Source organism: Salmo salar, chromosome 22 (assembly GCF_965601325.2).
Source record: "Salmo salar chromosome 22, fSalSal1, whole genome shotgun sequence".
Lineage (NCBI taxonomy): Eukaryota > Metazoa > Chordata > Actinopteri > Salmoniformes > Salmonidae > Salmo > Salmo salar.
In genome coordinates, this window is record NC_138312.1 from 30,475,732 (window position 1) to 30,547,238 (window position 71,507).

Genomic DNA, 71,507 nt, shown 5'->3' on the forward strand with positions numbered 1-71,507 from the left:
GAAATGGACTGAGTGTCTTCAATGGAAATGTACATCTTTGTGTGTTATTGAATGTACCATACATCACTAATTGTGTAAATGCAATTCAAATATGCAGGTTCAGGTTGATGCTGTCTGTCAAATATGTTATGCAAACCCTTGACACGGTGGCAATGAGACTATATTGTGTCACTTGTGTTATCGATCAAGAATGGATTTCATGGACATTTTAGAGTGGGGGCATTATTACCTTGTCAGGCCATTAATATATATATATATATATATATATATATATATATATATATATATATATATATCTTTACATCAATGTGAATGCCCTGCCTAGACAATACCATGAAGAGCAGGTCCTTCTCCTGTAGTTCATAGCGTCATACATGTACCTAATGTAAGTAGTTGTACATGTTACAGGACTTCAGAGGAGGCCTCTATTGTAACATGTTGTTGTATTAGGAAAACCACTGAATAAATGCAGCTGCAGCAGGGATGACACTGCTACTCCATGTGTGTGCATTACTGTTGCAACACAGTATGGCCGGTGTGTGTGTCACATCTCAGGTCCAACTACAGGACAGAGCTTTGGGCTTGATCTAGAGACAGAACACCAGTTATTATCAAAATGCATCAGTCAGATGAAAACATTATTCCTGTAATATATCTTAACTGACAGTATTACAATAACCACCTACCATCTTATTTAAACCAACATAATGTACTGATTTGTTTGTCTGTACATGACTTCTCTCTGTGTCATGCTGCATTCTACTGTGTTCCCTGGCACTAAATAATGTTAAATAACTTACTGTTGAAAAGGAAACCTGGTCTTTGTTTATGAACAGTATGAATTGATTGTTGTCATTGTACCTTGTGTGTATATCTTATGTATAATATTATAAACAACAATTTAATCTACCCTAAGGTAATATATAAGACCTACAATAAAACAATGTGAAGACGCCTCTGAGTCACTGTCTGACTTACACTAAAGCTGTCATTATTTACAATCCCAAGAAACTTGATCAATTTATTACTGCAGTAATGTATTCTCTTTTGTTGATATGCGGTGGGTTGAGAAAACAAATTAAATGTTACAGACTTAAGGACTAATACTGCATTCATGTATGTACATCAGGAGCTAACAGGAACTGAATACTGGCTTCTACATTTTTCAGTACCGGCACCCAAAATGAGCACTGGCAGCTATGTCAGGCCAAGTCAAGCACTGATGTTCATTACATTCAGTCTACCATTGTTTTGGTAGAGGTGCTGACTAACAAAGAGTAAACTGTCTAAAAATAAGTAAAGAAAGTCGCTCACTCTATATATGCTCCCAACTATTTAATGGATAAACCTTAGGTGCCTTCAGAAAGTATTTACACCTCTTGACCTTTTCCATATTTTGTTGTGTTACAGCCCAAATTTAAAATGGATTAAATAAAAAAAAATTGTCACTGGCCTACACACAATAGCCCATAATGTCAAAGTGGAATTATGTAAAAAAAAAATATATATATATATATAAAATCTAATTAATTCAAAATGAAAAGCTGAAATGTTTACAGTCAATACGAATTCAACCCATTTGTTAAAGCAAGCCTAAATAAGTTCAGGAGTAAAAATGTGCATAACAAGTCACATAAGTTGCATGGACTCACTCTGTGTGCAATCATAGTGATTAACATGATTGTTGAATGACTACCTCATCGCTGTACCCCACACATACAATTTCTGTAAGGTCCCTCAGTCGAGCAGTAAATTTCAAACGCAGATTCAACCACAAAGACCAGGGATGTTTTCCAATGCCTCGCAAAGAAGGGGACCTAGATGGCAGTGGTGTAAAGTACTTAATTAAAAATACATTAAAGTACAACTTAAGTAGTTTTTTGGGGTATCTGTACATTACTATTTCTATTTTTTCCAACTTTTACTTTTACTTCACTACATTCCTTAAGAAAATAATGTACTTTTTACTCCATGCATTTTCCCTGACACCCAACAGTACTCGTTACATTTTGACAGGAAAATTGTCCACTTCACACACTAATCAAGAGAACATCCCTGGTCATCCCTACTGCCTCTGATCTGGCGGACTCACTAAACAGAAATGCTTTGTTTGTAAATTATGTCTGAGTGTTGGAGCGTGCCCCTGGCTATCCAAAAGAGAAAAGAACATTGTGCCGTCTGGTTTGCTTAATATAAGGAATTTGAAACGGTTTATACTTTTACTTATGATACTTAAGTACATTTTAGCAATTCCATTTACACTTTGATACTTAAGTATATTTAAAACCAAATAGTTTTAGACTTTTACTCAAGTAGTATTTTACTAGGTGACTTTCACTTTTACTTGAGTTATTTTCTATTAAGGTATCTTTACTTTTACTCAAGTATGAAAATTGAGTACTTTTTCCACCACTGGTAGATGGGTAAAACAATTTAAAATAGTTTTATTCTGTACAGGCTTCCTTCTTTTCACTCTGTCAATTAGGTTAGTATTGTGGAGTAACTACAATGTTGTTGATCTATCCTCAGTTTTCTCCTATCACAGCCATCAAACTGTGTAACGGCTTTGCTTCATGGTGAAATCCCTGAGCAATTTCCTTTCTCTCCGGCAACTGACTTAGGAAGGACGCCTGTGTCTTTGTAGTGACTGGGTGTATTGATACACCATCCAAAGTGTAATTAATAACTTCACCATGCTCAAAGGGATATTCAATGTCTGCTTTTCTTATTTTTTTACCCATCTACCAATAGGTGCCCTTCTTTGTGAGGCATTGGAAAACATGCATCCTGTTTGCAACAAGGCAATAAAGTAATACTACAAAAAATGTGGCAAAGTAATTAACTTTTTGTCCTGAGTACATAGTGTTATGTTTATGGAAACTCTTAAACACATTACTGAGTCCCACTCTCCATATTTTCAAGCATAGTGGTGGCTGCATCATATTATGGGTATGCTTGTAATCATTAAGACTGGGGAGTTTTTCAGGATAAAAAAAATGGAATGGAGCTAAGCACAGGCAAAATCCTACAGGAGAACCTGGTTCGGTCTGCTTTCCACAAGACACAGGAGGATTAATTCACATTTCAGCAGGACAATAATCTAAAACACAAGGCCAAATCTACGCTGGAGTTGCTTACCAAGACGACAGTAAATGTTCCTGAGTGGCTGAGGGGCTGAGTTACAGTTATGACGTAAATCTACTTGAAAATCTATGGCAAGACCTGAAAATGGTTGTCTAGCAATGATCAACAACAAACTGACAGAGCATGAAGAATTTTTTAAAGAATCATGGGCAAATGTTGCACCATCCAGGTGTGGAAAGCTCTTAGAGACTTACCCAGAAAGACTCATAGCTGTAATCGCTGCCAAAGGTGATTCTACAAAGTATTGACTCAGGGGTGTGAATACTTATGTCAATTAGATATACATGTTTCTAAAAACATGTTTTCACTTTGTCATTATGGGGTACTGTGCATAGATGGGTGGGGAAAAAAATGTATTGAATACATTTTGAATTCAGGCTGTAACGAAACAAAATGTGGAATAAGTCAAGAGGTATGAATACTTTCTGAGTTTGCAACTTCTTACATTTTTTTATCTCACTATTACCACAGTTAGCTAGGTGATAGAGAAATCCCTTCCTCATATAAAATGGCAGTATCCCATCTCTTAATCCCTGAAACCACAAGCAATACTCTAGAATCAAAGAATAGACCCATGTCCTGCTCCCACCCTCAGTGAACCAGTCTGTGGTCTCATCTTGTCAGAGTGAAAACAAGCAGACAGATATTTAATTAAAGGTGAGAGGTAATAGTATTCTGGATGCTGAATTTGTTTCCTATGGGAGACTGGAGGGATAGTGGTGGTGGAAGGGAGGGGGGATACCTCGGCAGTCTCCCCTCCTCCTCACACTCTATCCTGGCAGATTCCAGTGTAAAGTTAATTGGACAGGGAGCGAGGGCATAGGAGGGAAGCGTTCGTGCCCATTAGCAATCCCCCTGTGGAAGGCTGAGCCGAGAGGATCACAGACTCACAAATAGGAGGATTAAAATAATCAATAGGCTTCACTCTCCTCTCCAGCACCCACACACACACACACACACACACACACACACACACACACACACACACACACACACACACACACACACACACACACACACACACACACACACACACACACACACACACACACACACACACACACACACACACAGAGACAGAAATACATACATTCTGCCTGGTCACATGCACACCCCCGTACACTCAAGACATACAGGCACATGTAGACTTTCAATTACTCACACATTTCCATGCATAAACACTGATTTGTATGAACCCATACACACAAAAGTAATGATTCCGCACACACACACACACTCACACCACACAAACATATACATCTATCTTAGTGCTAATGAGGGGTATGCGGAGACTGGCGGAGATGGAGAATAGGAGCAAAAGGTCAAAGAGAAGAATTCACCAGACAGCCGCATTTCTGTCTTTGGAACAATGTGAAATGGATGTTTCTGGGATATATTATTAAAGGAATAGCTTAGATTTTGGCAATGAGACCTTTATTTATTTCCCGAGAGTCAGAGGAACTTGTGGATACCATTTCTGCGTGCAGTTTGAAGGAAGTTAATAACTAGCGCAATTGCTAACTAGCAGTAGCGCAATGACTGGAAGTCTATGGGTATCTGCTAACATGCGCAATGACTGGAATTCTATGCTAGCAGATACCCTAGACTTCCAGTCATTGCACTAATGCTAGTTAGCATTGGCTCGCAAAACTAACTCTAAGGCTGCGTTTCAAACACATAAAAGTCACACCCTCCTCCACTTAGCCTCACCTAATGCACTTGGCTGAATCCCCGCGGCCATCTTTGTAGACGGTCCAAATGATTAGCCAAGCATGGGAAGTTGGCAACACAAGCCCCTCAGCCCTCGTTTTTGATCGAGTTTGCGAGTGTACAATTATGTTCACTCCGGTGCCTGAAACGCTGCATAATTTAATTTGCGATGATTGTACATCTGCTAAGAAAAGTCAGCCAAAACTTAAAACCAATATTAATATAGAGAAATCAACATACAAGTGTAAGTAAAAAATAATGTAAATAAGTTAGAAATTGTGCTACTAACGCACATGACAGCTCAAACACTATCACTTTCCCTGACATCACACTTATAGATTGTAATTTTCGATTTACCTGATATAGTCGGATGGCTAACATTCGACGTCTGCGGAGGCTTTGTCTTCTAGCCAACATATGAAATGCAATTACAATTGACTGTAGCGCATATAATGCACACACAACAGCTACCAGTGGTTTCATGATGACTGAAAACACATCCGTGGATTAACGAGTGACAAATTTCCAGGCAAGAAAATGTAAAATTCATGTATTCTTCTTTCGCCCCTTGCTCTGCAATTGTCAACTCGTCAGAGGTCATGATATGTCATCAGAAGTGTCCACTTAATTTGAGGGCTGAAGGGAGATGGTGTGTCTTTTAAGTGTTTGGAATGCAGCCTAACTTCCTTCACACTGACAGAGACATAACAATGGTATCCACAAGTTAATCTAACTCTGGGGAAGTGAATAAAGGGCCTCATTGCCAAAATCCCAAGTATCCCTTCATTCTTTTAATCCTTTGCTTATTTGTGCAGAATTTTGTTTTTTTACCAGGGGGCTGCAGGTAGCCTAATGGTTAGAACGTTAGGCCAGTAACCGAAGCTGACAGGGTAAAAATCTGTCGTTCTGCCCCTGAAGAAGGCAGTTAACCCACTGTTCCCTGGTAGGCCGTCATTGTAAATAAGAATTTGTTGTTAACTGACTTGCCTAGTTAAATAAAGGTTAAATACATTTTTTTAAAACATGGAGACCACAAGATGGACATCTCTTTTTCAAGTGAGCCCTGGCGAAATACAACTCGGAGACAGGACTGCTATAATAGTGAGCAAGGACATTTGGGTAATGAGAGCAGAATGTCTGAAACCTAACGAACCTAATCAAATAGCAATAAATACCAGGCATAGATAATGCTTGTTTTTATGTAGAAAATACATATTTATAATCTGGTAATGATTTCTCTCATCCCATGTCAAAACATAATTTAGAAAGGCAGGCCTACATTACATTCAATGTGCGCTCTCTGGTGTTCGTGTTTAAAACGATGCAGACATTATTACGCATTGCATTATCTTTATGCAATGACGCCACCTATTGTATATTTACTGCAACTACATTGGCAGTAATGGGCCCACCGACTGCAGTATCTTCTTTCCACCACCAGGTCGCTGTCATTCTGCAGACAAAGATGGCGGTGCGGAAGAAAGACGGCGGCCCGAACGTAAAATATTTCGAAACGTCTGATACCGTCTCGCAATTCGACAATGTCCGCGTTTGGTTGGGCAAGAATTATAAAAAGGTACTGCCTGTTTTTTTTGCTAAAGTAATAAATACACGCATTCATATTATCATAAATGAAGGAGGGCAATCTTAACAGCAAAACGAGTGAGCAAAGAGAAAGGAGAAGGAGGGTGTGAGGTGAGATGAGATGGGTTGCAGGATAGTTCAGCGGTTTAATCCACACATTCACGAGACGGAAACAAAAGGATGCTGAGATAACGTTTTGGGGAAATGACGCGTGGCAAATTATGAACATAAGTCCATGTTTCTACCCCCTTTTAGTTAGAGGGGAATGAATGGCCTGTGTTGCAGAATTTTGTTGAAGGGGAGGAAACCTAACTAGCTATCTAACGGTAATTTCATTGATTGCAGATGTCTATACTCCGGCCACCGCACCGGCAGCGCAAGTGCACAAATCCAGATGTTGAGCTGTCTTTTTACCGGCGCTTTCGGTTTTATCTTTCACCCCATTGCACGCCATGTTCTTTTAGGGCAATATATGCGCCTTGAGTTTTAATGATCCGCCCCCTTTTACCCCCTCCCAGATGGTGTGCAGAATTTTCTCATTATAGTGTTGCCAAAAAGCCCTGTCTATTGTCTCAGAGCATGCGCTCAGCCCTACCATTCTCAACCTGGCCCAGACAGAAAGAATGCAAAGATTCACGTAAAGAAACCTGTAGTTTCTTTTACCATCAAATTAATTCTGTGTTTGTTAATTGTAGTGTTCAGACTGTCAAAGTTCTATGATGGATATATATAAAAAAAATCCTATTCTTTCTCTTTCTCACTATCGCACATGCACACACAAACTAAACTTAAGTTACAATGCCTATCTACTCTGACATTTCCATGTAAATCCTCTCTCTCTCTCTCTCTCTCTCTCTCTCTCTCTCTCTCTCTCTCTCTCTCTCTCTCTCTCATCCCTCAGTACATCCAGGCGGAGCCCCCCACCAACAAGTCTCTGTCCAGCCTGGTGGTCCAGCTACTGCAGTTTCAGGAGGAGGTGTTCGGACGACATGTCAGCAACCCACCTCTCACCAGGCTGCCGGTACAAACATACACACACACAATTTGGTATTGTGCTTCCCCTATTACACTATTCTAGGGCTCGCGAGTGGTTCAGCGGTCTAAGGCACTGCATCTCAGTGCTAGAAGCATCAGTACAGACCCTGGTTTGATTCCAGGCTGTATCACAACCGCCTGTGATTGGGAGTCCCATAGGGCAGCGCACAATTGGCCCAGCGTCGTCCGGGTTTGGCCGGGGTAGGCCGTCATTGTAAATAAGAATTAGTTAGTTAAATAAAGGTTAAATATATATATATATTTAAGAATAGTGTATCTAACCCTCTGTCTTTCTGTTCAGATGAAGAGTTTCCTGGACTTTAAGTCTGGCGGGGCTCTCTGTCACATTCTGGCAGCAGCCTACAAGTTCAAGAGTGATCAGGGCTGGTAAGAGTTTCATTAAAGCCATCAGATTTTGTTTGGCTCACTACACTTACATTCCCCTCAAATTAATTGAACCCAGTTGTATAGTTGAAAAGTTCTGTTTAAGATTCAACAAAATAGATTGATCCTTGAGATGTTTTCATTTTGACAATGATGTATTTTTATTGAAATATTTGACGAGGTTCTGTGAGATTTTTTACTCCTGTCTGTCTTCATGGCAGGCGCAGGTTTGACTTTCAGAATCCTTCTCGGATGGACCGCAATGTGGAGATGTTCATGACTATTGAGAAATCCCTGGTACAGGTCAGTCTTCCATGTTCTTCTTTGGAAAACTATTTTATTTATTTATTGATCTGTGTCCCTCTTTCTTATTCACCCTCTCTCTCTCTTTCTTGCCATCTGTCGATTAGAACAACTGTCTGAGTCGACCAGTGATCTACCTGAGCTCTGACATTGAGGCCAAGCTGCTGGGAAAACTGAAGGACATAATCAAGAGGCACCAGGTAGGCTTGTCTTCACTGACCTAATGATGAAGCTGTATATGGAGTACACATACAGTGCAATACAATACAACACAACATACAAACACAGTTAAGCAGAGTTTGTTTGCTGCCAGCAGGGCTCAGTGACTGAAGACAAGACATGCAGCTCCCATGTGGTGGTCCCCATCCCTGCCAGTCTGGAGGAGGGTGAGTCAGTCTAACATTATGGATCAAACGTGCCCTTTTGCAAGGCACTTAACCTTAATTGCTCTGTATAAAATCATCTGCTAAATGACAAAAATGTAGTGGCTTGAATTTATGCCTGGAAAGGGAATTGGTCTAGTAGCTGACAATGGACTGATAGATACATTATATTCCAGATCCATTGTGTTCTATTTAATTCTGTGGATCTGACCCCCTCTCTCTCTCTCTCTCACCAATCCCCTGGTTGGTTCAGAGGAGTGGGTGCGTCCGGTGATGAAGAGAGACAAGCAGGTGCTGCTCCACTGGGGATACTCTCCTGACAGGTAGGTACTGTCCATACTGGGGCCTCAGCCTGACACAGTCAACTCAACCTTAGCTTTTAGCAGCACAGCATGCTTTAACACCGGCGACACTGACACTATCGAGTAAAGTCACACAGTGAATGTACACTAACATGCTCTCTAACCCATACCCACATCTCCGTTACCTATTCATACACCATCACAAAAGCAAACAGTTTCACACTGTTTTTTCAGCCTGTGTTATAGCACCATGTTGTGACATGTAGTGCACTAGACTGACACTAGTCTCTGACCGCAATCTGACCTCTGTCCCCTGCTGCTCAGCTATGACACCTGGATCTCAGCCAGTGAGGTGGAGGCAGCTGTGGAAGATCCGCCCAGCCCAGAGAAACCCAGGAAGGTCAGCACACATAGCTTTCTTCCTCTCTTTCTGTCTGTGTAAGGGCTGTGTACTAACCATACTATGTACTAACCATACTATGTAGCCTACTATTTAGAACATACTGATAGTACCCGCCATTCATTCCTTTTGGACAGCTCACCTCGTCCCCTTGTCAAACACACTTGGGTCTGAAATAGACGACTCTCTTCCTCAATAGCATGCAGCTAATTCGTATTAGATGAAGAGCAGAAATGAATATGACATCCTTACATTTAAAGCATACAACATTTTTGAAATCTCATATACCATAAAACGTACTATTTTCGCATATATACTGTAATCAGCGTACTATTTATTATGCAAGTACCAGTATCCGTACACGGCTCTCTCATCAAATCAAATGTATTTATATAGCCCTTCTTACCTCAGCTAATATCTCAAAGTGCTGTACAGAAACCCAGCCTAAAACCCCAAACAGCAAGCAATGCAGGTGTAGAAGCACGGTGGCTAGGAAAAACTCCCTAGAAAGGCCAAAATCTAGGAAGAAACCTAGAGAGGAACCAGGCTATGAGGGGTGGCCAGTCCTCTTCTGGCTGTGCCGGGTGGAGATTATAACAGAACATGGCCAAGATGTTCAAATGTTCATAAATGACCAGCATGGTCAAATAATAATAATCACAGTAGTTGTCGAGGGTGCAACAAGTCAGCACCTCAAGAGTAAATGTCAGTTGGCTTTTCATAGCCGATCATTGAGAGTATCTCTACCGCTCCTGCTGTCTCTAGAGAGTTGAAAACAGCAGGTCTGGGACAGGTAGCACGTCCGGTGAACAGGTCAGGGTTCCATAGCCGCAGGCAGAACAGTTGAAACTGGAGCAGCAGCATGGCCAGGTGAACTGAGGCATGGCCTCCGAGAGAGAGAAAGAAAGAAAGAGAAAAAAGAGAGAATTAGAGAGAGCATACTTAAATTCACACAGGACACCGGATAAGACAGGATAAATACTCCAGATATAACAGACTGACCCTAGTCCCCGACACATAAACTACTGCAGCATAAATACTGGAGGCTGAGACAGGAGGGATCAGAAGACACTGTGGCCCCATCCGAAGATACCCCCGGACAGGGCCAAACAGGTAGGATATAACCCCACCCACTTTGCCAAAGCACAGCCTCCACACCACTGGAGGGATATCTCCAACCACCAACATACCATCCCGGGACAAGGCCGAGTATAGCCCACAAAGATCTCCGCCACGGCACAGCCCAAGGGGGGGCGCCAACCCAGACAGGAAGACCACGTCAGTGACTCAACCCACTCAAGTGACGCACCCCTCCCAGGGACGGCATGGAAGAACACCAGTAAGCCAGTGACTCAGGCCCCGTAATAGGGGTAGAGGCAGAGAATCCCAGTGGAAAGAGGGGAAACCGGCCAGGCAGAGACAGCAAGGGCGGTTCGTTGCTCCAGAGCCTTTCCGTTCACCTTCACACCCCTGGGCCAGACTACACTCAATCATAGGACCTACTGAAGAGATGAGTCTTCAGTAAAGACTTAAAGGTTGAGACCGAGTCTGCGTCTCTCACATGGGTAGGCAGACCATTCCATAAAAATAGAGCTCTATAGGAGAAAGCCCTGCCTCCAGCTGTTTGCTTAGAAATTCTAGGGACAATTAGGAGGCCTGCGTCTTGTGACCGTAGCGTACGTGTAGGTATGTACAGCAGGACCAGATCGGAAAGATAGGTAGGAGCAAGCCCATGTAATGCTTTGTAGGTTAGCAGTAAAACCTTGAAATCAGCCCTTCCCTTAACAGGGAGCCAGTGTAGGGAGGCTAGCACTGGAGTAATATGATCAAATTGTTTGGTTCTAGTCAGGATTCTAGCAGCCGTATTTAGCACTAACTGAAGTTTATTTAGTGCTTTATCCGGGTAGCCGGAAAGTAGAGCATTGCAGTAGTCCAACCTAGAAGCAACTAAAGCATGGATACATTTTTCTGCATAATTTTTGGACAGAAAGTTTCAGATTTTTGCAATGTTACGTAGATGGAAAAAAGCTGTCCTTGAAACAGTCTTGATATGTTCTTCAAAAGAGAGATCAGGGTCCAGAGTAACGCCGAGGTCCTTCACAGTTTTATTTGAGACGACTGTACAACCGTCAAGATTAATTGTCAGATTCAACAGAAGATCTCTTTGTTTCTTGGGACCTAGAACAAGCATCTCTGTTTTGTCCGAGTTTAAAAGTAGAAAGTTTGCAGCCATCCACTTCCTTATGTCTGAAACACAGGCTTCTAGCGAGGGCAATTTTGGGGCTTCACCATGTTTCATTGAAATGTACAGCTGTGTGTCATCCGCATAGCAGTGAAATTTAACATTATGTTTTCGAATGACATCCCCAAGAGGTAAAATATATAGTGAAAACCGAAATTTACAGTTGATTTTTCACAGAGACAAACTGATATCTTTCCGACAGATAAGATCTAAACCAGGCCAGAACTTGTCCGTGTAGACCAATTTGGGTTTCCAATCTCTCCAAAAGAATGTGGTGATCGATGGTATCAAAAGCAGCACTAAGATCTAGGAGCACGAGGACAGATGCAGAGCCTCGGTCTGACGCCATTAAAAGGTAATTTACCACCTTCACAATTGCAGTCTCAGTGCTATGATGGGGTCTAAAACCAGACTGAAGCGTTTCGTATACATTGTTTGTCTTCAGGAAGGCAGTGAGTTGCTGCGCAACAGCTTTTTCAATTTTTTTTGAGAAGAATGAAAGATTCGATATAGGCCGATAGTTTTTTATATTTTCTGGGTCAAGATTTGGCTTTTTCAAGAGAGGCTTTATTACTGCCACTTTTAGTGAGTTTGGTACACATCCGGTGAATAGAGAGACGTTTATTATGTTCAACATAGGAGGGCCAAGCACAGGAAGCAGCTCTTTCAGTAGTTTAGTTGGAATAGGGTCCAGTATGCAGCTTGAAGGTTTAGAGGCCATGATTATTTTCATCAATGTGTAAAGAGATATAGTACTAAAACACTTGAGTGTTTCCCTTGATCCTAGGTCCTGGCAGAGTTGTGTAGACTCAGGACAACGGAGCTTTGGAGGAATACGCAGATTTAAAGAGGAGTCCGTAATTTGCTTTCTAATGATCATGATCTTTTCCTCAAAGAAGTTAATGAATTTATCACTGCTGAAGTGAGAGCCATCCTCTCTTGGGGAATGCTGCTTTTTAGTTAACTTTGCGACAGTATCAAAAATACATTTCGGATTGTTCTTATTTTCCTCAATTAAGTTGGAAAAATAGGATGATCGAGCAGCAGTGAGGGCTCTTCGATACTGCACGGTACTGTCTTTCCAAGCTAGTCGGAAGACTTCCAGTTTGGTGTGGCGCCATATCCGTTCCAATTTTCTAGAAGCTTGCTTCAGAGCTCGGGTATTTTCTGTATACCAGGGAGCTAGTTTCTTATGACAAATGTTTTTTGTTTTTAGGGTTGCGACTGCATCTAGGGTATTGCGCAAGGTTAAATTGAGTTCCTCAGTTAGGTGGTTAACTGATTTGTGTACTCTGACGTCCTTGGGTAGGCGGAGGGAGTCTGGAAGGGCAACTAGGAATCTTTGGGTTGGCCGAGAACTTATAAAAATAGGATGATCGAGCAGCAGTGACACCATGATATTTGGGGGGGGGGGGGGGGGTCTCTATATGAATTTGTTTTATGGGCCTAATAATAAAGATATAATTTAATGGTAAAAATGAAATACCTTTCAATGTGGCATGAGCACAACCAGTCACGGTGTTTTCATCTGTTTGTCAAACAAATCACTTAAAAAAAGTCGGCTACCTATGCATGTTCAACCACTCCAAAACAATCGAAACAGTGCATTGCATGTACACTTACGCCATTACAAAACACCAAACAGTGTGCCTAATGACATTCAGCCATTGATAAGACCTACAATTGATGTATCTTGCTGATAAATGTAACTTTTTTGTAGGCTGAAAAGTTAGGACACATGAAATGGGGCTGAAACGGTTCCGGGGAAAACGGGAAGGGTCACCCTAATACACACGCTCAATTTACTACTCTACCATGAACTTCTAATAGGCCTACCCGGGAGCCAGTGATGTAGTGGTATTTGGATGCTTTTATTGTCATATTTACCACTGTAAAACACATTTACTACAGCATATTAAACAAATAGTATAATATTAAATTAGCATTATTTAGAAACCCCCCAAAGTTGGACTTTTGTTGCATTTAGGAGAGCTAATGTCTCATTCAGAGGAGCTGAGCCCCTCTTGGCTCCCCTGTAATTCACACCCTGTTTATGACATCATATTAAAAACTGTGTTTCTTCAGGTCCATGCCAAGTGGATCCTGGACCTGGACCAGTTTAATGAGTGGATGAATGAGGAGGACTATGAGGTGGGAGAGGGGGGCCCCAAGAGGAAGAGGATCTCAGCCAAGACCCTGACGGACGAGGTGACCACCCCGGGGGACGAGCGCCGGGACAAGAAGCCCGGCAGCGCCAAGAAGAGGAAGCGCTCCCCCTCCCCCTCGCCCACTCCACCATCCCAGGAGAGCAAGAAGAAGAACACCAAGAAAGGGTATGTGTGTGTGTGCTACCCTACTACCCTTTGTTTACTACTGTATAGGCCAGCCCAGGATGATGCCCTTTGTAGAGGTGTCATTGGGAGATCTGTAGATTGCTGACACACACTATGACTAAGAAATACTAGCCTTTAGATGCTATACAGTATGACTGACTTTGTGTGTGTGTGTGTGTGTGTGTGTGTGTGTGTGTGTGTGTGTGTGTGTGTGTGTGTGTGTGTGTGTGTGTGTGTGTGTGTGTGTGTGTGTGTAGGCCCACCACCCCGAACACTAAGTCTAAGCGAGGCCAGAGAGAGGAGGAGCCGGAGGATCTGACTAAAGATCTGGATGAACCATCACCTGTACCTGCAGTGGAGGAGGTCACCCTACCTAAGACAGGTACACAACACACACACATGTACAGTACATATGACATTTTGTTAGTGAACATTCTAACTCACACATACACTTTATTATGTAAGATTTGGACTCAGCCCATTGGCTTATCCTCTTGATATTTACGCTGGTTGAAACATCAGTATCATCATTGTGACTGAAGGTCAGGGGTTGAACTAAAGTCTTGTGTCTCTCTGTAGCCAACACTAAGAAAGACTCTGAGTTGACACCAGTGAAAGGAGGTACCATGACAGACCTGGGTGAGTTCCCTGAACTACTTCATCAATACAATACTTTCTGTATTGGTCCATATGCACAGATTATTTCAATGTTTTGCTGTCACAGTATCCAACCTGATGCACAACACACACATCACATCCTAACTTTACATCTCAGTGTATACACTGTCTGCAGGGTGAGGTCACTATATTCTAGCTTAATCTATCCATTATGTTCCCTGATCTGTATGTTCATTATCTCCCCTTTTATCTCTTGAACAGATGAGCAAGAGGATGAATCCATGGAAACTGCAGAAAAGGAGGAGGAGGAGGGCTCTCCGAGTGTGAAAGGAGAGCCGGTGAAAGGGTCGGACCTTCACGAGGACAACGTGACTGAGCAGACTCACCACATCATCATTCCCAGCTACGCTGCCTGGTTCGACTACAACAGGTAGGCTACACCCCCCACCCCCCACCCACCACATCATCATTCCCAGCTACGCTGCATGGTTCGACTACAACAGGTAGGCTACACCCCCCCCCCCCCACTCACCACATCATCATTCCCAGCTACGCTGCATGGTTCGACTACAACAGGTAGGCTACACCCCCCCACCCCCAGATCATCATTCCCAGCTACGCTGCCTGGTTCGACTACAACAGGTAGGCTACACCACCCCCCCCCCCCCACCCGCACCCCCGGATCATCATTTCCAGCTACGCTGCATGGTTCGACTACAACAGGTAGGCTACACCCCCCCCCACCCCCCCCCCCCCCCCACCCCCGGATCATCATTCCCAGCTACGCTGCATGGTTCGACTACAACAGGTAGGCTACACCCCCCCCCACCCACCCCCGGATCATCATTCCCAGCTACGCTGCATGGTTTGACTACAACAGGTAGGCTACACCCCCCCCCCCCCACCCACCCCCGGATCATCATTCCCAGCTACGCTGCATGGTTCGACTACAACAGGTAGGCTACACCCCCTGACATAACAAGAAGAAAGCTGAGGATGAAATTGAACCTTGTGTATTCTACTATTCCCTGACTGGGGATATTGATCCGAGGGTGCGAGCTGCCAGTTGCCCATCCCTGTTCTAAAGAGATGTTCTTAAATGGTATAGCTAGTCTACTGTATGTTAACCTCGTTCTCTCTTTCCCAGTGTCCATGCTATTGAGCGCAGAGCCCTCCCAGAGTTTTTCAATGGCAAGAACAAATCCAAAACCCCTGAGATGTGAGTAAACCCATGCTAACATATTATTATTACACATGCCTAGCTTATGCACTCCTCTGTGTTATGCATAAAACAACAGCTTTCACACAGCTTTCAGGTTTGGAGTGACTTAACTGTATATTCACTGACAAAAATCTCTATCTCTCCTCACAGTTACCTAGCCTACAGGAACTTCATGATTGACACTTACAGGCTGAACCCGCAGGAGTACCTCACCTCCACTGCCTGTCGTAGGAACCTGGCCGGAGACGTGTGTGCCATCATGAGGTTAGGAGGACTCGGTGCACACAGGACATTTACAACAGTCGCATTACAGTTTACTCCGTTTTGTAATTCTTATAAGAAGAGTATAATACTAGCTTCGTGAAACCAGACCGCTGCGCTCAGATCAGGCTGGTTTAACACTGTAGAACAAGGGTGCCAAACTAATTTTGCCCCGGGGGCCGCATTCGGTCTTCAACGAGGTCCGGAGGGCCACACTGAAAATGGATTAAATTTCCTCGCCGTCAAAATTTGCAAAATGTAGTCCTCTGGCCATCGTTTTTGGAATTTTCAAAGCTGCCTGGCTGTCTAGCTTTCATTTGGGTGATTAGAGAGATGGACACGGTCAAGATACTGTATGAATGTAGGTCCATTATCATTTCTACACAGTTTCCATTTGGTTTTAGACATTTGAAAGTATACTGAGTTTAATTTTTTTTTTACTCAAACCACATTTAGGCCAGATTTGACACCCCTACTATGTAGTACATTGTGTACACACTGTCATTGTTGTGTATTCTTGTCTTCTACTTCCTGCAGTAATATTTACCTCCTCCTCTCCTCAGGGTGCATGCATTCCTGGAGCAGTGGGGTCTGATCAACTACCAGGTGGACTCAGAGAGCCGGCCCACCCCCATGGGCCCCCCGCCCACCTCCCACTTCCACGTCCTGGCTGACACCCCTTCCAGCCTGGTGCCCCTGCAGCCCAAGGCATCCCAGGTATATATATATACACACACACACACACACACACACACACACACACACACACACACACACACACACACACACACACACACACACACACACACACACACACACACACACACACACACAAATTGTATCTATATTTAGGTTCTAGATGTCTCTATTTGACTGTAGCTTCACTCCACTTCTCTCTGTCCCCTCCAGACTCCGGCAGCCCAGCAGATTCTGTCATTCCCAGACAAGGTGAAGGAGAAGCAGCCAGCCGACCTGCAGAACTTTGGCCTGAGGACAGACATGTACAGCAAGAAGACTGGGCCTCCTAAGGTATAGCTCACAACACTGCAGGACTGTTGAGGATCATAGTGCACTGTATAGCTAATTATTAAAGAGTAGTGATGTGTTTCAGTGATATTACTTCTTCCTGTCTGCAGAGTAAGACTGCTGCCAGCGCCATGCGAGACTGGACCGAGCAGGAGACACTACTGCTGCTAGAGGTAACTAACAACTGTCTCCTCCACTTTATTACCATTCAACAGAATGGTTCAACAAAATGCCCTTTAAATCCAAATAAACTTCAAATTGAAAAAGTGTTGAGAGGAACAACAACAAAAACACACAAAGCACTTATCTGAAAACAAAATCTAAGGCTTAATATAACATTATGATTATTAATATCAATCATATCATCCCTCCCCTTTCAGGGTCTGGAGATGTACAAGGATGACTGGAACAAGGTGTCAGAGCACGTGGGCTCACGTACCCAGGACGAGTGTATCCTGCACTTCCTGCGTCTGCCCATTGAGGACCCATACCTGGAGGACACGTCCTCGTCCCTGGGCCCCCTGGCCTACCAGCCCGTCCCCTTCAGCCAGGCAGGCAACCCCGTCATGAGCACCGTGGCCTTCCTGGCCTCCGTGGTGGACCCCCGCGTGGCCTCCGCAGCCGCCAAGTCTGCCCTGGGTGAGAGGTCAACTCACTAACTAACCATCGGTCGGATCACACAGAGTAAAGACTGGCCGGATTTGTGTCAGATAATTGTTTAGTTACCCGTTATTTACCAGGAGGTGTCTTGAGGTTTTGGATTTTTTTCTCTCAAGAGAGACATTTTAGAGGTGGATTGTGTATTGGGCGTAGCATTCAGCGGTTTCTCTCTCTTTCTCTCTCTCTCTCTCTCTTCCTCAGAGGAGTTTTCCCGTATGAAGGAGGAGGTCCCAGCAGCACTGGTGGAGGCCCATGTGAGGAGGGTGGAGGAGGCAGCGCGGGCCAGTGGCAGACAGGACCCCCTCTACGGCCTGGAGGGCAGCGGCATCGCAGGCACCAGCCTGGAGGAAGGAGACAAACCTGGTACAGCTTCCATCTACTATTATCTCAAACTATAGTTGTCTTTGGTCATATTTACACATAAGTATGTATGTCAATAGTTTATCGATCTGAATTGAAAAACGAGTTGCAGGTGGGGTAGACGTAAGGCTTGCTGACAACTCATCTGTCTTTTCTCTGCCTCCAGAAGAGAGCAGTGAGGAGAGTAAGAGTGACAGCCAATCCAGTGAGGAGAAGAGGGAGACCAAGGTATGGTGTCTGTTTGGACTTCTACTGTACCTGTGTTTGCGTGGTCCAGTCTTCTGGCAAACCAGTTCTGAATTGTCTATGTTGTGATGATTGATGCTCAAGTATCAGTAAGGACGGCCTCCCGAGTGGCACGGTCGTCCGGGTTAGGGGAGGGTTTGGCCGGCAGGGATGTTCTTGTCCCATTGCGCACTAGCGACTCCTGTAGTGGGCCGGACGCAATGCACGCTGACTTGGTGGCCAGGTGCACAGTGTTTCCTCCGACACATTGGTGTGGCTGGCTTCCGGGTTAAGCGAGCATTGTGACAAGAAGCAGTGCGGCTTGGCTGGGTTGTGTTTCGGAGGACGCACGACTCTCAACCTTCGTCTCTCCCGAGTCTGTACGGGAGTTGCAGCGATGAGACAAGACTGTAACTACCAATTGGATACCAGGAAAAAGGGGTAAAAAAAAATCAAGTATCAGTAAAGAGCTGACCGTGTTGGCCTTATCCCCATGGTGATAACAGGAGAATAAAGATAGAGCCATGGAAGAGGATGAGAAGCAAGGAGAAAATGGGAAGAAGGAGGAGGAGAGAGGGAGAGAGGGAGAAGGAGAGAGAGACCGAGAGGCTGAGAAGACAGAGACAGAGATGGGTAATGTTTATGTCTGTGACTGAATTTGAATGTCTCTGTAAAATAGTGGATTCTGTCTCTCTTGCTCAGACACTAAATTAAGTGTGCCTTCTATGTTTCCCACTCTGCATTAGGTGAGAGAGAGAAGGAGAAGGAAGGGAAGGAGGCCTTGGAGGAGGGCCAGAGAGAAGGAGAGAGCGAGGGCGAAAGGAAGGCGAAGGTGGAGCGGGATGTGGGAGAGGGGAACCTGGCTACCGCTGCTGCCTCCGCCCTGGCTGCTGCTGCCGTCAAAGCCAAGGTCTGACTTCTGACCCTTGTTTAGCATGATGCCCCTAACCACAGATCTAGGATCAGATGCTGTATGTATCAAGCTTCTCAGAGTAGGAGTGCTGATCTATGATCAGTTTTGCTATAGTTCATAGGATTACATTAGGAGGCACCTGATTCAAAATCAGCTCTCCTAGACAACCCACAGGAATTCAGAAATAGGCAGAGACTGCGGATCCAGAGGTAACCACCCCGTCCCGCCCACCAGGATCCCTTTTCCCCAGAGCTGAAGATCTGAATCACATTCTGATTCTGAAACGTCCATGCAGCGTCTGCATACCAATCATTTGATCTCAATCAGTTTCATGGGATGTGCATTTAGATCTTATTGAGTTATACAGTGTTGTTTCCATGTAGCCTACAAGTAGCCTGTTCTGAATTATATACAGTGGAGCAATTGTTTTTGCAGATAGTGTTAAACTGCATAGCTTACCTGTGTTTAGTTTCAATCAAAGCACATATTTAGCCTAACACGCTGTTGAGGCTACATGAGAGAAAAATGTGACCATTCGTACAATCATCCTAAAATCTCATTAGAAATTAGGTGGTATTTTTTGTCTTCCAGTAACGTTATACAGTGCATTCGGAAAGTATTCAGACCCCTTGACTTTTTCCACATTTTTGTTATGTTACAGCCTTATTCAAAAATGTATTAAATTGTTGTATTTTTCATCAATATACACACAGTACCCCATAATGACAAAGCAAAAACAGGTTTTTAAGGAAATATAATATTCACATTTACATAAGTATTCAGACCCTTTACTCAATACTTTGTTGAAACACCGTTGGCAGCGATTACAGCCTCGAGGCTTCTTAGGTATGACGCTACAAGCTTGGCACACCTTTATGGTTCGGATCCAGGCTGTGTCACATCCGACGGTGATTGGGAGTCCCATAGGGCGGCGCACAATTGGCCCAGCGTCGTCGGGGTTTGGCCGGGGTAGGCCGTCATTGTATATAAAAATGTGTTCTTAACTGACTTGCCTAGTTAAATAAAGGTTACATTTCTCTTCAGATCCTCTCAAGCTCTGTCAGATTGGATGGGGAGCGTTGCTGCACAGCTATTTTCAAGTCACTCCAGAGATGTTCAATTGGGTTCAAGTCCGGGCTCTGGCTGGGCCACTCAAGGACATTAAGACTTATCCCGAAGCCACTCCTGCGTTGTCTTGGCTGTGTGCTTATGGTCGTTGTCCAGTTGGAAGGTGAACCTTCACCCCAGTCCTTTAGGTGCCTTTTGGCAAACTCCAAGCGGGCTGTCATGTGCCTTTTACTGAGGAGTGGCTTCCGTCTGGCCACTCTACCATAAAGGCCTGATTGGTGGAGTGCTGCAGATGGAAGGTTCTCCCATCGCCACAAAGGAACTCTGGAGCTCTGTCAGAGTGAACATCGGGTTCTTGATCACCTCCCTGACCAAGGCCCTTCTCCCCCGACTGCTCAGTTTGGCTCGGAGGCCAGCTCTAGGAAGAGTCTTGGTGGTTCGAAACTTCTTCCATTTAAGAATGATGGAGGCCACTGTGTTCTTGGGGACCTTCAATGCTGCAGACATGTTTTGGTACCCTTCCCCAGATCTGTGCCATGACACAATCCTGTCTCGGAGCTCTACGGACAATTCCTTCGACCTCATGGCTTGGTTTTTGCTCTGACATGCACTGTCAACTGTGGGACCTTATATAGACAGGTGTGTGCATTTCCAAATCATGTTCAATCAATTGAATATTCCACAGGTGAACTCCAATCAAGTTGTAGAAACTTCTCAAGTATGATCAATGGAAACAGGATGCACCTGAGCTCAATTTCGAGTTTCATATGAAAGGGTCTGAATACTTATGTAAATAAGGTTTTTCTGTTTAGTATATTTTTTTCAATGTGCAAGAAAATACAAAAAACTGTTTTTGCTTTGTCATTATGGGGTATTGTGTGTAGATTCATGAGGAAAAATGTTGATTTAATACATTTTAGAGTAAGGCTGTAACTTAGTCAAGGGGTCTGAATACTTTCCGAATGCACTTCAGTTCTGTTATGTAGTCGGATCCGCAGCCAGTCTGTAAAACATATCAGGCCCTGGATCAGTGATTAGGGACAACTTCTACTATCTCAGTTACTCATTCTGATGATCAACCATGGATTGTTCAGTATATGTCTGTGCTATTTTCACATACTAAAGATGATTTTTCTCTACCCTCTCTCTCCCCCATACTTCTCTCTTTCTTCCTCTCCATCCCCCTCTCCCTCCCTCCTCTCTGTCTGTCTCTCTCCATAGCACCTGGCTGCGGTGGAGGAGAGGAAGATCAAGTCTCTGGTGGCTCTGCTGGTGGAGACTCAGATGAAGAAGCTGGAGATCAAACTGAGACACTTTGAAGAGCTGGAGACTATCATGGACCGAGAGAGGGAGGCTGTGAGTCAGGCAGTAGCGAAGCATTATGGGGGATGTAGTTTAAGTGGACTTGATGGTTTTGTTAGTTGGTTTTGTGTTGTTGGTTGGACTGCGCATTTACGTGTGTGTGTGTGTGTGTGTGTGTGTGTGTGTGTGTGTGTGTGTGTGTGTGTGTGTGTGTGTGTGTGTGTGTGTGTGTGTGTGTGTGTGTGTGTGTGTGTGTGTGTGTGTGTGTGTGTGTGTGTGTGTGTGTGTGTGTGTGTGTGTGTGTGTGTGTGTGTGTGTAGTTGGAGTACCAGAGGCAGCAGCTGCTGGCAGACCGTCAGTCGTTCCACATGGAGCAGTTGAAGTATGCAGAGATGAGGGCGCGTCAGCAGCACTTCCAACAGATCCAGCACCAGCAGCATAGCCAGACTGGAGGCCCACACCCCGCCCTGGCCCCCACGGGCCCCCCACCCCAGGGCCCCTCAGCCACCCAGTCCCAGCCGGCCCCCAGTATCCCTGCACCACAGCCAGCTCCCAGCCCAGCACCCTCTGCCTCCTCCGTCCCCATGACTGGCCCCTCCTCTGCCCAGGCCCAGCCCACTGAGCCCCAGCCGCCACCCAGTGGTCCTCACACCTCACCTCCCCGCCCGCCATGCCACTCCAGCACCAACACCACCCCAACACTCCACGGTGAGTCACACTTTGTATTGACCAACTGTGAATTTTCAGTAATGACCTAATACTGTACGAAGGTGATCATGTGACCCATTGGAATTAACTTGAACTGTACTGTTGAATGTTTTTGCACTATGTTTGCATGTTTGTGTTACACATCTCAAATTCTTCTCCTCTTTTTGAACCCAGAGTCCAGCGCCCCTGGGGATACACTCCACTCCTCAACCCCTGCTCCCACTCCACAGTGAAAAGAGAGAACGAAAGAGAGAGAGGTAGGGAGAGGAGGGAAAAGAGAGAGGGAAGAAGAGAGAGAGGGACAGGAAAAAGGTCTTGGCAAACTGAATGACATTGACCACTTTGTACCTATGAATTTTGCCTGTATCATCTGAAAATGAAGAAGTCAAACTGAAGGAGATACAACAAACTTTGATCATGTTTAACATTTGGACTGGACGATTGACATGAGAAAGAAAAACAAAAGAAAAACATTCCCTACCGGAATTAATATTAGGTGGAAACAAACCCCTCAAAATTACTCCCAACTAAAAAGAAAACGCCAATGAAGAGTTTTCAAACGAACAGTCCCCTCGTCATTTTTACAGACATAAGCTGCTTAATTACTTTCACCCTTCACATCAGACCCAAGGTTAAACCAAGAGAGTATTGTCATGTAAATACGCCACCTGACCTGAGAATATGAAGAGAGCTAAAGGACTCTTGTCTTAGCAGTCCTCTGAAGAGTGGTGCTTTTGTTTTCTTCTATAGTGTACTGAGGGTCAGATGTTCCCAGACGTACCTACCTACCTATTCTCCCAAGGTACCCTAGAAGGTACTTAGAATTTAAAGAAGATTAAAAAAAAAAGATTTGCACTTTGAAAATATGTTTCTCTGGCGGCCATATCTGAAGACAAATCATCATATAACTAAGGGCTCTATTCAATCAGATCTGCTTTAGACAACATCCGCAAAGCTGTGGCTGTGTCAGAGGTGGAACTGCGTTAGAGCTGTCAAATACCACAAGTGGCTCCTAGCATTATACCTAAAGCGTACATTGCCATTGGCTGCATGAAGTAGCATTAAGGGCTCCATTCAATCCGCATCGCTGAAGATCAGCTTTCCACCATGATTGAAATTTAAAGGTAGTGTTCCCGCATTAGCGGAGACTGTGTTCACGGTAAACGCTGCATATGTCGGCTCAATCGGAAAATACCATTACATTTCTGTCCTGGAATCTGTAACACTTTAGCTTTACAGATTGAATAGAGCCCTACGAGAATACCATGCAGTCTTGTTTACAAGTTTGAATACTGGAATGTGTGATGTAATCTACAACTCGATTAGACTGATAGAAAACTTCATTATTTAGTTGAATGATTTTCATTTTGAGCGTCATTATTTCTATATAGCCTACATTTTCTCGTTCTGAACTTCTAATGTGAGACGGATATGGCTACCTGACAATGATCAAGAGCAGCTGCTCACCGATTTGACAGTTCCACCTCCAACACTGCCAAAACATCAGCTATGTGGTTGTTGGCTATCGCCGGTTAACGCTTGATCTGATTGAATCTAGGCCTAAATTGACCTGAAGCACATAACTGTTTTCTTCTTTTTAACTTTTACTAGGATGTCATAGTTTCCAAATATGAGATCATCAATTGAACAAGTCACTGTATTACATTGGATTGTTTGCTTGTTGTCCTATGTTAGTGAATGTGGCGTTATAGAGCTTGGGGTTGGCCTGTTGGTTAGATGTATCCTAAACTAAAAAGTATGTGTGAGGGCAATGAAAACGAATGGTATTACTCTTTGTAATAATATGTATTCCACTTGAAAACTGTCTCATCTTGCCCTACTGCCATTTCAGTTAGTAACACTATGTACTGTTAACTGGATTTTCTGTTACAATGTTGACAAATGATTCACTCCAATTTGAAGGGACAAAATCCCTATATGACTGAGCTTTAGATGAAGGGCAACATACTCCCAGAGTCACAGTGCCCCCGAGGACCCACAAGGACCAGGTCACAATGTCCTAAAAGTCCTCATTTTAAAGAGACAGTGCAGTCAAAAACTTTATTTTCCCTGTGTTTTATATATGTTTCCAAACTATGAGGTTGGAATAATACTGTAAAATTCTGAAAATTATGATAATGCCCTTTAGGGTAAGAGCTGTTTGAAAATTTCAGCTTGTTTTGCAAGGGTGGGGTTTTGGACTACATGGTAACATCACCAGGCGGTTTAAGTTAATAGACCAATAACAAAGAGAGTTTGCCCTCCTCTCTGCCAACAATAGCTAGTTTTCAGGTTACATGTCCCTCCCATTAGGCTCCTCCAATTAGTCCTCTCACTCAGACGACTCCGACAGTCCTAGCAACATTTTTGCTTGAGAAATTGCTTTTAGCTAAGAAGCTATTTTTGTTTGTTTTCAATTAAAATGGTCTAAAATAATCAGGTACTTTATTGTTATCCAGAAATGATTTGATATTGAGATAAAAGCATCTTCATTGGCCCTTCAACTCTATTTTGTTTTTGAACATTCATATCTGAAACACTTATGAAACAGTTGGGCTTTCATAGAGCAGATCGTAATCATAAGACAAGCAGTAACTATACAGAGATGAATTGTATTCATGGAGGGTCATATTTGGTTTCTGTCAGTATGTCCAGTATGTCTGGTCAGTATCAGTGAATCATACCATTGTAAAGATTATACTCTACAGTAATGACTGGATGTAGGCTCCAGAAGAAACCTGTTAACTTCAGATATAAGACTTCACCGTCACAGCTCTTCCTTCATTCATAAACCAACATCCTTTTTTATCATGTTTGCCAATTTCTCCATATAATTCAGTGAGGTGAAGCCAGAGTTGTGGATGTTTGGGAAATCCAGATTTTTATAGTTTGTGTTTTTCCAATGACAGGTCCAACTCACATGAAGTGATTACTATGTAATGGAAGTGGCTTTAATGTTACAAAGGAACTGTGCAAGTCAATGGATCTCAGAAGTCAGTTCAGTTTAGAGAGAATTCTGTCCATTAATATTTGTAACAATATCTTCATGTATCCTATCTATTTTTATATTTTTTGACTGTCAGGTTTTCCATCTTGTTTCTTTGATATTACTGTTTGCATTTAATTGCTGTATTTTTGTAACCTCCCTCATTGTCATGTGCGTGGTCCTAATAGGTCACAATGACCTGTCAGTCAGTGTGGCTGTGAGCATGGGTGTGAATGCATGCCATGAAGATCTGTTTTCCCTAAGAGTTCCTTCAGGTCCATCCCCCCCCCATTGTTTTGATATGTTATAAGGGCTGAGGAATTGTGATGCTCAGTTTGGTATGTCTGTATGAGAACAATCACACACCAGCACATCACACACATTCTGAAAGTGTCATATATACTCTGATGAAACTTGTCCAGATAGCCAGTGTTAACACTTCACTAGTCGTGACCATGGATGGACTGCTTTGGTCTCCATTGTTACATTGTGTGGATCTCGTGATATGAAACACGTCTGTTCAGTTTGTTTTTCATTGCATCGATTACAGTAGAAATGAACCTTTCCCCAGTCAAATCGTTAGCCAATTAGTGGCAGTTGCTCTGCAGTTCGTATACAAAAAGATGCTAAGGTTTTACTTACAAAAAATGTAATAAATGTGATGTGTACGGTTTGTTCATTGTTGCCATCTTGTACTGTACCATGGCAAACTTCAAGCTATGACAATTGTCTTCAGTCAGGCTGTAGTTCACTAAGAATTTTTGGCAGTATGACTATGGCTCTAAACACAACCCTTACGTGAAGGAAGACATCACCGGTTTGTGTTACATTAGGCCTACAGAAATAATCCAACGCTTCGTCTGCACTGCAGGCACCGCAAGAGGGCAGGCTGTGCGTGTCGTCTTCCGTACAGGGTCCCCCTACCCTATGCATGGGACAACTGCGTCTTGAACATTATGGTTTCTTATTTTCCACTGAACTGTCACCTAGTACTAACACTCTGCAGACTACTGAGACCAAGCAATCACCTTACCATACAAGGCCTGCCGCCTCAGGGCAGCTAGTGCTCATACCCGCATTACCATAAAAAGGGCTAGTGTAAGTACTGCAAATACCTTAGAGGGCCACTGCAATAAAACATACCCATCTTACCATAGGACTACTGCAAAAAAGACACTGACAATGCCGAGTAGGCCTTACATTATAGCCCTGTTGAATAATATTCAAATAACCTTTACATTTGAGAGAAAGCCAGCATAGTTCACTGAAATCAAATGGATATACTCTATTTGAATACCACTTCCTAGATTCCATGGTGTCAACTCAAAACACATGCATTCTAATAGCCAGAATGTCTAGGTATTTGGACCATCCCAAACACCAGAATGGTTTAGAATGGTCTAGTAAGTGAAGTATCCATTTTTATATTACTGTAATGGAATTCCACTGACATCTGTTAAACTAAATGAAGGATGGTTCTTCATAACACCACCATTGTATTAAAAAGATAAACACCATTTGTTTTCAGAAATTGGGGACTTTTATTAAATATCATTTGATACAACATATACATGACAGTAAATCTACCATTTCATAATTGGCCTGGTAAAATACACATTACAGCTGGTCTCAGCCAATGAACATGCATCTCCTCTGTATAAAAACACAGCTGTTGGGCGACAGGGCCGACACGGGGGTTGAGTGACAGGGTGGGAGATGGGAACGTATGGAATAATCAAGGGAATGTTATTGCCGATTCTGTCAACGAGCCAGGCATGATAGCATGCACCTCTGTGGCTTGATGATATTTTGAAGTGAAATGAAAAAGGGGCTCTTCAACTCAAGACACAGAAAAGGCACTTCTGGGAAGAAAAAAAATAAATGTAAAAAAATGAGGGCAAACAAGACTTGGATGGGGCGAGACAGACGTTACATATGATAGAAAAAAATATTTGGGAATAAAATTAACCGGTTGGGTTCTTGAAATCTTCAACCACTCATCACCATCCGGACGAGTTCTGAGGGAGAAAAACAAAGCAGCAGCATGCTTGGTTATCAGTGAGAAGAAATGTCTAGAGCAACTCCACCTCCAGCCAGCAGTGCTACAGCCTCCACGCTCTCCAATAGCCTTGTGCTCACTATCAAGTATAGATTTAGAGGGCCTTATTGTCTATAGGAATTTATACTGACTCATTACTGTGACTTGGTTTGAGATGGATTGGCTTGTATAGCCTAAAATCAGTTATGGGGGGGTATATTCCATCCAAAATATACATTTTGACAAACGCTCAGAGGACGTCACAGCCCAGACACCACATTGAGACAAATTCAATGAATCAGAGAGGTAAGTCCACTTAGTGACTTGCTCCCACATGGTTCTCTAGGTGTTTTCATCACCAACATGAGCACAGCTCTGCTGGAGCTGCAGCCTGATCCAGAGACTCTACACGTCAGTCAGAAGAGAGAATCTGCATTAAAGAGGAGAACATTAGAGGCAGGAGCGAGGGATTAGAGGGGGAAACTCAGAAGATCCATCTCCTAGCGAGCCAGAACAGCCAAGGGTTTGCTCAGCCAGGCCTCAGAACCTGGAATGCGTTAGGATTAGCAACCACCTCTTTATTTGGGCTGTTCTAACAGTGGAAAAAGGAGGAGCGAGGGATCTGGCAGAAAGGGAGGGGAAAAACTAGCACACCTACAGTACCAGCAGCAGCTTCCATGGGGAGAGGGGATGGAGGGAAGAGATGTTAACAGCCAAGGAAATGCAATTCTGCATTAGCAGGAAGTGACTATAGTAAAGAGGACAATAGTTTAACACTTAGGCTTTATTTTACGGCACTTCATCCAAAACACCCTTAAACACACCCCTACGCATTCAAATTTGAGGAGTCACCCCTCTAGTCTAACAGACCCCTCCCCCTCATCAGTGTCCTGCCCTCGTCAGGATGGAGAGTCAGTGTCCATGGGGGGGGGGGGGGGGGTCACTCAGGAGCCACATGCAGAGGCTACATGCAGACTATAGCCAGATGAGGGGGAAGGGCAGGAGAGGGAGAAGTGCTCTGCAGGAGAGAAAGTTAAATAAAAGAACAGATCAAACCATAAATTCAAACCAGACTCCACCACAGGAATCCAGTAGCGTCAGAAAACCATCACGGCACAGAGAGATGTCCTACTCTACATACGCCATCAGTATCATAGCCTTCACTACACCTCTTCAATAGGAGCCATCTTTTAAATGACTGTGTTTGAGCAAGAACACCCCCACACGCAATCAGAAACAAGAGTAACCTGCTTGTTAACTACTAGCTTAAATATATATCTGTGGTATCAGTAGCTAGGAGTAGGAGCATTCTGTGCAGTGATGGTTGGAGAGGGGGCCCCCCCCTCACCACATCTCCCAGAGCAGGTGAGAGCCCACTGCTGGGGTAGGTGCTGACAGAGGGGGGCTTTAGGGGGTCTGCTCATACCCGCCGCTCAGCCAGACATGATGTGGCGGACAAAGACTGTGGGAGAGGAACAGGGGAGGTCAGTGAAGGGGGGAAGAAAAAACAAGGGACACACACACTCATCTGAAATCAAATGCGCACAACCTCCACCCAATCAACACAATCCTTATTAGTAACCACAAATCACAGGAATTTGTGTTTACATGATACATGAGTACATCCCAGTCAAGACAATTGCCATTTTATTTTGTTACAATTCACATTTATCCACATGATTCTTCCATTATTCCAACACTGTGAAATGGTCATTCCTAAAGCATTGTGATATATTCTACTGTACAAGTACAAGTCCAGTGTTCTCCCTTTACACCCATATGCATCCAGTTCCCCACGCTGCTTTACCTTCGTAATTGATGCAGCCGTTGGCGTCTTCGTGTCCCGCTAAGAGAGTCTCCACCTCCTCTTCTGTCATTTTCTCACCTGCAACAAAAAATGAAACTTACATTCTCATAACAGATAGACAAGACACTGTATAGGAAGGAATCCCATCTTTCCTATACCTTAGACAGGTGCAACTCTAAAAAAGCTAAACCCCACTACCAAGCAGACATTCCCAGAGGCATACTGATACAGTTCACAAGTGAGACCATCAAAGCCATGTCTTTTGAGTTGCTCAATCGTCTCACAAGACAGATGTTCTGGATGCAAATGAAGAGGATCAATATGGGTAAGGTAGGGCATTGAATCACTAGTTTAAGAGGTGATATCCAGAATGTAATCAGTTTAGTGACAGAAAGGACCTTCATTCCCCAGTCAGGTTGACAAGGAAAAGAGGTCAACTATCAGGACCATGCAGTTTAAGCTTTTCTCTTGGTCCAAATTAAAATTCAGGTAAAACCGTCAAGCGCTGAATGTCAATGAGTTACGTCGCCAACATTTTCACAAGGCCGGTTCCAGTACTGTTTGTCTGGAATGTTAAGCTGATGTAGAGCTCTCAAGCACAAGAAAGAAATTGTTGGCTAATATACTGTAATATTAACCATTGACTTAAACAAGAAATAAACAGTGACTGCAGATGGATGAAAATGAACTCTTCATGAGGAGAGATGTAAACAGTCATCGGGGGGTTGTGAGGTATTACCAAGTGTTGTGAGGACATGGCGCAGCTCAGCACCCATCACTGTGCCATTGCCCTCCTTGTCGAAGACACGCAGACCCTCCACAAAATCCTCAAAGGAGCCCTGGTCCTTGTTCTTAGCGATGGCCTGGAGCATGGGCAGGAACTGCTCAAAGTCTAGCATCTTGTGGTTCATCTCTGGGGAAGGATGAAAAGAGTTCTTTTTTTAAACATGTCTCACTCTGCTAAAAACTCACTAGCTGTTACTTTGCTAGAAGACAGCCCGAATAACCTAACTTCTTGGTGACAGGGGGCAGTATTCAGAAAAATACGTGCCAAAATTAAACTGCCTGCTTCTCAGGCTCAGAAGGTAGGATATGCATATTATTAGTAGATTTGGATAGAAAACACAAGTTTCTAAAACTGTTTGAATGATGTCTGAGTATAACAGAACTCATATGGCAGGCAAAAACCTGAAGAAAAAAAATCCAACCAGGAAGTGACTTGTAGTTTTTCTATCTAATCCCTATTCAAACTACAGTGTCTGGGGACATTTTGCACTTCCATTGGCTGTCAACAGCCTTTAGAAACTTGTTTCATGCGTCTGTTACTGGGCAGAGAATAGGAGCTCAGTCAGTGGACTGCCTGGGACCAGTGAGTTGTTTACTGCGGAGGCACGCTGGCGCACCGCTCCTTTTTCCTCTAATGAATATGCCATTGTCCGGTTGGAATATTATCGAAGTCTTGTTAAAAAGACCCTAAGGATTGATTGTAAACATCATTTGACATGTTTCTACGAGCGGTAATGGAACTGACTTAGTCTCTGGTTTTGCGCTCTCGCGTTATGCCTTTGGATAAGTGATCTGAATGAGAACAAAACTGAGGTATTGGACATAAATATGGAGTTTCTCAAACAAAAACAAAAAACGTTTGTGGAGGTGGGAGTCCATTCTGACGAAGATCAGCAAAGGTAAGGGAAGATCTAATACTAATTCTGAGTTTAGTTGACTCCAGAACTTGGCGGGTAACTGTATAGCTTGCTTTGATGGCTGAGCTCTGCACTCAGAATATTGAAAAATGTGCTTTCGCCGTAAAGCTATTTTAAAATCTGAGAGAAGTGCATCTATAATTCTTTCAATAACTGTTGTAAATTTTATCAACGTTTATGATGAGTATTTTTGTAAATTGATGTGCTCATTCACCGGAAGTTTGAGGGAATACATTTTCTGAACATCACGCGCCAATGTAAAAAAATGGGGTTTATGGATATAAATATGAAGTTCATCGAACAAAACATACATGCATTTTGTAACATTGAGTCCTGGGAGTGTCATCTGATGAAGATCAAAGGTTAGTGATTAATTTTAGCTGTATTTCTGGTTTTTGTGACACCTCTCCTTGCTTGGAAAATGGCTGTGGTTTCTTGTCTCGGTGCTGTCCTAACATAATCTAATGTTATGCTTTCGCCATAAAGCCTTTTTGAAATCGGACACTGTGGTTAGATTAAGGAGAATCTTATCTTTAAAGTGGTGTATAACACTTGTATGTTTGAGAAATTTGAATTATGAGTTTTGAATTTGCCGCCCTGCTATTTCACTGGTTGTTGATAGTGTGTACCACGGGTGGGACGCTAGCGTCCCAGAGAGAGGTTAAACAACTTAAACTGAACAAAAATATAAAATGCAACGACTTCAAAGAATTTACTGAGTTACAGTTCCTAAGGAAATCAGTCAATTGAAATAAATTCATTAATCAATGGATTTCACATGGCTGGGAATAGATGTATCGTTGGTCACAGATAACTTTTTTTTTTTTTTTTTTTAAGGTAAGGGCGTGGATCAGAAAGCCAGTCAGTAGCTGGTGTGACCACCATTTGCCTCACGCAACATCTCCTTTGCATAGAGTTGATCAGGCTGTTGATTGTGGCCTGTGAAATGTTGTCCCACTCTAAGGCTGTGCGAAGATGCTGGATATCATACACATTGATCCAGAGCATCCCAAACATGCTCAACAAGTATGCAGGCCATGGAACTGGGAAATGGTTCAGCTTCCAGGAATTGTGTACAGACCCTTGTGACATGGGGCCGAGCATCATCATGCTGAAACATGTGATTGTGGTGGATGAATGGCACAAGAATGGTACTCAGAATCTCTTCACGGTATCTGATTTCAAATTGCCATCGATAAGATGCAATTGTATTCGTTGTCCGTAGCTTATGATTGCCCATACCATAACCCTACCATGGGGCACTGTTCACAATGTTGATGTCAGCAAACCACACCCATGCAACACCATACATGTGGTCTGAGGTTGAGAGGCCGGTTTGACTTACTGCCAAAATCTGTCAAAGACGTTGAAGGCGGCTTATGGTAGAGAAATTAACATTCAATTCTCTGGTGGACAATCCTGCAGTCAGAATGCTAATCGCACTCAACTTGAGACATCCTTAACTCAATGTGACAACTGCACATTTTAGAGTGGCTTTTTGTCCCCAGCACAAGGCGCACCTGTGTAATGATCATGCCATTTAAACATCTTCTTGATAATCCAACTGGCTGACAGGTGTGGCATATCTTGGCAAAGGAAAAACACTCACCAGATGTAACCAAATGTGTGCACAACATTTGAGAAATAAGCTTTTTGTGCATTTGGAACATTTTATTTCAGCTCATGAAACCAACATGTTTAATATTTTTTGTTCAGTGTACACAAAACAACTGCATCTGCTCCATTTAAAACTAGACCTGCATACTGAGAGTAAACATAGCATGAAATGTATTTTACTCCCAAGAGTCAATTGACAAAAGTAGTAAAAATCTGTCCGTTTTTTGGTTGTTGCATTGGACAAGTCAATTAATGTCGCACTCCTGCATCTGCAGTGAAAGGTGGCAGAGCTAGAGCGGTGTTAATCAGACCATGAGACATCCCGAAAATCAGTCTTCGTTGACATCTAGCGTCTGACTGGTTTGGCCTACAAACTATGACCACTATGGAAAGAGACACAAACATGGTTTTCCTCTACGGCCCCCATTAGTGTCACGGGATTCCACTGAAGGAAAGCAGTACAGGTTGAGAAACTAACGTAGTTATGTGCCAACTCATGGGTTATGTAAGAAAAATATTGTACACACGTTTGGACACACCTAACACCTTATTTTTTACTATTTTCTACATTGTACAATAGTGAAGACATCAAAACTATGAAACACATGGAGTCACATGGTAACCAAAAAAGGTGCTAAACAAATAAAAAATAAAATGTAAGATTCTTCAAAGTAGCCACCCTTTGCCTTGATGACAGCATTGCACACTCCTAGCATTCTCTCAACCAGCTGAGGTAGTCACCTGGAATGCTTCTTCAACACTAGGAGTTCCCACTTATGCTAAGCACTTGTTTGCTGCTTTTCCTTCACTCCACAGTCCAACTCATCCAAAACCATCACAATAGGGTTGAAGTCAGGTGATTGTGGAGGCCTGGTCATCTGATGCAGCACTCCATCACCCTCCTTTGTCAAATAGCCCTTACACAGCCTGGAGGTGTTTTGGGTCATTGTCCTGTTGAAAGTAATTATAGTGGGACTTAGTGCAAACCAGATGGGATGGCGTATCGCTGCAGAATGCTGAGGTAGCCATGCTGGTTAAGCATGCCTTGAATTCTAACTAAATCAGACAGCCTCCCCAGCAAAGCAACCCCACACCACCTCCATGCTTCACGATGGGAACCACACATGCCGAGATCATCCGTTCACCTACTCTGCGTCTCAAAGACGCAGCAGTTGCAATTTAATATCTCAAATTTGGAATCAGACCAAAGGACAGATTTCCACAGGTCTAATGTCCACTGCTTGTGTTTCTTGGCCCAAGCAAGTCTTATTATTATTGGTGTCCTTTAGTAGTGGTTTCTCTGCAGCCATTTGACCACAAAGGCCTGATTCACGCAGTCTCCTCTGAACAGTTGAGATGAGTCTTACTTGACTCTGAAGCATTTATTTGGGCTGCAATTTGTGAGGCTGGTAACTCTAATGAACTTATCCCCTGCAGCAGAGGCACCTCTGGGTCTTCCATTCCTGTGGCGGTCCTCATGAGTTTCATCATAGCGCATGATGGCTTTTGCAACTGCACTTGAAGAAACTTTAAAAGTTCTTGATATTTTCTGGATTGACTGCCGTTCATGTCTTAAATTAATAACGGACAACATTTCACAGGCCACAATCAACAGCCTGATCAACTCTATGCAAAGGAGATGTTGCGTGAGGCAATGCATATTCATCAATGGAGCGAGCAGTCGCACCACGCTTCGCTCCACAGGCCATACAAACGCTCCACACCGCGTGGCCGCTGCCACTCTAACCTGGTGGTCCCAGCGCGCACGACCCACGTGGAGTTCCAGGTCTCCGGCAGCCTCTGGAACTGCCGGTCTGCGGCCAACAAGGCTGAGTTCATCTCAGCCTATGCTACCCTCCAGTCCCTAGACTTCCTGGCGCTGACAGAAACATGGATCACCACAGATAACACTGCTACTCCTACTGCTCTCTCCTCGTCTGACTACGTGTTCTCGCATACCCCTAGAGCATCGAGCCAGCGGGGTGGTGGCACTGGAATCCTCATCTCTCCCAAGTGGACATTCTCTCTTTCTCCCCTGACCCATCTGTCTATCTCCTCATTTGAATTCCATGCTGTCACAGTTACCAGCCCTTTCAAGCTTAACATCCTTATCATTTATCGCCCTCCAGGTTCCCTTGGAGAGTTCATCAATGAGCTTGACGCCTTGATAAGTTCCTTTCCTGAGGATGGCTCACCTCTCACAGTTCTGGGTGACTTTAACCTCCCCACGTCTACCTTTGACTCATTCCTCTCTGCCTCCTTCTTTCCACTCCTCTCCTCTTTTGACCTCACCCTCTCACCTTCCCCCCCTACTCACAAGGCAGGCAATACGCTTGACCTCATCTTTACTAGATGCTGTTCTTCCACTAATCTCATTGCAACTCCCCTCCAAATCTCCGACCACTACCTTGTATCCTTTTCCTTCTTGCTCTCATCCAACACTTCTCACTCTGCCCCTACTCGGATGGTATTGCGCCGTCCCAACCTTCGCTCTCTCTCTCACGCTACTCTGTCTTCTTCCATCCTATCATCTCTTCCCTCTGCTCAAACCTTCTCCAACCTATCTCCTGATTCTGCCTCCTCAACCCTCCTCTCCTCCCTCTCTGCATCCTTTGATTTCCTCTGTCCCCTATCCTCCAGGCCGGCTCGGTCCTCCCCTCCTGCTCCGTGGCTCGACGACTCACTGCGAGCTCACAGAACAGGGCTCCGGGCAGCCGAGCGGAAATGGAGGAAAACTCGCCTCCCTGCGGACCTGGCATCCTTTCACTCCCTCCTCTCTACATTTTCCTCTTCTGTCTCTGCTGCTAAAGCCACTTTCTACCACTCTAAACTCCAAGCATCTGCCTCTAACCCTAGGAAGCTCTTTGCTACCTTCTCCTCCCTCCTGAATCCTCCCCCCCCCCCCCTCCTCCCTCTCTGCGGATGACTTCGTCAACCATTTTGAAAAGAAGGTTGACGACATCCGATCCTCGTTTGCTAAGTCAAACGACACTGCTGGTCCTGCTCACACTGCCCTACCCTGCGCTTTGACCTCCTTCTCCCCTCTCTCTCCAGATGAAATCTCGCGTCTTGTGACGGCCGGCCGCCCAACAACCTGCCCACTTGACCCTATCCCCTCCTCTCTTCTCCAGACCATTTCCGGAGACCTTCTCCCCTACCTCACCTCGCTCATCAACGCATCCTTGACCGCTGGCTACGTCCCTTCCGTCTTCAAGAGAGCGAGAGTTGCACCCCTTCTGAAAAAACCTACACTCGATCCCTCCGATGTCAACAACTACAGACCAGTATCCCTTCTTTCCTTTCTCTCCAAAACTTTTGAACGCGCCGTCCTTGGCCAGCTCTCTTGCTATCTCTCTCAGAATGACCTTCTTGATCCTAATCAGTCAGGTTTCAAGACTGGGCATTCAACTGAGACTGCTCTTCTGTGTCACGGAGGCTCTCCGCACTGCTAAAGCTAACTCTCTCTCCTCTGCTCTCATCCTTCTAGACCTATCTGCTGCCTTTGATACCGTGAACCATCAGATCCTCCTCTCCACCCTCTCCGAGCTGGGCATCTCCGGCGCCGCCCACGCTTGGATTGCGTCCTACCTGACAGGTCGCTCCTACCAGGTGGCGTGGCGAGAATCTGTCTCCGCACCACGTGCTCTCACCACTGGTGTCCCCCAGGGCTCTGTTCTTGGCCCACTCCTATTCTCCCTATACACCAAGTCACTTGGCTCTGTCATATCCTCACATGGTCTCTCATATCATTGCTATGCAGATGACACACAATTAATCTTCTCCTTTCCCCCTTCTGACAACCAGGTGGCGAATCGCATCTCTGCATGTTTGGCAGACATATCAGTGTGGATGACGGATCACCACCTCAAGCTGAACCTCGGCAAGACGGAGCTGCTCTTCCTCCCGGGGAAGGACTGCCCGTTCCATGATCTCGCCATCACGGTTGACAACTCCCTTGTGTCCTCCTCCCAGAGTGCTAAGAGCCTTGGCGTGACCCTGGACAACACCCTGTCGTTCTCCACCAACATCAAGGCGGTGACCCGATCCTGTAGGTTCATGCTCTACAACATTCGCAGAGTACGACCCTGCCTCACACAGGAAGCGGCGCAGGTCCTAATCCAGGCACTTGTCATCTCCCGTCTGGATTATTGCAACTCGCTGTTGGCTGGGCTCCCTGCCAGTGCCATTAAACCCCTACAACTCATCCAGAACGCCGCAGCCCGTCTGGTGTTCAACCTTCCCAAGTTCTCTCACGTCACCCCGCTCCTCCGCTCTCTCCACTGGCTTCCAGTCGAAGCTCGCATCCGCTACAAGACCATGGTGCTTGCCTACGGAGCTGTGAGGGGAACGGCACCTCCGTACCTTCAGGCTCTGATCAGGCCCTACACCCAAACAAGGGCACTCCGTTCATCCACCTCTGGCCTGCTCGCCTCCCTACCTCTGAGGAAGCACAGTTCCCGCTCAGCCCAGTCAAAACTGTTCGCTGCTCTGGCACCCCAATGGTGGAACAAGCTCCCTCAAGACGCCAGGACAGCGGAGTCAATCACCACCTTCCGGAGACACCTGAAACCCCACCTCTTCAAGGAACACCTGGGATAGGATAAAGTAATCCTTCTAACCCCCCCCTTAAAAGATTTAGATGCACTATTGTAAAGTGGTTGTTCCACTGGATATTATAAGGTGAATGCACCAATTTGTAAGTCGCTCTGGATAAGAGCGTCTGCTAAATGACTTAAATGTAAATGTAAAATGTAAATTTCTCTTTGCTTATTTGAGCTGTTCTTTCCATAATATGGACTTGGTCTTTTACCAAATAGGGCTCTTCTGTATACCCCCCTGCCTTGTCACAACAACTGATTGGCTCAAACACATTAAGGATAGAAATTCCACAAATTAAGGCAGACCTGTTAATTGAAATGCATTCCAGGTGACTACCTCATGAAGCTGGTTGAGAGAATGCCAAGCAGGTGCAAAGCTATAGTCAAGGCAAAGGGTGGCTATTTTAAGAGTCAAATATATTTTGATTTGTTTAACACTTTTGGTTACTACATGACTCCATACGTGTCATTTCATAGTTGATGTATTTACTATAATTCTAGAATGTAGAAAGTAGTAAAAATAAAGAAAAACCCTGGTATGAGTAGGTGTCCAAACACGTCACTGGTACTGTATTTTTTAAATATGTTTTTGGGGATACCTAAAGGGGTCCTGAAATTCAAAAATCAAATAGCAAAATGATCCATAGTATGACCATCTTAATTCCATATGTCAGCTTAGCACCTCCCCCCAATGTCTTAGAAGACCAAAGCCAAAAGAGATTTGATACGCATTGCTAAATACATAAACTACTGTACTCAAGCCCAGTATGTGTAGCCTTACAAATTCAAAGTACGTGCTGCTCTTACACATTTCGCAAAAAAAATGAATATTTACAAATTCCTCCAAGAGGAATGCTTGTGTTTCTCTTTAAGTTGATTATCAGCTTTACATTATCAGATCTTGTTGACATGAGCTGCATATCTGAGATGCATGTGTTCTGTTTAAAACTTAAGGCTAGGGGGCAGTATTTTGACATCCGGATGAAAAGTGTGCCCAAAGTAAACTGCCTGCTACTCAGGCCCAGAAGCTAGGATACGCATATCATTAGTAGATTCGGATAGAAAACACTGAAGTTTCTAAAACTGAATAATGTCGGAGTATAACAGAACTGATTTGGCAGGCGAAACCAAGCACAATCCATCCAGGGAATTTTTATTTGAGGTCAATCTGTTTCCCATTAGTTTATGGGAAGCCTTTTTTCATAGGGATATGGTTGCAGTTCCTATGGCTTCCACTAGATGTCAGTCTTTAGAAATTGGTTGATGTTTTTCTTTTGAGAAATGACGAAGTAGTCCTGTTCTTTCCATGTGTCACTCAGTGACTCAAGTCTTCTGTTGCGCGTGACCAGGAACACGCTTCACTTTGTTTTCGTCCTAAACACAGTATATCCCGTCTTAAATTTTTTTGATTATTTACGTTTTAGGGTACCTAAATTTGGATTAGGAAAGTTGTTTGAAATGTTTGAACCAAGTTTACAGGTAACTTGGATACTTTGTAGGCATGTTGGGCGAGTTGAAACCGGTGTATTTTTGAATCAAACACGCCAAATAAATTGACATTTGGTGATATAACGAAGGAATTTACCAAACAAAAAGGACCATTTGTGATGTTTCTGGGACATTTTGGAGTGCCAACAGAAGATCTTCAAAGGTAAGGCATGAATTATATCATTATTTCTGACTTTTGTGTCGCACCTGGCTGGTTGAAATATGACTTTCATGTGTTTGTATGCGGGGTGCTGTTCTCAGATAATCGCATGGCCTGCTTTCGCCATAAAGCCTTTTTGAAATCTGACACTGCGGCTGGATTAACAAGTTAAACTGTATTTTGACGTATAACACTTGTATGTTTCATGAATTCTTATGAGTATTTCTGTTTTTGAATTTGGCGCACTGGAATTTCACTGGATGTTGTCAAAGCAATCCCGTTAACGGGATTCGAGCGGGAATGGGATCCTAAGAGGTTTAACACATGTAAGAACAGAACAGGGATTGTTTGGAGAGTGAACCCACACAATGAGTGCTGTTACATGTACACAATGTGATTATTGTGGATAGTCAGATTAATATAATAGTTCAATTAAAATGTGTACATGCTGTGCAAGAAGAACAATTTCCCTAATAATCCTGTTTACATAGACACATCTGAAATCAGACTACCTGATGGCACTAAATATTCAGAAAACAGGCAATCAAAATAAATGTTCTACAACAGTGAACATGTTATTTTGGGGGAGCGTATTTGATTGAGTTCAGACAAAATTCAGTTGTTTACGAACACATTTCATTCGCGCTAAAGAGGGAGGCTCGCTCGGTCAGCTGGAACACTGATTAACCTCTTGGGTAGGGGGCAGTATTTTCACAGCCGGACGAAAAACGTACCCAAATTAAACAGCCTACGACATGGGCCCAGGAACTAGAATATGCATATTATTAGTAGATTTGGATAGAAAACACTGAAGTTTCTAAAACTGTTTGAATGATGTCTGAGTATAATAGAACTCATATGGCAGGCAAAAACCTGAGAAAAAAATCCAACCAGGAAGAGGATCTGAGGCTGTAGTTAAGTGATTGCCTATCCAACAGTGACTTAGGGTTCATTTTGCACTTCCTATGGCCTCCACTAGATGTCAAGTCTTTAGAAAGTTGTTTGAGGCGTCTATGGTGAACAGAACGCCAACTCAGGAAAGCACATGAGTTCATTGGCACGCATTCACATGAGGGGTAGCTGTGTTCCAAAACGTTTTTCAAGACATTGGAATTGTCCGGTTGGAATATTATTGAAGTTAAAAAGGCTTTAAGGGTTGATGCTATACAACGTTTGACATGTTTGAACGAACGTAAATATAACTTTTTTTAACTTTTCGTCATGACATTTTGGCCACGCTTCCTCCACTTGGAGTAGCTAACCGAACGCTCAAACAACGAGGTATTTGGACATAATCGAACAAAACATTTGTGGACCTGGGATTCCTGGAAGTGCCTTCTGATGAAGATCAAAGGTAAGTGAATACTTCTATTTCTGAAATTAGATGAGTCCAAAATGGCAGGTATATGTATTGCTTGATGTCTTTTTCTGAGCGCAGTACTCAGATTATTGGCCGGTATCTGTCACAGCAGTTGCATAAAGGAGATGTTCATCTATAATTCTTTGAATAACAGTTTAATATTTTATCGTTTATGATGAGTAGTTTTGTAAATTGTTGTGCTGATTCACCGGCAGTATTGGAGGCAAAATATTTTCTGAACATCACACGCCAATGTAAAATGCTGTTTTTGGATATAAATATCAACTTGATCGAACAAAGAATGCATGTATTGTGTAACATGATGTCCTAGGAGTGTCATCTAATGAAGATCGTCAAAGGTTAGTGATTCATTTTAGCTGGTTTTCGTGACGCCTGTCCTTGCTAGGAAAATGGCTGTGTGGTTTTTCTTGTGTTGGAACTGTCCTAACAATGTTACTTTATGCTTTCGCTGTAAAGTCTTTGAAAATTGGACAAGGTGGTTACATTAAGGAGCTAGCGTCCCGCCTCCCCAAGAGAGGTTAAGGTGTTTACATGTCCTAATAATTTGAAAGATTGCTCAGAAAACCAGGCGTTTTAATCAGCGTATGCTTACTTTGATTTTGATCTTATGCCAAATAAGATAAGCAGAGTAAGGTGTTTATGACTATTGCATAATCTGCCTACTGCTATAATCAGTTTAATATCAACATTTGTATGCATACTTTCAATGCCTCAGTTCCTTGACTGATAAGGGACAGGCAGCACAAGCACAACAGAAACTGAGTTTCACCCTTTTGATAGGTTAGGACAATGCCTGTGTGCCACTGTGGTACTTGACAATTGCAGATTACAAACAAAGTTCACACTCCATAGGATAGTTATGTCATACCCAGAAGAACAGTTTCAGTTATATCCTTGGATGCTTAAATCACATTAGTTGACACCTTACAAATAACTCAAAACTGATTTGGTTAAGTTTACGGCAAACCGTAAACAGGCCCAAAAACACCAACCCTAAGCGTTGAAAGATATGCCTAAATCAAACTGAACACAAAACTACTGTTTGCCTGAATAAAATCTCATTAATTTGTTAACTGAAGCATGTAGTACTTGTATAGGTTTGATCCAGACAGTGGATACTAATGTCAATGTTCAGTAAGCATCTAGAAGCAGGGCTGACCTTCTGACTTGGGGTTGCCCAGGACCTTGAGGACCTCAGCGTTGACAGGGTTCTGGCCAAGGGCCCGCATGACATCACCACACTGGCTGTAACTGATCTTCCCATCGCCTGTCCTGTCAAACAGCAGGAAGGCCTCCTTGAACTCTGACAGACAGGGAGAAGGGTGTTAAAAAAAAGCAGAGTTGGATTGAAAGAGAGTGAGGGGGGCTGTAAATGTAGAAACAGGTTGAAAAGAATGGGCAAAAAGTCTGATTAATTTCTTAAAGAGTTACTACATAAGCCATTAAATGTGTTATCTACAGTAAGTTCGGTGGCCTCTGAACGCTTTCTGACATTGGGTAACTTCCACGGTCCATTGTTATGGTGCTTGCCTCCCATCGCTGGTATGCGGCGCATTACGAGACCGTCCGTCTAAAACCACACAGCAGCCACTCATTTACCCATATATGGCATTGACAGCAAGCGCTGGCCGTGTAATCTTTCAACCAAACAAACGAGCAAATTATATCGACCGTGGAACAAAATTCAAAACAGCCCATTGAGCGAGGGAAAAGCCACATGCGATAGGCGAGCACAGTAACATTACTATATGGATACATTATGTTTAGCGAACTTTATTTCAAAGAGTATATCTGAGGTTAATTTGGGCCACGCCTTCCAACATGTAGAACTCAAGAAGTGGTTGAGTCATTTCCCTTTGCTATCTATACAATGTCTATGAGTCAACACCGGTGTAGGACCGAAAACAAATTACAATAGTGGCTTGACTTCCGCTATAATATATTGACATTTTAAACAGTTCTGGCACCCACGTAGCTAGCTGAACTAGGCGACATCACAACAAACGGAACAGATTAATACCAAAATTGGTGTTGGCAACAAACACAAAAACGTTAAATGTTAACGCAAACGACCAAATGTTTTATCCAAGTACCTAGGCTTTTAAACACTAATGACCAACTATGTCATGACATGTTGAAATATAGCCCTTCCATTTCTGCATGCATGATTATTTTTTATATCAGCACGCAGTGCAAAATTAGTTTGTCATCCATTCAACACAAAACCTTAATCTGTTTAAACACCATTCAATCAAACCCGCAGTGGGGATCAAACACATATGGGTTTGACTAAGCCAATAGAGACCCGTGAATCAATATTTTAGTAAATGTATGACTATTCGTTGCTGGTTGTTTGTCTGATGACAATTCCACCATTCATGCATGGTACGAAAACGTATGCACTCACACGTTAGTCACTCTGCATAAGAGCGTCTGCTGTGCTAATTGACACAAATGAAAACGTAATAATGTTTCCCAAGATGGTTAGCCAAAACAAAACCTGGACCATCAAACTCACCATAGGCTCCAGTTTTAAATCAACTTGTCAGTAGGGAAACTGCTTCTCACAACAAGACAAACATGAGGACAGGAGAGAAGAAATACAGCTATTCCACATTCAAAGAATGACGACAGTGAAGCAAGGGATAGTCTAGTAGCTAACAGTTTAGCTAGGTAGCTAACTGGCTAGCCTTCAAATAGCTTTACTGTCACAAAACTCACCGATGATCTGGTCTTCTGAGAAGTCAGACTGGTTGAGAAGTACGGCAAATATGAAAATAGAGAAAACACATCCATTAATATGATTATCGAAGATGAAGAAAACAGGTAACGTTAGCCAGCAAACATTGCCCAGCCATGTTTGGAAAATCCAGCCCTGCAATGTACTCGTTGGATCAGTTTACTGGCTTAGTCTACACGAATTTAAAATGACATTTGGCTAGGCTAACATTCTACATTTCACGTCGCATACAAATATCTTTCAAACAGAACAGAGTAAAGGCATTTACCATTTCTGGGCTTGCTTGGAGTCCCGTCTGCGGTCGGAGGTCAGGCGAATGTGAACCGACAGGGGCGAACGTTGACAAGAAAGACTAGGCTCATGACGTCATCCTTCTTAATTAATGCACTGCACAGGCCAATCACATCTCGCAGGCGTTGGCTCTTCGAATTATTTACCGTCATTCGGGAAGATAAGCGCAAAACACTGTCTTAACATTAATTGATTGGAATCTTGACCATTCTTTAAAAGCGAATAAATGAATATCGGTGTATGTATGCTGTGCTGGGGGAAAAACAGAAATGATAATAGTTTTGCCAATTCCATTGAAGCTTTCATGTGGACGATTGTTATGAGCCATATGTATTACTGAGCATGTGCGCCATCGTGTGGTATGAAAATGCAAACTGTAGCTAGAGACATGATCTTGTGAGAAATTAGTGAGATAAGATCATCATAAATATACAGCAGACATGGTAATGAGCTTCAAATATATTTATTGCTGGGGGGATAAGGTGTTCCTAATGTTTTGTATACTCAGTGTATATTAGGCTTCACGTACAGCATTTAAACATGAGACACTGAAATTGGTTGAGTACATTTGCATGACACCGACTGAGCGTCGGCACTGGGACATAATTCAGAAACAACAAAAAAGGCAGATAACAAAACATGTAAGGTCTCTGAGATGCTCTCCTCTCCCTTTCAGTATGCCCCATCACTGCCCGCCTCCCAACACTAAAAGCGAACAAAGTCCAGAACTCGAGCTCCCTGCTGTGTCAGGTACTGGGCAACTGTCCTACTGGGGTCAGGGAGGAAGGATTGGGGCAACAGGCGTGTCCCCGTGTCCCGACAGGGCAGCTCATCCGTGCTGCCCAGGCATATGGGGGCCTCTCCCACAACAGGCTGCCCCAGCTTCCTCCCCAGGGTGTCCTGCGCCCCGTCCTTGCCCCCCTGGAACACCACGAAGGCGCCGTATCGCCCATGGCCATGTCAGACTGGCCTGCCACGCCACTGTGGATGTAGTAGCTGATGTGCAGCCCACCATCACCGCCCGCCTCACTGACATGTTCTTACCCAGACAACCTGACAGGGGACGGGGCAGGAAATCACAGGAAATCACAACTTCACTAACAGAGCAGTCTTCCATTTCCAAGCACTTTCAATCAAGAAATAATGCTGGAGATAGAGGCTCTCAAAGTTCAAATCAAGTAAACCCTCTTTGATACATTTAAAATCATATTTGAAAATGTTTGGGCTACTTTTATTAGTCACTCACTTACGGTAAGAGCTAGCTGATCAGCCAGAGAAGCACCTTCACCCAAGTTCAGTTTAGAGAGGTCTTCTGCTGCCAGGAGACACTGGAACAAACAAAGATAAATGCAATTTTACATATTCCAACAGGCATACTAGGGTGATGTGGCTACTGAGTGGGGGTGGTGTGGTGATGTGTCATACCTTCACGTATCCAGTCTGACTCTGGTTTTTACTGCGGTGGTGAGCCATGGTGGCAAACACCACATCCTTCACCAGCTGCTGGAACTTCTCATTACGGGCAACAAAGTCTGTTTCACAGTTCACCTACAGCACACACAGACATGGAGGACATTGAGATACAGATACTTCTGATCACAGTGGAACTACTACTATATTTAAGTTTACACAAAAGCCTTTATCAAACTAAACAAAGTAAGATGACTGTCAAACTTCATAACATTCAACTTAAATTGCATGCAGACAGCATTGAGGAGGATGAGTGATAGGATCTCATTGAGTGAATGAGATCTGCTTACCTCCACCATGACAGCAGCTTTGTCTCCTACAAACAGACTGATCAGCCTCTCCTTGGCCCTCCTCCCCTCCAGCTTGTTGGCTTTGCGCCAGCCTTCCCCCTCAGGCCTCCTCATGTAACCATCTCTCTGCCTTTGTTGGAGAAAAAGTGGGCATTACACACACTATCCTAAATATACATTACATTTAAGTCAGGGGTTGCCCATTCCTGGTCCATGAGGCATGCAGTATGTGCAGGCCCTGCAGGGCAGGCTTTTGTTCCAGCCTAGCACTAAATCATAACATACTACTAACAACATTTTTCATTACTGTTGGACTGGAACAAAATCTTGCACATTCACCACCTCTCCAGGACAAAGTTTGGACATCCATCCCTGCCATGCTTAGCCAGGGAGACTGTGCAGACAGAAGACATGTTTACCTGTGTGATGTCATTATGACATTTTCCAATGATTTCTTGCAGTTAATGAACAGTGCTTTTGCGTAGTTTCATAAGGAGAGCTTTCTCTGCAGCATGAAATGGACATCCTGTGTGTAAAGACTGTACATGCTGAATGGTGCAGATCTTGGGGGGGGGGGGGTTGTGTTCAGAAAGCAAAACCATCAATAGGATGCTGGGTTCGGGATGCCAGGGAACACTGTTCTCGCCTACCTTTGAGAACTGTTCTGGTAGATCTGAAAACATAAGTTAATGCCATTCTGGGAGATTTTTACAAATCAAAGCTCAACATTTCTCTTTATGAAAGACGGAATGTTATTGAACCACGCTGGGTACTACAACGAAGGTTACATATGTAACCACGGTTATGTGAGCTATATGGATCACTCCAATATATTGGTATCACTCCGCGATGGAGGAATTACATCCGAGGTGAGGATTTACAGATTTACTCCTGTGTACACCTGTGTCACGGCTTGGGTCCGCCCCTATATATACTGTAGACCCCATGACCGCGACACACGTTCTCTACATCATTTGAGGCGCCTCTAGCACCATAGAGGATTGGCGTGATCCATATAGCTCACATAACCGTGGTTACAAACGTAACCTTCGTTATGTTTCACTATATTGGACCACTCTAATATATTGGTATACCCATACCAGATTTAGTCGGTGCTAGAGGGACCTGGCTTGCCAGTGGCAAAGTTCCAGTGAGGGACCGAAACGCAAAGGCCGTCAATGTGGAAGGGGAGTCCCGGCACAGTCCCCAGAAGGGGAGGTGACATCCAGGACCGCTGAACCAACCGCAGACGGAGGTGCCACATTTACCCGATAGTCCCTCGTAAAGGTGCAAGAGGAAGCCTAGCTGACTGCAGCACAGATATCAGCGAGGGGCACTCCATTAGAGCCCAGGACACAGCCACACCTCGTGTTGAATGTGCCACCACAGATCGCAAGCACTGGCCTGCCAGCCAGGTGGTATGCTGTCGTAATCGTGTCCACAATCCAGTGAGAGCCTCTGTTTTGATAGCCCAGCCCCCAGGACTCACCATAGTAGACAAAGAGCTGGTCTGTCGTTCTCACTGACCGTGTCCGCTCCACATAGGCAGCCAGTGCACACACAGGGCACAGCATGCCGGAGGGAGGCCCAGACTCCCCCGCCACTGCCGGGGGTTCATAAACAGACAGGATAAAAGGGATGTTCACATGCTTGTCTGACAGAACCTTTGGGAGGAATGAAGGGTTGGGACGGAGAAATATACTCCTCCCACCAGGGTCCATCCAGTAGCACTCAGAACTTACCGAAAGAGCATGGAGCTCACCCATCCTCTTCATGGAAGTAATCGCTACCAAAAAAGCCACCTTCATCGAGAGGTGTTTCAGGGAGGCAGACTCCATCGGTTCGAAAGGCGGCTTTTCCAAAGCTGCCAAGACCACATCCAGATCCCAGCTCTCCATTGAGTGGGTCCTAGCTGGACGCAGGCGACAAACCCCCTTCATAAACCTGGAGACCAAGGGATGGCGCCCCACTGGCCTGTCCAACCACCCCACATGGCAGGCAGATATAGCGGCCAAATACCCTCTCAGTGTAGAGGCTGTCAAGCCCTCATCCATGCGAGACTGCAGGTATTGGAGGACATACTGCACCCCACATGACTCAGGCACAACCTCAATACCAGTGCAACAAGAGCAGAACAACCGCCAGCGCAACTGGTATGCTGAGGTTGTAGCCGGTGCCCTTGCGCTCTGCATGGTGTTCATTACATTCTCCTGTTGTCCTAACATGGACCATTGGTGCCGTTCAGCGGCCAAGCCCATAGACTGAGGCGGTGCGGTCTCGGATGCCACAGAGTTCCCCCGGCCTGCGTCAGCAATCGTGAGCCAGAGCATCCAAGCCCAGAGGCCCTGGTGGCTCCGACATGGAGTACCACTGGGGGCAGTGTGCATTGTCCAGGGAGGCAAACAGGTCCACCTGCGCCCTCCCGAACTGCTGCACCACCTGGGGATGTAGGCTCTAGTCCAAAGGTGGTGGGCCGTCCCTCGACAGCATATCCGCTGCCACATTCAGGATGCCAGGTGCGTGCGCTGCGCTTAGAGAAACTAGACGTCTCTGAGCACAGAGAAGGAGCTCCCATGCCATAAGATGGAGGCGGTGGGACCTCAGTCTACCCTGATGGTTGATGTAAGCCACCACTGTGGTGTTGTCCATTCTCACCAGGACATGTCTTCCCTTCAGATATGGAAGGAAAGACCGCAGGGCCAGCAGTACAGCTCAGAGCTCTAGTGTAGTGATGTGCCTGCCGCTCCAAGGGGGTAGCCAACAGCTGCTGGCTGACCTGCCCTTGGTCACACCCCCCAGCCGATCTGGGAGGTGTCTGTGTTGACCAGATCCCTTCGGCACATCCACAGCATCTCCACCCCACCTGAGAGAAAAGAGCGACAGCGCCACCTCAACAATGCCCTGAGGCACTGAGCGTTCACCCGCACCTGGCGGTGACGGTGGTACTTCGGATGCAGCCGGTGGGAGTTGAACCACTGTTGAAGAGGCCAGAGGTGGTGCAGGCCCAGGGGAATTAGCAATGAGGCCACCATCAGCAAGCCCAACAGGCGTTGGCAGGTCAGGGCGGATACCACCCGCACCTGACGAAAGTGGTCGAGGCAAGATAAGATCGTCTGAACCCTTCTGGTGGGCAGGCGTGCTCTTGTGAGGACTGAGTCCAGTTCCATGCCATTGACTCTTCTTGTCGTTTACAGTAATGCCCAGCCTGCCGATGTGGGTCAGGAGCATGTCTCTGTTTGACAGGACCTGGGTCCTGGTTGGGGCACAAATCAGCCAATCGTCCAGGTAATTCAGGATTAACAATCCTTGGGACGTGAGAGGGGCCAGGACAGTGTCCATGCACTTTGTGAAAGTGTGGGGTGCCAAGGAGAGGCCAAAGGGAAGAACCATGAATTCATAAGCCGTCCCTTCGAAAGTGAATTGGAGGTACTGCCAATGAGCTGGGTGAACAGGAACATGGAAGTACGCATCCCTCAGGTCCAGCACCACAAACCACTGGTCCCTGGACATGGCCTGCAACATGCAGGCTTGGGACAGCATGTGGAACCTCAGTACCTTCAAATACCCATTGAGGTTGTGGAGGTCCAGAACCGGTTGAAACCCTCCGTCTCTTTTTGGGATCACAAAATAAGTGTAGTAGAACCCACCTAGCTGTTCTCATGTCTCGATCCTGTGGATGGCACCCTTGTCCAGGAGTGAGGAGATCTCCAGCCGCAGGGTTTTCTTCCAATTCACTTTTCTTCAGGCCCCTGAAGGACAGGGGCCACCACCAGAATTGGTGTCGGTACCCCTCAAGTATTGTGGACAACACCCAGGGGGACTCCACACCCTCCTCCCACTTTGCCCTTTGAGACCGGGTGAAGCGGCGGGGAAAGGGTGTGTCAGGGATCTTGCCGGGGCCTGCCTCTCCTCTGGTGCCCAGAGCGCCTGGGTCTCCCAGGCACATCCCTATGGCGGTGACGGTTGACAGGTTGTTCCTCCACAGCATGCTGTGCACCTCCCCGCTGTCGTCCCCCCAGCTCTCCTGCAAGGCCTTGCGGAACTCAGCAGAGATGGGGACAGATGGAGAGTCATCACTGTCCACCAGTTTGATGTCCAGTGCAGTGGCTACCTGAGTGAGTAGGCAACTCATAGCCTCTCGAGCCACTGGGGACGATGAAGCCCCGCTGCCAGCTTCTGATGGCCTGTCAGCCTGGTAGCCCAGCTCACGGTGGTGAACAGTGCCAGCATCGTTCCCCAGGAACAGCCTATCACTGGCCAACAGGGAACAGCTGTCGTCGCCATCGAAGCTATCAACCTCCTGACGCAGGGCATGCGCCCTCCATTCAAGGTGGTCCCAGCAGAGCCATCTCCTGCCCCCATCCAGGACTGGCAGCAGATGGGCTCTGCCTGCGGTGGCTCCGGCCACATTTCCTGGGAGGGGTACTGGGACCAGTACAGGGACTAACAGCTCGCTGGCACACCACTCCTGAGGCAGGGAGCTCGTCCCCAGCCTGAGCCTGGCCGACCCACTCAAGCCAACAAGGCCACGGAGCAGGGGTCCAACGCCCTGGGAGAGCTTATGCCGTGACCCGCTTGGAGGAATAGGAACCCGGTGTGGGATAAATTACCCAGTACCTCTGCAAAAACGAGGAAGACCCGTGTGGGAAAAGCAGGCAGACAAAAAAACAGCAACTGGGTAATGGATTTGATTTATTTGTTTTATGCCAACTGCAATATTACCTAGCCGGTTTAATATCCAAGCAGTAAAAACAGCACAATATGATGGAGTAACTCCATTAAGGAACTCCAAAGTTAATGTCTCAACGTAGTGGAAGCCCACCACGATACTCTTACACTCTGCAAGGGAAAGAACAAGAAAAAAACCCTGCAGGGTAATTAGCAGAGAACCCGTGCCTACGTCGCGGGGAGCAGCATGTTAAAGCAATTCACAACACACACATAGAACAAGCCAGTCGGCAAGTTGTGTAAGGTAAATACAGTTTGTGGCAGCAAGAGCCACCATACTAATGGATGCACACAGAGTCGTAGTGTAATGCTAACGAAACACAAGTACGACAAACTACGGGCGGAAGACATAGATCAACTGCGCAGCGAGTGGAGCACTCAAGAGGAGGGGCTGGCCATGAAAGTTTGTACCTCAAACCATACGGACGTCCGCCGAGAAAATGAAAGAGAACGTGTGTCGCGGCCATGAGGTCTATATATGTGGGCGGACCCCAGCCGTGAACCAGGTGTACACGGGAGTAAATCTGTAAATCCTCACCTCGGATGTATCCCTCCGCCGCGGAGTGATACCAATATATTGGGGTGATACAATATAGTGAAATATAACATGGCATGGCCAAACTTACTGTTAGAAAACACATTTTTCATTGAGCTGGGAAATGTCGCTATAGTGTTTGTTTAGCGCCATCTAATGTACTGGAATGCATATCACACTTAGCACACAGGGCAGCACTTCTTTGGGATACAGTTTGATGGTACGAATCTGGTCTATTATTTTCTTTATTACATATTTTTTTACTTGTACTGTAGGTTTTTTATTTTGAGAGATACTGTTTCACACATTGGCCTATACTGCTATGAAGGGCAAGTTGTTTACATACAGTGGGGCTCCTTCTACACAGTGACAGGCCCCAACATCACAACATCAACCATTACATTGCACAGTATTTCCAAGGGCAAGATATGGCTGTGTCCCACTTACATTGACCCCTGTTGTAAGGCACGTGCCTATGGAGCTGAATGCTGAAACAGTTTTCCACTATGACATTGCACAATGGCAGCAGGTGTTCTGGATGTGCAACAGGCTGTACTGCAGAAACCATGGGAAGTGAACTACACCAGATGGCTAACGACCGAATATAACTGGCCCATTTCAGACTTTGAGTGGAAAGGTCCAGGAAAAGGAGTAGAGCATTGTTTGCAGAAATATGTAGAAAGTGAGAGATCCACACAATATGTCAGTATCTATGCATTATTATGCCTAATTATGCCTAATTATGCCATAGTACCACATTTGAAATGGTTCAGACTTTTATATCATGATACAGTAATCCATTTATGCAGTTTATTAATATGCAATATGCATGAACGCAGACAAAAAATATGGCAGGTGTTTCTATAACACAACAGAATCTGATAAGATGCTATTTTAAAAACTAGACGTGTTCAACAGGTGTGAGTGTGTGAAATTTCTCTGTGCCTGTAGTATTCATTAACTTCGTCCCTCCTACAAGTTAATACAAGTCCACTCTATATTTTTTTAGGAACGTTATAAACAACTCCGTTCTCCAATTCCCATGTCACCTCAGCATATTTGCACCATGTCAAACCTTTGTGTATGGATGCATCTCTAGCGTCCTTCCACATCAACCACTGAATAAGTCATAGTCATATGTTTTACAAAAAGCTTTCGTAACAAATGGGTTACAAAAGAGGACACATTGGAAACACATTTGTGAACAGTACGTTCAAACTGGGTCTAACTAGTACAAACGCTATCCTCAATATGTAGTAGCTGCCAATGCTAACCCCAGATTACTGTACTTAACATGATTGGAAGACTGACTACAGGGAGGAGCTTTCATGGATGCTGAAACTTCTGTTTGGCTCGGCTAGCTTGCTATATAAGGAAATCCATCTTTGGGACAGTGCACCTAGTTATTGGATCTTTGCTGGGCCATAATGAAGATCATTCTGCTTGTTGTTCTGCTTGTGACCCTGTTCTTTCAGGGGTACAGCAGTAAGTATGAGCCCTCCTCGGGTTGTTATGGGGCAAAGGATAATCTACTAGATAATTATTATTTGTTAACTTCATTAGTATCACTTGAAATTAAATGTAATATACCTGTTAGAATATAATATTATCATTGTGAGTAGGGCAGACCCTAACAAAACCTGTCAGTGTAACACAGCCTGTGAGTGCTATGGAGACTGTTGGTCTGACTATGAAAGCCTCTGCAAATGTCAGTTACAGTAGCAACCGTCTCTGTAAGTTTATTTTAATTTTTTATGAGTTAACTCCTTCAAAGCTTTCCTGAAAGATATGTGTCATAGAATGATCAATAAATTAGTGTCCAACCGCATTCTAAGCGCTCCACCTTGAAAGTCAGATAGTTAGAATAGTTTATCATCCATTAGGAAATTATTGATTTGTTAATTGGCTCAATGCCTAGTTAAAATGTGTATGAACTTTACCAAAATAGCCAAAACAAAGCATAGCTTAGTCTTTACATGTCAACAGAAGCAGGGTGTGAACTTTTCACTTTTGTTCCTTTTCTCCAGCTGGATCCACATCCTGCCAGGGCCGCTGTGACGAGAAGTACAACTCTCAGAACAAGTGCCACTGCAACTCCAAGTGCTCCCAGTATGACAACTGCTGCAGTGACTACGAAGCCCTCTGTAATGGTGAGAGGGGCCTGTGTCATTCTGATCTGGAGGCATGCAAACAAAACCATGTCCCTGAAACATATCCCACGGTCTACTACACCTAGGCACAGTTAGTTATTCATCTGTTATCTGTTTGAGCTGCCCTTCTTTCCATCTCGGAAAATTAATCACAACACCTGGTGAAATTCACATAGTGGTCGAGGTCAATCACAGTGCACCATTCAGATACTCCTGCATCATACATGAAAGAGTCTTCACTACACAACCTTTGTGAACTAAGTAAAAATCAACATACTACATGTAGCTCAATATTAGACAATAGTCAGTCATTGGCCTTTCTGATGGCCACGGTGGCAAGATGGCTCACCACCAGTGTTTGAATCAGGGTGCCCTCAGTCTTTTTACAGCTTGAGAATGCATTGGTGTGCTTGGCCAGTAGAGGTCATTGGTGTGCAATGTAAAGTGTTGCTCATCAAGCACAGCACAACAATCTTCAATCGGCTCCTTATGTGAAACACAGTACTCCAGTTCGAAGTCCTAGCTTACACATTAATGTTACAATGTCAATTTAAGCTAAAACATAATAATAATGACTTCTCGACTTAGCACCCGCTCCAGGATTGTCCTGCCAGGGACGCTGTGGGGAGAAATACAACTCTCAGAACAAGTGCCACTGCAACACCAAGTGTGGAGACCACAACAACTGCTGCAGCGACTACACCTCCCTCTGTGGAAGTGAGTTAACTGTTACTCAAACTGTTACACCAAAAGTATTATATCCTTGGTATTTGTCCTGACGTACACTACCGTTCAAAAGTTTGGGGTCACTTAGAAATGTCCGTGTTTTTAAATAACATCATTAAATAACATCAAATTGATCAGAAATACAGTGTAGACATTGTTCATGTTGTAAATTACTATTGTAGCTGGAAACGGCAGATTTTTCATGGAATATCTACATAGGCGTACAGAGGCCCATTAACTGCAACCATCCCTCCTGTGTTCCAATGGCACGTTGTGTTAGCTAATCCAAGTTTATAATTTTAAAAGCTAATTGATCATTAGAAAACCCTTTTGCAACAGCGAAAACTGTCTCTAACCAGAATAAAAAGAGGAGTGGGAGACCATGGTGCACAACTGAGCAAGAGGACAAGTACATTAGAGTGTCTAGTTTGAGAAACAGATGCCTCACAAGTCCTCAACTGGCAGCTTCATTAAATTGTAGCCGCAAAACACCAGTCTCAACGTCAACAGTGAAGAGGCGACTCCAGGATGCTGGCCTTCTAGGCAGAGTTGCAAAGAAAAAGCCATATCTCAGACTGGCCAATAAAAATAAAAGATTAAGATGGGCAAAATAACACAGACACTGGACAGAGGAACTCTGCCTAGAAGGCCAGTATCCCAGAGTCGCCTCTTCACTGTTGACGTTGAGACTGGTGTTTTGCGGGTACTATTTAATGAAGCTCCCAGTTGAGGACTTGTGAGGCATCTGTTTCTCAAACTAGACACTCTAATGTGGTTGTCCTCTTGCTCAGTTGTGCACCGGAGCCTCCCACTCCTCTTTCTATTCTGGTTAGAGCCAGATTGTGCTGTTCTGTGAAGGGAGTGGTACACGGCGTTGTACGAGATCTTCAGTTTCTTGGCAATTTCTCACATGGAATAGCCTTCATTTCTCAGAACAAGAATAGACTGACAAGTTTCAGAAGAAAGTTCTTTGTTTCTGGCCATTTTGAGCCTGTAATTGAAATGCTGATGCTCCAGATACTCAACTAGTCTAAAGAAGGCCAGTTGTATTGCTTCTTTAATCAGGACAACAGTTATCAGCTGTGGAGACATAATTGCAAAAGGGTTTTCTTTTTTTTTAAACAATATTTTTATAGATCTTTCTTCTTTAACAAGACATCCAGTATATAAGCAGAAATATTACATGAAAAAAATAACAGCAAAAACCACATCAAAAGTTAACAGCAACAAAAAGCAAAAGGGTTTAATGATCAATTAGCCTTTTAAAATTATAAACTTGGATTAGCTAACACAACGTGCCATTGGAACACAGGAGTGATGGTTGCTGATAATGGTCCTCTGTACGCCTATGTAGATATTCCATGAAAAATCTGCCGTTTCCAGCTACAATAGCCATTTAAAACATTAACAATGTCTACACTGTATTTCTGATCAGTCTTCCCTGTGGCTCAGTTGGTAGAGCATGGTGTTTGCAACGCCAGCATGGTGTGTGCAACACCAGGGTTGTGGGTTTGATTCCCACGGGGGGCCAGTACAAGAAAAAAAAGAAATGAAATGTATGCGTTCACTACTGTAAGTCGCTCTGGATAAGAGCGTCTGCTAAATGACGTAACTGTAATGTTATATTAATTGACAACATTTTTATTTTTTTTGCTTTTCTTTTAAAAACAAGGACATTTCTAAGTGACCCCAAACTTTTGAACGGTAGTGTACAAAATAACAAGTTTATGAGCCACAACAGCACTAAATGCCCTATATATTATTAAAGCGATGCCACTACTTCTCTATGTTACAGCAGTACAATGATTATTAATGTAAACTGTTCCCCATGTCTCTGATACTGTTTGTCCATGGGTGGTAGGCTATTATAGGTTCTATAGGTTCTATGGTGGCAGTACCTAAAATAAAGTGTTCCTTTCATGTGTCTGTTAGGCTCTGGTGGTGGAGATGGAGGCAGTGACATCACTGATGCTGAGATCAAGTCTATGTCTGAGACTCTGTATGCTCTGGACTCCAACAAGCCCTCTGCGTCAGAGCTGATCATTGACTCCCAGGCCAGAGTGCCCAACTCCGAGACCAGCTCCCAGAATGACCTGTCCCCACGCCCGTGAGATACTTGCCTGAAAAAACCTGTTATATTTTGTTTCTCTTTTCTCTTTCATTCTCTACTTCTTCATTTCCAACCACCTCTTTGTTCTATTATTCCTCTCTTCTTCTGTCTCTCTCTTATATTATTTTTCTCTCTCTTTCTCCCTCCTTATATCTTCATCCCTCTTTCCCTGTCACTGTCCAACCTCTCCCTACTCTATCTCTTTCTCTCTCTCTGACCTACAGTATAGATATACAGTACCAGTCAAAAGTTTGGACACACCTACTCATTCAAGGGTTTTTCTTTATTTTTACTATTTTCTACATTGTAGAATAACAGTGAAGACATCAAAACTATGAAATAACACATATGGAATCATGTAGTAACCAAAAAAGTGTTACACAAATATATTTTATATTTGAGATTCTTCAAAGTAGCCACCCTTTGCCTTGATGACAGCTTTGCACACTCTTGGCATTCTCTCAACCAGCTTCATGAGGCAGTCACCTGGAATGCATTTCAAATAACAGGTGTGCCTTGTTAAATGTTAATTTGTGTAATTTCTTTCCTTCTTAATGCATTTGAGACAGTCAGTTGTGTTGTGACAAGGTAGGGGTGGTATACAGAAGATAGCCCTATTTGGTCAAAGACCAAGTCCATATTAGGGCAAGAACAGCTCAAATAAGCAAAGAGAAATCACAGTCCATCATTAATTTAAGACATGGTCAGTCTTTGAAAGTTTCTTGAAGTACAGTCGCAAAAACCATCAATCGCTATGATGAAATTAGCTCTCATGATGACCGCCACAGGAAAGGAAGACCCAGAGTTACCTCTACTGCAGAGGATATGTTCATTAGAGTTAACTGCACCTCAGATTGCAGCCCAAATAAATGCTTCACAGAGTTCAAGTAACAGACACATGTCAACATCAACTGTTCAGAGGAGACTGCGTGAATCAGGCTTTCATGGTTGAATTGCTGCAAAGAAACCACTACTAAAGGACACCAATAATAAGAAGAGACTTGCTTGGGCAAGAAACATGAACAATGGACACTAGACCGGTGGAAATCTGTTCTTTGGTCTGATGAGTCCAAATTTGACATTTTTGGTTCCAACCGCCGTGTCTTTGTGAGACGCAGAGTAGGTGAATGGATGATCGCTGCATGTGTGGTTCCCACCATGAAGCATGGAGGAGGAGGTGTGAGGGTGCTTTGCTGGTGACATGGAGGAGGTGTGGAGGTGTGAGGGTGCTTTGCTGGAGGAGGTGTGAGGGTGCTTTGCTGGTGACATTGTCTGTGATTTATTTAGCATTCAAGGCATACTTAACCAGCATGGCTACCACAGTATTCTGCAGCGATACGCTTTCCCATCTGGTTTGCGCTTAGTGGGACTTTAATTAGTTTTTCAACAGGACAATGATCCAACACACCTCCAGGCTGTGTAAGGGCTATTTGATCAAGAAGGAGAGTGATGGGAGTGCTGCATCAGATGACCTGGCCTCCACAATCACCCGGCCTCAACCAAATTGAGATGGTTTGGGATGAGTTGGACTGCGGAGTGAAGGAAAAGCAGGCAACAGGTGCTCGGCATATGTGGAAACTCCTTCAAGACTGTTGGAAAAGCATTCCTCATGAAGCTGGTTGAGAGAATGCCAAGAGTGTGCAATGCAGTCATCAAGGCAAAGGGTGGCTACTTTGAAGAATCTCAAATATAAAATATATTTGTGTAACACTCTTTTGGTTACTACATGATTCCATATGTGTTATTTCATAGTTTTGATGTCTTCACTATTATTCTACAATGTAGAAAATAGTAAAAATAAAGAAAAACCCTGGAATGAGTAGGTGTGTCCAAACTTTTGACTGGTAATGTGTGTCCTGACTGTGTTTTCTTCCATCCAGTTTGTTCAAGTACCTGGACGAGGCGTCTCTGTTCTCCAAGCCATCGTATGCTGCCTTCATGGCCCTGCTGGACAACTACGAGAGAAAGACAGGCACCACAGAGGACTTCACCCCCCAGCAGCTGGCTGAGCAGGAGACCTTCCTCAGGGAGGCCATGTCCAACACCGAGCTGGGCAGAGAGCTCTACGCCTTCCTCTTCACCAAGGGTATGGTAGTATAGACATCCACTCTGTGGCCTACTGAGATAGCATAAGCCAGTCTTTATATCATCATCATGTCTCTAAGAGCCCATCTATCATTAATATGCCATACTTATCACATACAGTACCTTCCTAGCTTACACCTACAGTTCATGTTACAGTATATCTATGATACCACCCCTTCATATTTCTATCTCAATATTGCTCACTATCTCCGATGATGTCCAAACATCTATCTCCATGTAAAGAAGGTGTACCCAACTGCACTTCAGCCCAGCTTGAACAAAAAAGGGAATCAGGTGCTCGACTGAGGGACTTGAAAATCCCCAATACATTCCACACTCCTGGAGTAAGGAATGTTGTTTGGATCTATCTCCATGTGTAATGTGTCAGTTTGCTGTTCTCTCTTCCCCAGGACGCTACAGCTCAGAGGAGGAGTTCCTCTATGACCTGAAGATGATGTGGTTCGGCCTCTACTCCCGCTACGCTGGCAAGATGGACTCCAGCGGCTTTGAGCACATTTTTGCAGGTATGATATGTGTGTGTGTGTGTGTGTGTGTGTCTGTGCTTGTGTGTGTGTAAAAGTGTGGTGCGTATCTAGTTTTGTTAGTGTGCAAACATGTGTGTGTGTGTTTATAAAGTGTATCTGTGTTATTCTAGGTGAGATTAAAGGTGGGAAGATATCTGGCTTCCACAACTGGCTTCAGTTCTACCGGCTGGAGAAACAGGGTCTAATTGACTACTACAGCCACAGCTTCGATGGACCTGTAAGCACCAAACAAACCATCACATTCACAACATAACTCTGTAATCATAACATAATCATAACACAAAGTCTCCAAAAATGGAGATTTGACTGAGACCTCTCTCTCTCTCTGTCATTCTCTCTCTCTCTCAGTGGACTTCCCACCCTGATGTTCTGGGGATGCAGTTTATGTGGGATGGCTACTTCAAGCAGGTTGGTTCTTCCATCATTGGCTGCAGTCCTGAGTTCGACTTGGCCGTGTACAGTCTCTGCTACATCACCCGTCCAGGAAAACAGTGAGTACTCCATTCATGTGTGTGTGTGTGGTTCATTCCTTTTTCATGATCTACCAAAGGTGATGCACACACCTCCATAGCCATTGCTGTTCTGCACTTCCATCCATTTTGGAATGTGTGTCACATGATCGCTCATTATGTGAGTGTGTGCTTGTTGCCATTGTATGTTATGTTTTCATCTGGTTTTCTGTGTGCAGGTGTAAACTGAGCCTTGGAGGGAAGCCACTGGTGATCCAGACCTACACCTGGGATAAATCCTCCTATGGGAATGGGAAGAAGTACATCGGCTCCGCCTTCCCTGCCACGCCCTAGAACTGAAGCACACAGTGGCCACTCAGCATTCAACAAGCTACCAACAGTCTGTCATCACATCCCTCATCAAACTAAACAAAGTCCACTTTTAGTCCTGACACGCAGGAGCATTTCAATCAGAACTTGTATTTGTGAAGGAGTCACATTTTGGTCAATGGGACAATTCATCCTAATTGAAATTAATATAGTATGAATGTATTGTCTCACTATAAATGTAGGTGCAAAACATAGATGTTGTAATTTTACAATTTACAATTTGGTAATTTAGCAGACGCTCTTATCAAGAGCAGCTTACAGTAGTGAGTGCATACATTTTGTAGTAATAAAGCAAAGGTGACATACCATTCAATATTGGGACTCTTGACATTTCTGCTCATGATTATTTGTACAATTGGGATTATTTTATTCTCAAAGAATGAAGATTCTAATAAATCAGGTGAACCCAAAAACAAGTTCAGGTTGTAATGTTTTACAATCACATTTGCCAGAACTTGTCCAAGATGATCAAGAATAGTCCAACACCAAGCAGTTAGTCAAGCAATGAAAACATGTGTAGGGTATGAGAATCCTATGCACTTCTGAGGGCATGCTCAAACTATGCCCAACGGGGCTGAAAATGGGCATTTACACGCCCCTAGAGCCGGCACAATGGTGACAGCCCACCACTAAAGCATGTGTGTATATGACACAATCGCTTACTGTCTTACCCAAACAAAAACCAAATGCGGTCTCCTGCACCCCTCACCAACAAAAAAATGTAAACGAATAGAAACAAAAACAGGTTTAGCAGATCCTATTCTGCTTGACCTACTCAAACAGTACCCACTAGCTAAACCTTTTCCTATCAGCTGTCCCACCCCAGCTGGGTGTGTGGATCTGCCTGTGTGTAAGGCTGCTTCCAGCTGGGATGGGGAGATCGAGTTTACCCTTTCACTCATCCAGGGTGACTAACGGGATAAACTCTGGGTCTGCCGACAGGACAGGGACACACGCTTGCACCCCTGTTTAAAGAAAGTATTAGAGGAGATGGATCTGCTTTAGATCCCATTGTCCCCCGGTATGTTAGTGTCCGTGCCAAGCGAGAACACAAGGCCAGTGACTTCATGCTAAAAACACCACCTTTCAGGAATTCATCTGATTTGGGCCTCCACAAACAGTCTCAGTCTCACATCAATTTGACAAGACAGATATGCTCTGTGAGGAATTTCTCCAGGTCAGTTTTGTCAGACCATATTACATTTTCTGGGCCGGTGACTGAAAATTAGAAGAGTAAATGTCCTCTCTTTTTGAACCCAAGATGGAATCAAATTAAACCACACTGGGGCAAGAGAGAGAAAAATATTCAATTGTTTCTTTTGTCGCTCTTAAAACTTCATAATCTAATTATAGCTGGCCACCCGCCAACCCCTCCACACATAGCCCCCCAAATGGGCTCCCCCTGGCAGAACTACTAGCCACCTGACTTTTGTTTTGTAATTATATTATCCCGCTCTCTTTAGCGTGTCGTGGCTAATGGCTGAGCGGGATGGTCCAGCTGCCCACGCAGAAACAAAGCAGCTTACTGGGCCAGACAATGGGCCCGTGGAAAAGGGACGCCTGAAGGCGGTCGGCCAATGAGCATGCACTGCAGGGGGCCAAGGGAGGGTTAAGGGAAGGGTTAAGGGGGTTTGGGGTGTAGCTGGGGGGTATCTATTTTTGTGGCCCTGTGGAGCGGCCTCATCAATGGGATGGTTGGTATAAGGACACATGGTCCAGATCACCAGAATGTTTAGGGCTTGAGTTGGAGAGAGGTTCAAGTGTTGCTTAGTGGAACTTCCAAGCTGATCAGGGACCATGAAACTCAGAGTAACTTTCATTCTCTGGAGGTCTGTTTGTCTTTCTGAATGCTCTATAATTAACAATATGATGAGCCTATTGTCGTTCCTATTCAGAACATTAAAAGTGTTTGAAGACAATTTAGGTGATGGGACAGTGAGGGCCACAAGTATTATGTGAAGTGGTGATTGTGATATGTTATTGTCAAATAAAATGTAAAAGAAAATCAATTTTACACATAGCATAATTGTAATAGCATAATTTCTGATACGTGATATTGTGAATAAAAGCATTTAAAACTTAGGCCTAATTATAATTACACATGCAGTCTTTCCAGACCAATCATGACCCCCAATAACCAACCCTCCACCAACAAACACACACGCACGCACACACACGCACACACACACACGCACAAACGTGCTCTCTCCTCCTGCCTCACTGGGGTATTGGGATCTCTCATAGGACTCCCAGTCTGACAGATGGACACAGCCCCCTCTCCCCACTGTAATTGTAAACAGGACTGCTGGGGATTCAGGAAGAGGTCGTGTGCCTAGGGGGGTGTATGTGTGTGTGTTTGTGTGTGTTTGTGTGTTAGAGAGTGAGGATTGTGTTCTGCTTTCTGCAGCTGAAGCCACTGCTCTCTCAAGCAAACATACAAACATACCTACACAAGGTGAGTAGAGAGGGTCCTTAGGGATCAATGTTAGGTCAGATGAGAAGTGCTGAGCCACTATCAGATAGTTAATGAGAGAAAAGGGGGGAGAGGAAGGAAGTATGAGCCATCTGTCAGAGAAGTTCATAGTGCATGACCAACACTAAGGGGACCAGGGGACATGACAGCAATCATAGCTACATTTTTACCACTTGTGACATAGGGATATTTATCCTGCTTTATTTTGCTCCAGCTTTATTCTGCTCCAGATAAATGATGTCTTTATTTTCTCTTAATCTGTGTTACCCATCGTTTTCTCAGGTGTCTGCCAAAGTGAGGCTATTTGGAAGTGTGAGGCCTCAGATAGGATATTTCCAGGTTATTCCCACTCTGGGGAAGAGCAAGGCCTGGCTAAATTATTCCCATTCTGGGCTGCAGGTGTGGAGTAGGACAGGCGGGACCCAGGGGGACGTGAGGGAGATTGGGGGTGTCGGCTTGGGAGTGTGAGACACATCCATTGGGTGCACAGACAGTCCCCCCATGCAACCCCTCACTCCCCACCTCTCCAACATGAGCACATGTGATTCTTTCTCTCATGGGATGGTAGCACTTCCCTCAATGTCTTTCTATCTGTCCCTCACACAATCACACGCTGTATCTATTGAATGTAAAGTCTATACAGAGACAGTAGCGTGTATTCATGGATGCCAAGGGAAGCCAGGCCTCCCCAAAAAATGGATGAAGAAAAACGAAAAAAAATACATACTAAATAATTTATCTTTCGTCTGTCTCTCTGTGTTTCATAAATGTCCTTCAATTCTCAAGAGGCTGAATGTACACTACCGTTCAAAAGTTTGGTGTCACTTAGAAATGTCCTTGTTTTTTAAAGAAAAACGTTTTTTTTTGTCCATTAAAGTAACATCAAATTGATCAGAAATAAAGTGTAGACATTGTTAATTTTGTAAATGACTATTGTAGCTGGAAATGTCTCATTTTTAATGGAATATCTACAAAGGTTACAGAGGCCCATTATCACTCCTGTGTTCCAATGGCACGTTGTGTTAGCTAATCCAAGTTGATCATTTTAAAAGGATAATTGATCATTAGAAAACCCTTTTGCAATTATGTTAGCACAGATGAAAACTGCTGTGTTGATTAAAGAAGCAATAAAACTGGCCTTCTTTAGACTAGTTGAGTTTCTGGAGCATCAGCATTTGTGGGTTCAATTACAGGCTCAAAATGGCCAGAAACAAAGAACTTGCTCCTTTAATCGACACAACAGTTTTCATCTGTGCTAACATAATTGCAAAAGGGTTTTCTAATGATCAATTAGCCTTCTAAAATGATAAACTTGGATTAGCTAACACAATGTGCCATTGGAACACAGGAGTGATGGTTGCTGATAATGGGCCTCTGTACGCATATGTAGATATTCCATAAAGAAATCTGCCGTTTCAAGCTATAATAGTCATTTACAACATTAGCAATGTCTACACTGTATTTCTGATCAATTTGATGTTATTTTAATGGACAAAAAAAATGTGTTTTTCTTTCAAAAACAAGGACATTTCTAAGTGACCCCAAATTTTTGAACGGGAGTGTATCTCACCGGAGAAAGCACCCTCTGTCGCAGTACTTTAGGTGTAGCCCAACTATCTGATGCTGTCTGGTCAAAAAGAGTACGACATTGTTGCCGCACATAACTAGCATTGAATGCAAGGGAAGCCAGCGAGCATTTGGCGTCCCTTGATTAAAAAAAAGTATTAAAAAATTGCCAATCAGCGTTGAGCTAAACTGAGTGAGCTCAGCTGTGAATGGTCCTGGCTCACCAAAAGAAAGTGTCATGGGAAGTCAGTTTGGATTTGGCTTCACACCAATCACATCACCAGAATCCAATCGTCATTGAAATAAAAAAAATGTATTGTTGCATCTCATTGTGTTGTTATCCTCTCTGGGCTAGGCGGGACGAATTCGTCCCACCTACGTAACAGCCACTTTAAGCCTGTGGCGCGATTTTCAAAACCTTAAAAATCCTATTACTTCAATTTCTCAAACATATGACTATTTTACAGCTATTTAAAGACAAGACTCTCGTTAATCTAACCACACTGTCCGATTTCAAAAAGGCTTTACAACGAAAGCAAAACATTAGATTATGTCAACAGAGTACCAAGCCAGAAATAATCAGACACCCATTTTTCAAGCCAGCATATAATGTCACCAAAACCCAGAAGACAGCTAAATGCAGCACTCACCTTTGATGATCTTCATCAGATGACAACCCTAGGACATTATGTTATACAATACATGCATGTTTTGTTCAATCAAGTTCATATTTATATCAAAAACCAGCTTTTTACATTAGCATGTGACGTTCAGAACTAGCATACCCCCGCAAACTTCCGGGGAATTCGCTAACATTTTACTAAATTACTCACGATAAACGTTCACAAAAAGCATAAGAATTATTTTAAGAATTATAGATACAGACCTCCTCTATGCACTCGATATGTCCGATTTTAAAATAGCTTTTTGGTGAAAGCACATTTTGCAATATTCTAAGTACATAGCCCAGGCATCACGGGCTCGCTATTTAGACACCCGGCAAGTTTAGCACTCACCATAATCATATTTACTATTATAAAAGTTTGATTACCTTTTGTTGTCTTCGTCAGAATGCACTCCCAGGACTGCTACTTCAATAACAAATGTTGGTTTGGTCCAAAATAATCCATCGTTATATCCGAATAGCGGCGTTTTGTTCGTGCGTTCCAGACACTATCCGAAATGGTAAAGAAGGGTCGTGCGCATGGTGCAATTCGTGACAAAAAAATTCTAAATATTCCATTACCGTACTTCAAAGCATGTCAACCGCTGTTTAAAATCAATTTTTACGCCATTTTTCTCGTAGAAAAGCGATAATATTCCGACAGGGAATCTCCTTTTCGGCAAACAGAGGAAAAAATCACAAAGGCGGGGGCGGTCGGGTCACACGCCTAAGCCCAGTGTCCCTTGATCGGCCACTTGAGAAAGGCGATAATGTGTTTCAGCCTGGGGCTGGGATGATGACATTCTGTTTTTTTCCCGGGCTCTGAGCGCCTATGGACGACGTAGGAAGTGTCACGTTAGAGCAGAGATCCTTAGTAAAAGATAGAGATGGAAAAGAAGTTCAAGAAATGGTCAGACAGGCCACTTCCTGTAAAGGAATCTCTCAGGTTTTGACCTGCCATTTGAGTTCTGTTATACTCACAGACACCATTCAAACAGTTTTAGAAACTTTAGGGTGTTTTCTATCCATATGTAATAAGTATATGCATATTCTAGTTACTGGGTAGGAGTGGTAACCAGATTAAATCGGGTATGTTTTTTATCCAGCCGTGTCAATACTGCCCCCTAGCCCTAACAGGATTTATCCTCCGGTGGCTAGCATTCCTAAATCAGCCATGGACGGAGATAGGGATTTGGACTTGAGATTTTTCTTAATTCTCCGTACTGGCCAATGATTATAAAGGTGATTCTGATCCAACCATAAATTCATACATTGTGCCCCTGGACTGAGAGGATGGAAGTTCAACATGTAGCTAGATGTAGTAGGCTGATGTTAACTAGCTGGCCTGGCGCATCATTGCCCATGTAAGGAAGTCAGGCTAGCAAGCAAGCATTTTTGCCAGGTAGCCTAGGATACTAAAAACTAAAATTATGTACTGTATGACAGTATCATAGACCATTTAGGCAACATGAAAGGGGAGTATGGATTTGCTGGCATTTCTCTACAACTAGTGTGAGTCAGCATGTTTTTGTTCTACTTGTAAGCACACACACGTACACACAGAAATCAGTACCATGGACAGGCACAACATATTTAGCTATTGATGATTGGACTAAATATTTTTTTGTCTTCTTATTGCCACTTTATTAGACTAAGCAGAGGTGATTACATGATGTTGAAGTTGAAATGGTGCTGGATAAGTGGAGGCAGCGCATGTTTTCTTTGTGACTTGTGGTAACTCTCCTTTGTTTTAAATCAATAGTTTAGCAGTCCAAAAATATTGGAAAAATTTACTTGTTTGACGATGCTGTAGGTCATGTAACTGTTTGTTACATGCAATATGCTTTGTGGACTTCAGGAAGGTTGTTGAATTTATTCTGCCACTTTGTCTTCTTATTGTCTCGGCCTTAGGCCTGCCTAAATACAGTATCATGGTGCCAAGGCATTTGAACTAACAGGTTACAGAGCAAACAACGCAATTATCACAACACATAGTTCCTCTTATAGAATATTAGCTCAAACATATTATGGAGCTCCTGCACCTAAATATAAACAGTATCAGTGTTGTGCCGAAAATCTCCCCCCTGCCAGAATCCCCCCCTTTGCGTTCTTCATTGCTGCGACTTGCTTGCTAGTTGAGATTTCTGCTCTTCACTCCATTGTCAGTTTACCCTACATTTCACAGATCCTAATAGCAGAAAGCATTTTGGTCTGCAGTTTTCGGTTTGGCTATTTGTTTCAAGTGTATGTGGCGGTTCTAGCTTGTATGGCGCCTGGGCGAAACCCCCCTTCAGCGCCCTCCCCCCACTAGCGGTTCTGGGGGGGTGGGGGCAGTGCCCCTGTGACAACAATTTTGGACCCCCTTGTGGCCCACCTAAATGTGGAGTATGAAATCATTTTTACATAACAAATTTTTGCTATCTTTCTTTTTTTACAGCCATTATTAGACAATGGCAACGCGGAACATGGTCTTTTGCCTGCTAATGTCTGCAATGCAGTGAAGAAAACGATATGACAACAATAACGTCTAATGTAACTGGCCCCTCTAACAGTACAACTGGCCCCAGCTTGGCCCCCCCATTTGAAATGGTCTAGAACCGCTACTGCCTCCCCCGTGCGCCCCGTGCCCATGTCGCCCGTACCTAAATCTGCTACTGATTTTGCATTAGTCTATAAATAATTCTCTTTGCCAAAATTATTCATCTCTCCCATGTCTTATTCGACTAGTATTTTTGAAAGTGTAAGGACAATAATTCAGCCATAGCTGAAATGTTTATTGCTTGCCGACATTTTACTCCGTCCTCTATGTTTAATATAACACACATACATTAATTATTAATTTCGGTTGCCTATCCTGACGTGAAGTTTGTTCTATGGAAAGTATTTCACTCTGATGTGTGTCACAGAAAGTATTTGACTCGAGCCACAAAATTAAGGAAATTAGAAGGGGGGTAGGGGGTTCTGTCAGGTGGGAGATTTTTGGCACAACACTGGCACCCAAAACGAGTAGGCACCTATTTCAGTCCAAGTTAAGCAATGTGCACAAGTAATAGCCCACTTGTAGCGAGATAGCCTGTCTCCATTCGGTTAGTTTGCGCTGTCCTTCACTTCAGGGACATCACTAAGGCACAGCGCATGTCCCGTCTCGTGAGGGGTGTCTCTAGAGCCCTATTTAATGAGCGTAATTGGGTGCAATGAGCGCACGCCGGACACCCGGATGTATGAATGGACGGGGAATGGCGCGAACACCTGCTCATGCGCAACCGCAAACTCTAATAATCGATTAAACTCATAATACGGAGCGTGCCGCTCCATCTCTCTATGCAAAAGTTGCGCTGCTTATTTGTCGAAACAGACTGATGATACAAACAATACAAAACTAAAAACGATTGCAACTATGAAAATAGTCTAATTTAGATTTGTCACGAGCTATAAGAGTTTAGGCCTACAGGCTATCAATCTAATCAAAACGTGTTTGTATCACACACACAAAGCTGGTTAACTTTTTAACGACCACGTGCCGCCCACGCGCACTCTCGAGCGCAGATGAATTGGATGAGAGAGGATAAGAGAGTTGGAGGAGGAGCCTGTGTATGGTCGGAGCCTTAAACCCCGGACCCCCTCCCCGTGACCCGCAGAGATGCGAAACTCTGGGATGGAACACTGACAACAACTGTGTATGAGACGCAGGGGAGAAAGTTAATAAAGACTGAGTGCTTTAGGCTAGTTGATGGATAGACGGTTTTACTCCCTGTAGAAAGGTGAGACAGTAGTAACCTATAGGCTACGCCTGCTCAACAGCCAACAAGAACTCACAGGAGGTCCTTAGGAGCGTTATTTCAAACAGCAGGTAGGCCAACCTCATCTTTCTCATTTGAATTAATGTCAATGTTTTACTCTCATAGGATAATCGTGTGATTTGAATAGCATAGGCCTATTGAATATTCAATTATTTTGCTAATGTTTATGTGAAGTTGTCCGTTTATACATTGGTAGGGTAATTGGTTATGATTTGACATTTTTCGAAATGTTGGGTTAGGTTATGCTAAATAACAGGAATGAGGCATACAGCTGCAACTGTATTAAGGCGTTATAGGCTACAGACATGAATACATTGTTATAATCGATTATCTAATTTAGGATTCCAAAAACTGTGACATGATTATTAGACACTAGGTTTACTGCGCTTAAAATGTGCCCGGCATAATCTTAACGGGAACATTTTATCAGGTGTAAGCCTATACTTAAATCCGTAAAGCTAAATTATGGTCTGGAATAAAAATCTATGACACACACAGTTGTGGACAAATTTCTTAAAACCAATAAATACTTTCAAATAGGCCTATAGGGAGCATCTAATAGGTTCAATAATACAATTCATTTTCCAGAAGGTTCAAAATATGGTCAAACCTACAATGAAAACTGCTAATGAACGAGGAATCCTGAATCCTAATGAATAGCCTATCATTACCATAACCATAAACACAGAACACAATCAGCCGAGTACAATTTGTCGCAGAGTTATACTGTACATGAATTATTCTGCGTTCCCTGTCACTGATCCGGGAATGTAGTCTAACCTTGAGTTAATCCCATGTTGCCGCTTCATCCACGGAGGGAGCAAATCCCGCAATGGCCCAGATTGAGAGTCCATCCCGGCGCCCGTCGCGAACTAAAAGCCTGGAATTACAGAGTTTAGAAGTCCCCCGAGATCAAGTCTCCCCTCGGATTAAAACCCTCTAAAACCTTTTTAGGGGGGAGGGTACGGGTTTGATTCGGGGTACATTTGTTTTTAATGGTTTAAACGCTCATAGGCAGACTGCAACTGTGTATCCTACAGGCTCATAGCCATTCAGTAACATGTTGATCCTCATGTGCAGTATAATCCCTTCATTAGAGGTGATTGACACCTGAAGCACGCGAGCGGCAGAACCTGCAAGGGAGAGAGTAGCACTATAGGAGCTGTCCACGTGACCATGGTGCTGAATTGTTTTATTCGTCACTTGCTTCGTAACAACAGGTGTGGGCTAACAGTGAAATGCTTACTTAAGGCAACAATGCATAGAGAAAGAAAATTGAGAAATAATAGAAAAATGAATCACTAATCCTTGTAGGCTAATCAAATCAAATCAAATTTTATTGGTCCATACATATATTTAGCAGATGTTATTGCAGGTGTAGCGAAATGCTTGTGTTCCTAGCTCCAACAGTGCAGTAATATTTAACAATACACAACAATACACATCAATTGTAAAAGTCAAAAAAAGTAAAAGAATGGAATTAAGAAATATAGAAATATTAGGATGAGCAATGTGGGAGTCCGGAGTATCTATCTATCTATCTATCTATCTATCTATCTATCTATCTATCTATCTATCTATCTATCTATCTATCTATCTATCTATCTATCTATCTATCTATCTATCTATCTATCTATCTATCTATCTATCTATCTATCTATCTATCTATCTATCTATCTATCTATCTATCTATCTATCTATCTATCTATCTATCTATCTATCTATCTATCTATCTATCTATCTATCTATCTATCTATCTATCTATCTATATATATATATATCTACATTATGTGATGGGATGGGATGTATAGTCAATATGGACAGTATATGGATAGAATATGTAGTATATCTGAAGTATTACATATGACAGCAGCTTGATTCAGGAGAATCATCAAACTAAAAATCCCTAAAATATTCAAAGAACCCCCAAAGTACTGTTACAAACTGGTAATTAAAGCCTTAGCTTAGATAATTGATCACGGTCTTAAGTAGATTGTAGAGTAAGCAGGCTGAGGCTATAGTCCTGACCTAATCTCATGGACAGACTAGTAAACATAAAACCAAATTACCCAAGATTTTAGTTCTGGGTTAACGTAGATCAGTCATGACCTAGCTCTCATCTTGAGACTACTACAGTAGGCCACACAAGGTCAGTAGAACTCATTAGGCTGCGGGATAAGACTGCTATAAATAGACTGGTCCTGGTCTGGTCCTCAAAACCAGCTAGGGTCAATGTCCCAGCATCAGTCGGTCTACACAGTCAGAGAAAACCTACTCTCAATTCACTCAGTTTTGGAAAGGATAGACAAAACATGTAAAAGGGTAAAGTTGTGATGAGCCTCATTTGGCCTCAAAATCTTCATAAAAAATTGTATATGTTAAGGTCAGAACTATTGCTAATGTTAACGTGTTTTCGTTTCCAGGAGACCATGATGGCCAAGTCGTACGGGAGGCCCAGCGAGGGGGCGGAGCTAGTCAGTTCTCTGGAGTGGATGGATGATGACGTGAGCTCCCCAGATGGAGACGAGCCAATCACAGCACACCGCTACAGACCGGGTGGAATGGGCCACCTGGGCAGGGAGCTGGGCAGTGAGGACATGGAGGAGGATGAAGAGGAAGGGGAAGAGGAGGGCCATGGAGACGGGATTGCTCCCAAACGCAGAGGGCCCAAGAGGAAGAGGATGACCAAGGCCCGGCAGGAGCGCTTCAAGGCGCGGCGTGTGAAGGCTAACGCCCGGGAGCGCTCGAGGATGCACGGGCTGAATGACGCTCTGGAAAACCTGCGCAGCATCATGCCCTGCCACTCTAAGACCCAGAAACTGTCTAAGATCGAGACCCTGCGGCTGGCCCGCAACTACATATGTGCCCTGTCTGAAGCCCTGGAGGGGGACCAGTCCACGGAGAGCAGGGCCTTTATGGAGACCCTGTGCAAAGACCTCTCCCAGCCTACCAGCAACCTGCTGGCTGGCTGTCTGCAGCTGGGGCCTGGGGGGCCTATCGAGGAGAGACCTGAAGACAGGCATGGGGGGAGAGGAGGGCCCACAATCCTGGGAGGGGTGGGGATGGCCGTTGGACCAATCAGCTACTCCTCCCCCGGTCTGCCCAGCCCGCCTTACGGCACACTGGACTCCGCCCACCTACTCCACCTGAGAGGGATGAAGGGAGGGGCTTACGAGAGCCACTCCCCTAACGACTGTAACAGTGGGGTAGGCACCCCTCCCTACGATGGCCCCCCCACGCCCCCGCTCAGCATTGGCAGTAACCTAGTGCTCAAGCAGGAGTCCTCGCCCCACTATCTCCCCCCTCACCACTACCCCCCCTCCTCCATCGGCCTGACAGGCCCCCAGGGACAGGTCTTGTACCAGAGCGCCCGCTACCAGGTGCCCCTGGAGATGCCCTATGATTCATACCGCCCTCCTCACATGGCACCCCCACAGATGGGCACCGTCTATGGGGATTAAGGGGTAGAGAGGACAGATGAGACAGATGATACTCTCCCCAACAACACACTTCCCCAACTGGCTCCATCTTGACCAATGACTGAGATGTTGGGAGAAATCTGACTTTGATATGAGAGACCCATCTTAGTACTAAACACTGTGAAACCAGCCCATCGTTGTGAACAACTGGGCAGTTACTTAGTAAAAAGTAGAACGTGGATTGTTGTTTACATTTGTGTACTGTAAAGGTTAGTGCTCAACACTGTCAAAATCAGCTCACGATTGACTTTAAACCGCTTGTTTGCTGTGGTTGTTTCTGAACACCAATTAAGCTAAAAGGCACTTCACTACTTGACCATTTCCAATGGGTTCACAAGAGGAGTGGGTCCTATAGGTGGAAAGGCTGACTTGAAGAAAGACCTCAGCTTGAGCACTTCTGACCAGCACTCGGAACATGCAACACATCATTCACTTGAATGAATAATAATGCATTTATTTATTCTCTAATTTAATATTTATATGAACTGCTGTTAGTAATTTTGTGTTTATCCTTTATATATGTGTTTGGTCTTGGCCTTCTCTACTTGTGCTGTCCCTGTTACATCATTGACTGACTCTGATAGTGTATCTATTTTCTCTCTTCTGTGTCCATTTCTCTTTTGTGGTCAGTTGTTCCCTGTTTCACGTGGAACAATATTCTCATGTATATTGCTAGCGTAGCTGAGGACCAGAGAGAAAACTGTCCATGAGGAAGTGACAAATGTCTGCTGTTGTAATGACAAGAACAAATATCAATTACAAAATCTGATCAAGGTGTAACTTGTTATTAGAGATATCATTCTGTTCAGACACTTTCTCCATTGCCAAATATAAAAAAAATGCAAAAATGTTCCTCAAGATGAATACTTTTGGATTGAATTTTTTATCCATTAAAACCATTTAAACTAAGTTTTTCTGTTTGAAATTCTAAAAGTGGGTTTGCTTTAATGAATCAGTCTTGCTATGTCGAAAGACAGTCAAGGACCAACTGCTGCAATTAGGGTGTTTGTGGGTAGTGGGTGGAAGTGATATGTAAGAGGTTGTGAGACACAATG

At 44.0% G+C, this 71,507-nt stretch overlaps 5 protein-coding genes across 7 annotated transcripts in view; 4 read left to right on the forward strand and 1 right to left on the reverse strand.

Moving 5' to 3' along the window:
- LOC106583241 (complement C1q-like protein 4) overlaps nt 1-975 on the forward strand; it is a 23,010-nt gene extending 22,035 nt beyond the window's left edge. Inside the window, exon 2 of the mRNA XM_045705738.2 lies at nt 1-975. This exon is cut by the window's left edge and continues 2,420 nt beyond it. The gene's annotated coding sequence lies outside the window, so the exon portion shown is untranslated.
- A 5,329-nt stretch (nt 976-6,304) lies between these two features.
- On the forward strand, nt 6,305-25,842 carry LOC106583239 (SWI/SNF complex subunit SMARCC2). 2 transcript variants are annotated; one of them, XM_045705743.2, is made up of 25 exons: nt 6,305-6,430; nt 7,340-7,459; nt 7,775-7,860; nt 8,079-8,160; nt 8,268-8,360; nt 8,474-8,546; nt 8,797-8,866; nt 9,170-9,245; nt 13,573-13,820; nt 14,078-14,202; nt 14,400-14,459; nt 14,700-14,868; nt 15,586-15,657; nt 15,811-15,924; nt 16,485-16,638; nt 16,831-16,950; nt 17,058-17,120; nt 17,328-17,586; nt 17,809-17,970; nt 18,134-18,195; nt 18,699-18,825; nt 18,939-19,102; nt 21,395-21,529; nt 21,796-22,183; nt 22,358-25,842. In XM_045705743.2, the coding sequence occupies exons 1-25, from the start codon at nt 6,320-6,322 to the stop codon at nt 22,414-22,416; spliced, it is 3,192 nt and encodes a 1,063-aa protein (XP_045561699.1). In that variant the 5' UTR covers nt 6,305-6,319; the 3' UTR covers nt 22,417-25,842. The 2 variants fall into 2 exon arrangements, with proteins under 2 accessions (XP_045561699.1, XP_045561700.1); XM_045705744.2 differs by having other exon boundaries at nt 8,477-8,546.
- An 844-nt stretch (nt 25,843-26,686) lies between these two features.
- Nucleotides 26,687-43,096, reverse strand: LOC106583240 (myosin light polypeptide 6). Of its 2 annotated transcripts, XM_014167181.3 has the most exons (7): nt 42,970-43,096; nt 42,683-42,710; nt 41,121-41,264; nt 29,754-29,927; nt 29,015-29,092; nt 28,634-28,669; nt 26,687-27,187 (listed from the first exon to the last, which is right to left on the reverse strand). In XM_014167181.3, the coding sequence occupies exons 1-6, from the start codon at nt 42,970-42,972 to the stop codon at nt 28,641-28,643; spliced, it is 456 nt and encodes a 151-aa protein (XP_014022656.1). In that variant the 5' UTR covers nt 42,973-43,096; the 3' UTR covers nt 26,687-27,187; nt 28,634-28,640. The 2 variants fall into 2 exon arrangements, with proteins under 2 accessions (XP_014022656.1, XP_014022655.1); XM_014167180.3 differs by lacking the exon at nt 28,634-28,669.
- An 8,282-nt stretch (nt 43,097-51,378) lies between these two features.
- Nucleotides 51,379-58,783, forward strand: LOC106583236 (endonuclease, polyU-specific). Its single transcript, XM_014167174.3, has 9 exons — nt 51,379-51,500; nt 52,043-52,165; nt 52,754-52,882; nt 54,824-54,998; nt 56,882-57,087; nt 57,497-57,610; nt 57,742-57,848; nt 57,980-58,122; nt 58,320-58,783. Exons 1-9 carry the CDS (start codon nt 51,443-51,445, stop codon nt 58,432-58,434), a joined length of 1,170 nt encoding a protein of 389 aa, XP_014022649.1. The 5' UTR covers nt 51,379-51,442; the 3' UTR covers nt 58,435-58,783.
- Nucleotides 58,784-66,789: 8,006 nt separating this feature from the next.
- LOC106583237 (neurogenic differentiation factor 4) lies at nt 66,790-71,361 on the forward strand. The gene is made up of 2 exons (XM_014167175.3): nt 66,790-67,023; nt 69,397-71,361. Exon 2 carries the CDS (start codon nt 69,403-69,405, stop codon nt 70,432-70,434), a length of 1,032 nt encoding a protein of 343 aa, XP_014022650.1. The 5' UTR covers nt 66,790-67,023; nt 69,397-69,402; the 3' UTR covers nt 70,435-71,361.
- Nucleotides 71,362-71,507: the final 146 nt, after the last annotated feature.

Bases quoted from the DNA above. Each gene is read 5' to 3' on its own strand.
- LOC106583237 (XM_014167175.3), top strand. From the start codon at position 69,403: ATGATGGCCAAGTCGTACGGGAGGCCCAGCGAGGGGGCGGAGCTAGTC.
- LOC106583239 (XM_045705743.2), top strand. From the start codon at position 6,320: ATGGCGGTGCGGAAGAAAGACGGCGGCCCGAACGTAAAATATTTCGAA. The intron at 16,639-16,830 runs GTATATATATAT...TGTCCCCTCCAG, and splicing joins TGCAGCCCAAGGCATCCCAG to ACTCCGGCAGCCCAGCAGAT. The intron at 17,121-17,327 runs GTAACTAACAAC...CTCCCCTTTCAG, and splicing joins AGACACTACTGCTGCTAGAG to GGTCTGGAGATGTACAAGGA.
- LOC106583236 (XM_014167174.3), top strand. From the start codon at position 51,443: ATGAAGATCATTCTGCTTGTTGTTCTGCTTGTGACCCTGTTCTTTCAG. The intron at 54,999-56,881 runs GTGAGATACTTG...TCTTCCATCCAG, and splicing joins AATGACCTGTCCCCACGCCC to TTTGTTCAAGTACCTGGACG. The intron at 57,088-57,496 runs GTATGGTAGTAT...TCTCTTCCCCAG, and splicing joins CGCCTTCCTCTTCACCAAGG to GACGCTACAGCTCAGAGGAG.
- LOC106583240 (XM_014167180.3), bottom strand. The intron at 41,265-42,682 runs GTGAGTTTTGTG...CCTGTCTGTCAG, and splicing joins CTCAGAAGACCAGATCATCG to AGTTCAAGGAGGCCTTCCTG. The intron at 29,928-41,120 runs GTCAGCCCTGCT...ATCCTTCCCCAG, and splicing joins GGGCAACCCCAAGTCAGAAG to AGATGAACCACAAGATGCTA.